This window comes from Lathyrus oleraceus, chromosome 1, assembly GCF_024323335.1.
Source record: "Lathyrus oleraceus cultivar Zhongwan6 chromosome 1, CAAS_Psat_ZW6_1.0, whole genome shotgun sequence".
Taxonomy (NCBI): domain Eukaryota; kingdom Viridiplantae; phylum Streptophyta; class Magnoliopsida; order Fabales; family Fabaceae; genus Lathyrus; species Lathyrus oleraceus.
This window is the reverse complement of record NC_066579.1, coordinates 385,569,917-385,642,005: the sequence shown is the minus strand read 5'-3', so window position 1 is coordinate 385,642,005 and position 72,089 is coordinate 385,569,917. Positions and strand designations below refer to the sequence as shown.

Genomic DNA, 72,089 nt, shown 5'->3' with positions numbered 1-72,089 from the left:
CTGAACTAGACAACCATCGAGTCAACAAAGGCCCCCTATTAGAATTCAGAAAGACCATCCAACAGAACTCATTATTGGAAATCTCAATGAAGGAGTCACCTTTAGATCTAGAGATGTGATTTCAAATGATTGTTTTGTTTCTAAGTTTGAACCTAAAAATGTGAAGGAAGCATTGCCTGATGAATTTTGGATAAATGTTATGCAAGAATAATTAGGATAGTTTATAAGAAGTGAAGTATGAGACTTAGTTTTTAGGCCTAAAGGAATGAATGTTATTAGGACAAATGGATTTACAAGAACAAATCTGACGAAAAAGGATTTGTGACCAGAAACAAAGCTAGACTTGTTGCTCAAGGATACACCCAAATCAAATAGGTTGATTTTAATGAGACTTTTGCCCATGTTGCTCATCTTGAGTCAATAAGACTACTGTTAGGAGTGGTTTGTTTGCTTAAATTTAAGGTATTTTAAATGGATGTGAAAAATGTCTTCTTAAAAGGGTACTTGAATGAAGAAGTCTATGTAACACAACCCAATGGGTTCATAGATCCTAACCTTCCAGATCATGTTTACAAACTAGGGAAAGCTCTCTATGGATTAAAGCAAGCACCTAGAGCCTGGTATGAAAGGCTCATTGAGTTCCTTTTCAACAACGAATACAAGAAATGAGGAACCGACAAGACTTTGTTTGTTAAAGAAGAGCATGGTAAGGTCATGATAACTCAAATATATGTTGATGACATTGTGTTTGGAGGGATGTCGAACCAGATGGTCCAACATTTTGTCAGGCAAATGCAATCTGAATTTAAAATGAGTCTTGTTTGTGAATTGACCTACTTTATTGGGCTCCAAGTCAAATAAATGGATGACACTATCTTTATCTCTCAAAGCAAGTATACTAAGAGTATAGTAAACAAGTTTGCCATGTAAAATTATAGTAAAAAAAGGACACCTGCACCAACCCACTTGAAATTGACCAAAGATGAAAAAGGTATAAATGTGGATCAAAGTCTGTACATGAGTATGATTGGTAATTTGTTTTATCGTATAACTAGCAAACCTGACATTGCATTAGCTGTAGGAGTATGTGCAAGATTGGGCATGCAATGTTGATGATAGAAAAAACACTTTTAGAGGATGTTTCTTCTTGGGAAATAATCTTATATCTTAGTTCAGCAAGAAGCAAAATAGTTTGTCTTTATCTACGACTGAGGTTAAATATATTGCAGTAGGAAGTAGTTGTTCTCAATTAATTTGGATGAAACAAATGTTAGAAGAATACAATGTCCAACAAGATGTCATTACATTGTATTGTGACAACCTAAGTGCCATTAACATTTCTAAGAATCCTATTCAGCACAACAAAACTAAACATATTGATATCCGTCATCATTTTATTAGAGATCTTATTGAAGACAAAATTGTCACTCTTGAGCATGTAACCACTGAGAAGCAACTGTAAAATATTTTTACTAAAGCCTTAGATGCAAATCAATTTGAAAAATTAAGGGGCAAATTGAGTATTTTCATGCTTGAAGAATTATAGCAATTAATGACATGGAGATATGGAAATCAAAATCTCACTTCCCTCCACTTAATGGTGCACAAAAGTCAAGGAATATCATTACAACTTTTCCTTATTTTCCAAACGCGTCATCCTAGTTATTCTATAAACATCATTCATGCCACCTTCTTTATTTTCTCTCTCAAACTTATTCTCAGTGACTCTCATCTCTCTATTTTATATTTACAATCCATACCTAATATCTCCAAAATGTCTCAACCTTCTGTCTCAACTCCTATCAAGCATACCAAGGAGAAATCAAACCTTAAAAATGTTGATACTGAGATAGATCTCTCTGATGTCATTACTGATGTTGTTTCCCTCATAGTAGTTCCTGTGCATGAAACCCCTACAAGAAAGGCCAAACATCTGCTTTGAGGAAAGGCAAGCCCTCTAAAGTAAGTACATATTCCTCTCCATCCATGACTGCTAAAAATGTAAAACCTCTTGAACCCTCTATTGTTGTTAAGAAACGCCATTCTATGACTAGTTTGTATCTCGATCCCATTAGTGTTAAACCTAATGTTGGTGTTTCTAAAGATTGTCATGTTATGCCAAATGTTATGGAAGATATTGAATCCTATGAAACCAGTAATAGATCTAGGTCTATTACTAATTTAAGTAAATCCATCATGATCGTTGCAGATAGAGACGACATAAACAAGAATATTCGTGTGCTGATCTCTCAAGTGTTGGGTATTGAACCCAAAACTAATGTCTTGCCGGATGTCTCCACATCCTTGGCCCAACCTGATAACACTACTGAACCCCCCTGGATAAATTTGATGTGAATGTATCTACTATGTCTCCTGAAAAGTTGAAAGACAAATAGGGGTTTGAAAGGATGACTGTTGATCTAACTAACAAAGATGAAAACTCTATTGAGAAAAAGGATTAATCCACTGACATAGTAAATATAAAGGATATGGACTCTGATGGTGTACCCATAAGCCAGAGACTTGCTCCAAGAATAGTTAAAAGATTGAAGAACATAAAAGGTCAAGCTATTGAATCCTCCAATACGCCCTTTAAATATCTCAGGAAAAAAGCTAGTGTTGGCCCTACAAAAAGATGGAGCAAGGTTGTTACTCCTGTTTCTAAGAAGAAATCTGTAACTGGATTTAATAGGAAGGAAATTCCTTCTGAGTCTAGTGACTCTGACCATGATGCCGAACACAATGTTCAGGGCATCGTGTCTACTGCCAGAAAGAAAGCATATGGGAAGAAGATTCCAACAAACATTCCTTAAGTTCCAATCGACAACATTTCATTTCACTATGTGGAGAATATTGAAAAATAGAATTTTGTTTATCAAAGAAGATTAGCATTGGAATGGGAAATGGGAAAACATGCTTTTGAATGCGAAGAGGTGATGAGTCTGATTCAAGAGGTTGGATTAATGAAAATTGTAACTGGATTTGGCAAGTGTTATGAAGTGTTTGTTAAAGAATTTATTGTGAGCGTCTGTAAGGAATGTGATAACAAGAGGAGAAAGGAGTTTATAAAAGTGTATGTTAGAGGAAGATGTGTGGATTTTTCTCCTAAAATAATAAGTAGGTTTTTGGGCTGAAATAAAGAAGAACAAGCTAAAGTAGAAGTCTCTGACAATGTTATATGCAGAGAGATTACTGCTAAACAAGTAAAGGAATGGCCTAGGAAAGGGAAGTTGTTTGCAAGTTCTTTATGTGTGAAACATGTTATACTTCACAAAATTGGAGCTACTAATTGGGTTCCAACCAATCACACTTCCAACATTGCTACAGGACTAGGTAAGTTTATTTATATTGTAGGGACCAAGTCATGTTTTGATTTTGGATCCTATGTCTTTGATCAAACTATGAAGCATGTTGCCTCTTATGTTACGAAGATGCCAATAGCTTTTCCCTCATTGATCTGTGGTGTTATTCTGAGTCAACACCCAAGTATCTTAATAAGTTCTGATAGTATCTACAAATGGGACCTTCCTCTCTCATTACATTATAGGTTGTTCATTGGGAAACATGTTCTAGACATTGTCTTGACATCTGGACAGACATCTTTCAGGCTTACTACTAGAACATGCATCCTTGTTGAGCTAAAAGATACATGCAAGACCTTGGATGAAACTATCAAAAGTTGTACCGAGAGGAAAAGCAAGATTGAAATGCTAATAAAGCCCTTGTTTGAAGAAGAATAAAGTTTGAAAGGTGGTGGTACGGGTGAAAAATAGGAAAATGAAAAAGGTTTTGATGCAAGTGATGATGAATACACTGCCAACCCTTGTGTTGTTACGAATGGGTTACTGATGATGTCAGGAACAACGTCATGACATCCTGACTAACGAGAATTTATTTTTCTCTTAGGCAGGTTCTTCGTGTGAGAGTTTATCTCTCTAGTTTGAAGCATTCTTTTCACTGCGCCTGCCTCTGGTGTTCCCGAGGGGAAAAGTATTTTTGGTATTTACATGAGGTTTTATTTCTATGATCCTTACCCTTGTTCTTGTTGGTAGCAAATGTTATTTTAGCCAAAATTTGCCAAATGGGGAGATTGTTAGGACTGATATGTAGTGATTGGTTGTATTTTGGAAAAATAAGTATTATTGTCAGATGTTGAACAAGATGTCCTGAAATGTTGGTTCAACATTGGAGTGTGATATATTTTAGTATCTTGTGAGATTTGGCTCCGTTTATGGTTTATCTAAAGATACTCTGAAGATCTAGTTCCCGAATTATGTAAAGTGTTTTCTAAAAAGAAAAAGGACTATTTTACCTTGATTTGTTTATGAAGTAAAGATGTCAAAACATTCTAGGAAACATTTGATCTGATTGAAACCAAATCTGCAGAAGATTGTGCAGAGTTCTTGGATCTGCTATGAATCAAGCCTGAAGCCCATGTCTTTCCACTGCTATTTATATATCATTTATAAACCTAAGAAGGTATCAAAGTAGTGTAGAATATTGTATAAATTAGGGTTTCGTGTCTGTGTATTGTATGAGTCATTTGAGTATCTCCTCAATACTTAAATTAGACCTGGCTTATTGAGTTATAACTGTCAATCCCTCAGAAGCTTTTAAGCAAGAATGTAATGTATTTTTCTGTTATAAGTTGGTGTATGGTTGAAGGGAAGTGAGAGGGGTCTCATATCTAAGAGAGTTTTAGATAGAAACATCCAAGGGTAGAGATTAGGTGAGAAGTTTGTAAAACCTGAGGTTGTTCGGAACTTTAAACTAATTTTGTGATAATGAATTTCCTTCCTGGCTTGGTAGCCCCCATATGTAGGTGACGTTGCACCGAACTGGGTTAACAACTACTTGTGTTGTTTCCTTTCATGTTGTTATTTAAATACTAACATTGTTTGTGGTGTGATAATGTGTTGACCTTGGTGTTATGGCATCGTGTACGACATCTAGGACATGCATACCAGAATTTTAATTTCATCTAGTTTTGATCTTTGATAGCATATATAAAACCAATAGGTATATGCTACCACTACTTGATATTGTTGGTGTCACGTTAACCAAGTTGACTTTTTGTGTTGGGTTTGCTTACTTGGAACATGAAATAGGGAAATTTTCATATGAGTACTGGCAAAATTGAAAGAGTTGTTCACAGCTAAGAAGTTGTTTCCCAAGGTCATGGTGACTAAACGAGAACTTGCCCTGATGAATGCCATTAAAGTTGTTTTCCCATTTCTAATCCATCTCTTACGTGTATTTCATATTGCGAAAAAATGTCGGTGAAAAGTGCAAGGAGTATGTTAAGGGTAACATATAAGAGCATGTGTTTGAACTATGAAACAAAGTCATATATTCAAATAGGGTGTTTGACTCTGAGAAACACTTGCAACATTTTGAGCCAATATGTCCTAATATCTATTCATTTGTTGATTATATGCACCAAACATGGTTAACACCATCTAAGGAAATATTTGTTGTTGGATGGACTAACCAAGTTACTCACTTAGGGAATACAACCACAAACAAGTACAATTAACATTGTGAGTTTAATATTATTAGGCATGTATTAATAAATTTATTTACTACGTATTTCTCCAATATTGTTTTATAGGGTTGAGTCTGCTCACCAGAGATATAAAAATATGTTGCATACAAATCAAGGAGATTTGTGCATATGTTAGGATGTAGTCAACACCATGTTGAAGCTACAACTAAGTGAAATTAGAGTATCAATTTTAAAAGTTATTATCAACATTGAGCATCGATATAACACTCATTTTTATTCGAGATTAAATGGTTTTGTCTTAAGACAATGTATACAACACATTACAAAAGAGTTTGAACGAGTTAAAAGAATTGGTGCTGATAAAATTGCACGTGGAGGCTTCATTAAGACAACACACATGTTACCTTGTGGATGTGACCATATCTACCTACTTTACATCAGAGAGTATGTGGTCCATTAGAATGTTTGATAATCATGTGGTGAAAATCAGTGGGAACTACTACACATATCCTAGTCTGTAAATGATTGTCTCTATCATCTCTGTCATCTTCGCCAAAACTCTATGTGATACCCCTAATTAGTTTGTCGCTCAACCTAGGTATGAATTTCTCATCTCTTCCTCTTATCCTTACTGAAAACAAAAAGAAAGTAAAAAACTAAAAAAATAATATTAGCATACCTTCTTAAAAATCGGGTGACACCCCTACAACATATCTCATTTTTCATAAAATTAAGTATAAAAAATTCAATGTTTATCGGAATTTAGAAATACGTGGTCTTCATTATGCATTTTTACCAAACATTATGAAAAATTCGGTAAAAATTATATGTTAGATACTGGATTTTATGAAAAATATGGTAAAAATGCATCAGAGAATTTCATCCATATCATATATTACTAAAAATCCGTTAAAAACCAATATATTATATATCATTAGTTTTCAAATGCAATATAAATGCATTAAATGTATCGAATTTTACTAGATATTTCATAATAAGACTAAAAAGTTTTAGAAAAGAGGCTACTTATTTGTAAATATTCAAAAAAACCCAGCAAAATATCTTAGGCAATACAATGTGTTTTACGAAAATCCGAAATATGTGGTTATGTTTTTAAAAAAATAAAATTTAGAGTTATAAGGGTATTTTGGTCAAATTGTACAACATGTTGGGGTGTCAGGTATAAGTTGTGAGGTTCCTGATAGAAGTCTTGCAAAATGGTCGACCCTACCAAGTCGCGTTGAAAAGCCCGCAAAAAATAGAAAATTTAACTATGTACCCCTACAATTATCCATCCACACTTACACTTTATACAACTTGACTATTATACCCTTGTATAAATAGTACAAGTTTGAAAAATTACATTTGTTCTCATTATAATTTGAAGTTGTTTGTTCTTGCTGTTTGCATTAAGAGAAAGTGAAGAATTTTTGTGTATCAAAGATCTTTACTTGAAATTATTTGGTTTTGTAAATCTCCACGAGGTCTTCCAAGTAAGTTCTCTAGTCCTTACTTTTTTAATGTACATTGGATAACTTAGGTGCAACATCGTTGGTCCTTGAAAAAAAAACTAAATAAATGGAAGTCCTATACTAAAGACAGTTGGTAGTCAATTTTACTTAACAAGATGTCTTTAGTATGAGACTTTTGAGAAAGTTAATTGTTTGTCCACATGATGTCTTGAGTCAGAGTCATTTGAAAATGTATTTTTATTTTTAAATTTGTCTAAAATGATTTTTGACTAGTGGTGGGTATGCGAGGACACAATAATAAGATTATTCTACATTGAGGCGTAAGTAGATGAGCATTCCAAAATTAGCAAGCGAATGATGCACAACAAGAGTGGGAGTGTGGACATGTAGAGCATCCGCGTCAATTTTCAAGAAGACTGTATGATACATCACATCTGGTATGGTAAGAGCAACATGTTGCTAGGAACTTATGGTACGAAGAGGTAAGTAATTATTTCTTTTTCATTTGAATAATTGTTAATTTTAATTATATTTGTATTTTATAACTTATTGGTTTAAATTGTTTTTCAGGAGCAAGGACCGAAGAAAGAACTTAAGATTGCAACTCATGGGAGTAAGCTAATAGAGCAAGTTTTACAGTTTCTCTCACATGTGATAAAGGGATGGCTCAATGACTCTAGTTTATCTTCACTCCAGAGAACTAGTTTAAAGAGGATTGATGTCATCCTTGTATATGCTTTTGTTGAGAAATGGCATATAGAGATGTTGTTATTTCATACGCCATTTTCTGGAGCTGCTATATTCTAAAAAATAGATTTAAGAATAGGATATCACTAAATCAGAGTGAAGATTGGGGATGTATCTAAAACAACATATATGACTTGTTATGTACATTATAAATATCCCATAATGCCATTTGGTGTGACGAATGCCCCTGCCATTTTCATGGAATACATGAATAGTTTTTTCATCCGTTCCTTGATAAATTTGTCGTTGCATTTATTGATGATGTTCTCATTTATTCTAAAACCCCTTAAGAGCATGAGGACCATTTACGATAAGTTTTGTAAATTCTATATGTAAAGAAATTATATGCAAAACTATTAAAATGTGAACTTTGGCTTCAAGAAGTGAAGTTCTTAGAACATGTGATTACAAAGGATGGTATAATCGCTGAACCTACAAAAGTAGTAACTATACTTTCATGGGAGCGACCGAGAATAGAAACTGAGATTCATAGTTTGGTTGGATATTATCGAACGATTCTCAAATATAGTGGCACCCTTAACACAACTCACAAGGAAAGATCAATTGTTCGTATGGACTGAGAAGTGTGAGGAAAGCTTTCAAACAATAAAACAGCATTTAAAAACACCATCGGTGTTAGTTTCACCATGACCAAATGAATCGTATGAAGTTTATTGTGATTCTTCTCATAAAGGACTAGGTTGTGTTCTTATGCAACACAAAAGAGTCGTGGCATATGCTTCAAGACAATTAAAAACTCATGAGCATAATTTACATTCATCGAGTAATTCTTTTATTGCTTCTTGTGCATCATTATCATAAGAAAGTTTTTCATTACTAAACTTAACTTATTTATTATTAGAATGATATGATGCCATTAATGCAAGGTTTGTGCATTGTTTGATTTCTGAACCAGATGATGAACTCATTTCATTTTCATCACATGCTATGTGAACCTTCTTAGATTTTGGTTCCTTTCTCCCTTGGTAACCACTTTTCTTAGAGAGCTTGGGGAAATATGTCTTTATGTGTCCTTGCTTTTCAAATTCAAAGCATGTAAAATTTTGGGTTGAAGTAGACGCCTTATTCTTATTGGAAAAATTTCCTCCTTTTACCGAAATTTAAATTTTGATCATTTTGGAAAAATTTGCCAAACCTTTTTACAAGAAGAGTGATGTTCTCATCTTCATCCAGAATGTCTTCTTCCAATTTCCCCCTTGAATAAACTTTTAAAGCAATACTCTTTTGTTTTTTCTCTTGAGTCTAATGCTTCTCTAGTCTCCTAAGTTCAATCTCATGCTCTTGGAGTTTTCTGAACAATGCTGCCAAAGTCATTTTGTATAAGCTTTTCATTTCTGATATCGCTGTCACTTTCAGTTGTCATGCCTTGGTTAAAGATCTAGTTAAGATTAAGTTCATCATTAAATGGTTTGTCAAGTGTGTGAATCTTTTATGCAAGTCAATAATTGATTCTTCAGGTTACATCCTAAACATTTGATATTCCTGAGATAATGTGTTCAATTTTGACCTTTTCACTTCCACGATTCCTTCATGAGTGACTTCTAACATTTCCATATTTTTTCCGCTGTTTTACATTGATATTTACGAAAGAAATCATCCATACCAAGTGTCAATTGAAGCACGCTATTTGCTTTCTTGTCAAATATGACTTTCTTTTTATCTTCATCATCCCGAGAACTTTTGATCTTAGGTGTACCAACGCCATTAACAACACTCATGGGGATGTGAAGACCATTTTCAACAACATTCCAAATATCACCGCCTTATGCCTTAAGATATGCTTGCATGCGAATTTTCCAAAAATCATAGTAATCTCCGATAAAGCAATAGGGTTTATTATTATTGTCACCATCTCTAAAAATATGATTTGTGGAAGCCATATTCTATATCTTAGGAGCAAGTTACCTATAACCTGCTCTGATGCCAACTGTAAGTATAAATGTTAATCTAAGAGGGGGGGGTGAATTAAATTATCCAGTATTTTAGAGTTTTTTCTCATTTTCCAGTGATGGTTCTTATTTTTTCGAACAATATTGATGAACTTATGATATAAAGTGCATAATGTAAATGCAGAAAAATAAAGAATACAACAATATAGATTGGTTCCTGTTTTCAAGCAAGAGTATTTCAGTCCCCTCACACCTCATGAGATATTTCACTATGTTAGAAAATTTTACAATCTACCACTAAGAATCTTTTAACTTTCTAACACAATTAAGAAGTCATGCCACCTTCTAATTTTACAACACGTAAAAGAAAACACACCATTTTCTATTGCATACAATGATCACTAACACTTTGTGATCAAAACATAATTTTGAACAAATATTTGAAGCAAGTTTTTGCACTTGAATCAATGTCTATATAGATATTGATCTTCTCTTCCAATAAACAATTTAAATATAATACAATTAGATTGCTCAAAAACTTTTCTCAACTAATATGAAAGTATGGAGAAAACGTTTCAAGTATGGAAAGTTTTTAATTGTTTGTAAAAATTTGAAATAGAAGAGGTAATTTGATACATGAATAATTATGGTTTATATAGTATTTATGGTACCTCTCGAAAGCAGTGACAACGCTTAGAAAATATTAATGATTCAACTGGCATTGATTCTGAAAAGGTACAATGCATCAATGTAATGGAGAGGTATGAAAAAGTTTTAAATTTTTTCAAAATGCTACATGTGTAATCGGTTGCACAAATATGTCAATCGATTAGACTCATTGTAATGTGAAAAAATTGCAAATTTACACATGTATAATCGGTTGCACAAATATGTCATCCAGTTACACTATAGAAAATCTTTAAATAATTTAAGACATAACCAAAATACAACCGATTGACTTATTATGCTAACCGATTACACTAGTGGAAATATTGAGTTTTTCATATTGAAATGCCATGAATTGAAAGAGTATGCAAAAGGAAAGTTTAGAAAAACTTAAGACCTGAGATGAAGTGTTGAGCATATAATTACATAAGTGAATTGCTAATTGGAGCACCTTGATAAATGATTTAATCTCGAGTCTTAAACATAAGTAAATAAGTAATCATCGTCTACTCGAACATTTCCCCCTTTTGATAATCACTTTGTCTTCATCAAAATTAAATTTCCAAATAAACTTATCTTCACACCGTCTATACACACAGATTGAGAGTTTCCTGGAGGACCTAGTTATATATATATATATATATATATATATATATATATATATATATATATATATATATATATATATATATATATATATTGGCGGAACTAAGGGGGGACGTGGGAAGGCCACGGCCACCCCTCAACTTTTTATTTTTTTTTAATTCATATATATTGAATTACTAAAACATCCTCATTTTAAATTAAAATTAATTTTTCTTTTTTCTTTTTCATTCAAAGTTAGGTTAAAATACAGAAGGTAAAAAACTCCTACCTTTCCTTTCTTTCTCATATGGGTTTGCTACCGGCACCGGAATCGGAACAGATTAAAGTGATCGACATCTAATATGTAAAAAACTTTATTCATTCTTCTTTTATAAAAAGTAACAAATTAAAGTGATTGTTTGATTTGTGTTTTTGAGATTTTTAGGGTTCTTCTTTCTTAATGTGTTAAAATAATCTATATGAGGTTTATTAAGCCAATTTATAACACAGTAATTTACAAATATAGTTATACACTGTAATAATGTGTATTTAATCATTGTTGCTGCTAATTTCTAATAGTGAAGTTACCGGTATTTGAAAACGGATTAAAGTTGATTAATTAAGTTTATTAATTTTTTTCTCTTTTAATTTTTATGTTCTCTGAATTGATTTTTGGATCTGATATGATATTATAGGAAGAGTAAAGATGAATAATAGGAAAATTGATTCTTTTTTCAAAAGGAAAACATGTGAAATTGAAAGAGAAGAGAGAGATGAAGAAATTATAATCCCGACATCCGAATCTAAAACAGTTCTTGAGAATCCAACAACTGAAGAGCATCATGGTTTTGAAAATTCTTTGGAACGCGATCCTGAAAAGCGTCCTCCGATTTGACAATATCCACCAAATCAAGTGGATGCAATACGAAGAGCTTATCTAAAATGGGGTCCATATCAAATTCATTTAGAAAACTATCCTTTGTCCGGTAACGAGGATCATCAGACAAGGTTTCAACATACTTGATTTAACATATTTCCATCATGGTTAGAATATTCACCATCTGAAGATGCCGCATATTGCTTACCATGTTACCTTTTTAGCAAAAAAAACTAAGTGAACGTCCCGGATCACTTGTCTTTATTTCTATGGATTTTAGAAATTGGAAGAAAGTTAGGAATGGAAAACATTGTTCCTTTCTTAAACACATAGGGAAGGATCCTTGCTCACCACACAACAATGCAATGAAAACTTGTCAAGACTTGTTGAATCAAGATGGTCATATTAGAAATGTTATTCAAGTGCAAAGTTCAAGTCAAAGAATGAATAATCGGTTACGACTTAAGACTTCAATTGACACTGTTCGTTGGTTAACACTACAAACTTGTGCTTTTAGGGGTCACGACGAACGTAGCAAATCAAGAAATCAAGGTAACTTTCTTGAGTTATTGAAACTTTTAGCATCCTACAACGATGAAGTTGCAAAATTTATGTTGGAAAATGCTCCACGAAATTGCAAGTATACTTCACATCAAACTCAAAAAGAGCTCTTGCAAATTCTTTCTAGTAGGGTGAAAAAGAGTATTCGTGAGGAAATTGGTGATTCCAAATTTTGAATCGTTGTTGATGAAGCTCGTGATGAGTCAAAAAAGGAACAAATGGCTCTTGTATTAAGATTTGTTGATAAAGTTAGTTTAATATAAGAGAGATTTTTTGATGTGGCACATGTTAAAGACACCACATCTTTAACTCTTAAAAAAGCAATATGTGATATACTTTCTCGACATAACCTTGATGTTTCTAACATTCGTGGCCAAGGGTATGATGGTGCTAGCAATATGAGAGGAGAATGGAATGGTTTACAAGCCCTCTTTATGAAGGATTGTCCTTATGCATACTATGTTCATTGTTTTGCTCATCGATTGCAACTTGCATTAGTTACATCATCAAGAGAAGTCAAACCTGTTCATAAACTTTTTGAGAAGCTGATCTTTGTTGTGAATGTTGTTTGTTCTTCTACAAATCGTCATGATGAGTTACAAGCTGCCCAATTAGAAGAAATTGCTTATTTGTTAGAGATTGATGAGATTGTAACTCGTAAAGGTGCAAATCAAGTTAGTACATTGAAACGAGCTGGAGATACTCGTTGGGGATCACATTACAATTCAATTTCTAGCTTGATAAACATGTATGAAGCAACTTGTTTAGTTTTAAAAAAAATTGCAAAAGATAGAGGGAGTTATGCTACATGTGGGGATGCAGATAGTTGTTACAATTACTTGAAGGCATTTGATTTTATATTTATTTTGCACTTGATGAAAGAAATCATGGGAATAACAGATATGCTTTGTCAAGCCTTACAAAAAAAATAAGATGTAGTTAATGTTATGAACTTGGTTCGTTCAACAAAACATCTTCTTCTAGGTTTGTTAGAAAATGGTTGGGATATATTGTTTACTAAAGTGGTATCTTTTTGTGAAAAGCATGGTATTGAGATTCCTGATCTTAATGATGTTCATTCAACAACAAGATTTGGACGCTCCCGTCTTGAAGAGAATCAAGTCACAATTCAACATTACTTTAAAGTTGAAATCTTTTTCACTACCATTGACAAACAATTACAAGAGTTGAATAGCAGATTCAGTGAGCAGGCAATAGATTTGTTAACTCTTTCTTGTTCTTTATCTCCTAAAGATGTATATAAAGCTTTTAGCATTGATACTATTTGTTCTTTAGTTGAAAAATATTATCCTATGGATTTTAGTGATCAAGAGAAGAATAATTTGCAATTTCAACTCCAACATTTTCTATTTGTTGCTCGTCAAGCATCAAACTTGAATAATTTATCAACTATTCAAGAACTATGTTCATGTTTGGTTGCATCTGGACAGACTGAAACTTACTTCTTGATTGATAGACTACTTCGTCTTATTATGACTCTTCCCGTTTCTACAGCCACAACTGAGAGGTCTTTTTCAGCAATGAAAATTATTAAGACTAAGTTGAGAAACAAGATGGATGATGGGTTTCTTGGAGATAGCATGACAGTATATATTGACAGGGAGATTAGTGCAAGCATTAGTTCGGAGTCAATTATTGACGATTTCAAGTCACTCGGAACGCGTAAAACATTATTTTAAGGTAGTTTTAAGTCATGTATTAAATTTTTAGTAATTAACTTTGTATTTATTTTAACTTTAATGTTTTATTTAAAATACTATTTACATTTTATTTATAATCTTTATTTTAAGTTAGCGGTCATCCCAAATTCTTTTATCTAGCTCCGACAATATAAATATATATATATATATATATATATATATATATATATATATATATATATATATATATATATATATATATATATATATATATATATATATATATATATATATATATATATATATATATATATATATATATGTTATGTTGAACTTGACTTTATTTGATACGTTGAAAATAACTGATATTTTTTTACTTGTTTGTTATAGGACCGATTGTTGCTCAAGGTGCCCACCCATGGGGAAAAGTTGAAGATGTTCTATATTCTACACTTGGAGAGAAGACTCTCTTTAAGATAAGGCAGCTTGTCGGTTATATAAGCTTATTTCAAGTTTGGGTTTGGGTTCATTTTGGACCATAAACAATTATTTGTGCAATCACAACCGTATAAAATTATCGGAAAAATCTCAATCGTTGAAAATTACATTATCAGATTTTTTGAAGCCTATCTAAAAGTCCAGCAAATTCATGAGCTTTTTAAAAAAAAATCAATGATTTTACACTACCGATTTTTCAAAATTTTATGAAAAATCCAATCCAACATGGTGTTTTTAAAAAAATCGATAACCTTTTCCACACATAAGTTTTTTTTATAAAAAAGCCGGTATAAATGCATATTGAACTTTTTATATATGTTGCCCGAATTTTCAATTTATGTCAAATATTTTATTTGTTTTACCAAATTTTTTATGCATCTTTTTTGCTAAAAAATTGACAAAGATCATATGAATATTATAAAAAAAATTGGGAGATGTTATATTTAAGTGTGAGAGTCGTAGATAAAAATCTTCCACCTGAGAAGCAATTCCCATTTTTAACCTTACAATTTTTTTTTGTATGAGCCAAAAACTCAAAGTTATTACTTTCAAAAATGGGTTTAGGGTCCCAACCCAGATGGACAAATAAAGATAAAGTGTGAAAATAATATGTAATATAAGAATCTCGACACTATCCAAACAGATGTGAACCTTGCGACGAAAGGTGAATGGAATCTCGACACTATTATAAAGGACAGGTTTTATAACAAGGATGCTGAAATTAGTTGGATGCAAAAGGGGTATATCAATGCTATGACGACTGAAGCTCACACCATCACCAATACCCTATTTATGACTAGGCTTATGGAGAGTAACCACGTTCAGATTCAGACTGAATGTAGATAGAATGTGGAGAAGGTGACCATAGGGAATGACAATGATGAAGATAAGACTCATTATGGTTACCAAATGAGTGTCATTAGGAAAACCCTATAAAGTTTTGAAAAAGGGGTCATTGTTTACATTCTCATACAAGCATAAACTAATAATGAATGCTATCTTTAAGCCCCAAAAGTCATCGGGTCCAATAATTATATTAGGCTTAGAAATCCTAAGAAACATGTAAAAATAAGTCATTTTTGGACATTTTTAAGAATATATAAGAGTTTGTTGATTTTGTTTAAAAAAATGCTAATGACAACATGTAATAGATAAAAATTTGTGTTGTTTGGGTGTATTTTAGGCTCATTTAATATGTGTGTTTTGTGATTTTCAATTTGTAACCAACATTTTCATATATAGTATAAAACTGAGTTAAAATCTCAAGTTCTTATTTTATAGTTACGTTATATTCTAATTAAATAATAAAAGATTCCATGATAGTTTGTAAACTACATATTATATTTTGATTTTGTTTTAATTTTCATCATTTTTTTTATATTATTTACACGACTACTCTAACATCCCAAAATTTTATTATTTACTTTCTTAATATAATTGTGCAATTTGTGTGTGTTGTGATGTTATATTGTGTTAATGGAGACTTTTGGGTAGAGTAAATCAATTTTAAAAATTAGAATTTAAGTTGTTTGAGTGTGTGAGCAAAAAGGTAGAGATATGGAGGCGATGAGAGAAGTTGTGGTTGTTACTATTATTTAACTAGGATGATTTATATAAATAATACTAATAGTTAATATTTAAATATTTATTTTAATTATTATTGTTATAGTGATACATTAAGATAAATATTTGAATTTTTTTTCAAAATAACCACATTTAAAAAAAAATCTAAAATAACCAATTTTCAAAAAAAAAAAACCAAAATAACCAAGTTTGGTAGAGGATACGTCAGATGAATTGGTGCACACCCATACCAATAAGAGGAGGCGCCAGTAGCATTGGCGCACATGCATTAGGCCTCCTGAGGAGACGCCAATGCTTGTGGCGCCTGCATTGGCCCTCATGAGGAGGCGCCAATGCCTCTGGCGCCTGAGTGCATTTTGCATGGTGGGTGCCAATTCATGTGGCGCCTGCTTGTGATGGTCATGTGGGTGCCAATTCATCTGGCGCCCACGTGTTTTGTCCAATCGATGTTTCGTCTCTATAAATACCACGCATTGCATACAATTATTTTCACTCAAATTCATCTCCTAGTCTAGTTCAACCATCAATTTCAATTTTCTTTGTTTCAACAATGTCTACATACATTCAGAAACGAAATGCTGATGTAATATTTTCTGTCATTGCGGCTCCGATACAAGTTCGACTTTGGAACACAGATACGTTTGAACGTCTTAATCACACGTTGTATAGTTGGTTAGAGGGAGAAATTGGAGTGGGTGAACGGATTAGAAGAATACAATGGCTTGTGTCCACGTTCAACCAACACGGAGAAGTGCGCGAATGAGTGAATATTAAGACCGACCAAAACGCTCGTAGGATGATGCATTACATGTTCAAAATTGTTTTGATGGTTGTAATCGCATAATTTTTGTATTCTAGTTGTTTTAATTGTTTGTATTATTTTTTATGAACAACTGTCTTTTCGTCACAGACGTCTACTATGAAGTAAATTTAGTTTTCCATATATTACAACAGAGGTACTTTGAAATAAATTTAGTTTTCCATATATAGCAACAGAGGTACATCTGAATTTATCTGGTTGTGCTCGTTCCAACACTAGGACATTTATTACGATTGTGACCTGGTTGACGACATGAACTACATAGTCTAACCATTTTGTTCGCCATATCCAAATTTAACCTTGTCATGTGTTGGGATGGGCAATATACATGACTTACTGGTATTGGCTCCTCTTCCTCTTCAGCGTTCACCATCGAATTAACCATGATCTTAGGTTCCTCTTCTTCATCGTCTGGAACATTCACCTCAGCTTGTTCGTCATCAGTCTCACAAAACACTTGTGATTGATCAATGTACTGAGACTCCTATTGTTGATGTAGTAATATATACAACTCTATATCGTTGTAACCGGATTGTTCGTGACTGTTAAACATATGTTGAACATCATCATCAACTCGAATCTTCTTCTGATAAAATTTTACCTGGTTTTCTACAAACCAAACCGGATTTTTATAGATGATCTGACCCACATTATTGCACTGCAATTTCTTTTCTATTCTTTGTTTCAGATGTGAAAAATTTGATCGTCGATTTATTGTAAACCGGGCCACCTCCGTGTTTCGAAAACAAAAACCGAACAACTGATGATCAAATATTTCACCTTCGACATGTGCATTGATCATGTAATGTTGTGTAGAAGATATTGTGTTGAAATATTAAATATGTAGATAGTTTGAATGGAATTGAAATTGAGTGCATTGCTAAGTTGTTCAACTGCACATCATAAATAGGTTGGTCATTGGTAAGTTGGTCGTTGCATTGATAACTTGGTAATTGTTTGTACAAGCTTGACCATGCATGCAGTTGAAGGAATCCAACATGCAAATAAAAGATTAAAAAGAATACACAAGCGCCAGGGAATCAAAGAATCTATGAGCTCTGTGCCCTAAGATTCCAACCTAGGCGCTTATTCCCTAGGCGCCATAAAGTGACTGAGACGCCAAAGGGTTGGGCGCCTCTTCACAAAACAACACTCAGGCGCCACTAGGAAGGGCGCCCTTCTAATTGCCCTACACTAAGGCGCCAAGAGGAAGGGCTCCTCTTCCTTGCATGTGAGAAATCACATGTAGGCGCCAAGAGGAAGGGTTTCTCTTCCCTTGCATGTGATTTCTTCACATGCGCCAAGAAGATTCCTCACATGCTAGCTTTCTCTTCCATTCTAAATTTTGTCCTTCTCTTGTCTCCTCTTGCCTTTCCATGCAACCAATCACACTCTTTTTAGGTTTCAAACCTACTCACTCATTCATCTATAAATAGTCTCTCATATCAACAATATCAAATCATCTTCATTAATACTCAAGTATTTTCTTCTACCACACTTCTTTCATCTACCAAACTCAAGCTTTGCAAATTCAAATCATGTCTTTGTTGACTATGGGCAATGAACACAGAGGCACAATCGAGAATATCTCGGCATTTGTATGTTATCTCTCTCTTTTAATTTCTATTTTTGGATTACTTCTAATAGATATCTTCTTTGTGTTATACCTTTGTAATCTCTCTCTTTTTAGTTTCTATTTTTGGATTACTTCTAATAGATATCTTCTTTGTGTTATACCTTTGTAATCTCTCTCTTTTTAGTTTCTATTTTTGGATTACTTCTAATACATATCTTCTTTGTGTTATACCTTTGTAATCTCTCTCTTTTTAGTTTCTATTTTTGGATTACTTCTAATACATATCTTCTTTGTGTTATACCTTTGTAATCTCTCTCTTTTAAGTTTCTATTTTTGGATTACTTCTAATACATGTCTTCTTTGTGTTATACCTTTGTAATCTCTCTCTTTTTAGTTTCTATTTTTGGATTACTTCTAATACATATCTTCTTTGTGTTATACCTTTGTAATCTCTCTCTTTTTAGTTTCTATTTTTGGATTACTTCTAATACATATCTTCTTTGTGTTATACCTTTGTAATCTCTCTCTTTTTAGTTTCTATTTTTGGATTACTTCTAATACATATCTTCTTTGTGTTATACCTTTGTAATCTCTCTCTTTTAAGTTTCTATTTTTGGATTACTTCTAATACATGTCTTCTTTGTGTTATACCTTTGTAATCTCTCTCTTTTTAGTTTCTATTTTTGGATTACTTCTAATACATATCTTCTTTGTGTTATACCTTTATAATCTCTCTCTTTTTAGTTTTTATTTTTGGATTACTTCTAATAGATATCTTCTTTGTGATATACCTTTGTAATCTCTCTCTTTTTAGTTTCTATTTTTGGATTACTTCTTATAGATATGTGTTTGTTGAGTATGTATTTCTTCTTCTAATTATATTTTCTTACTTTTTTGTTATTAGGATCCGAAGCGGTTTAGATGTCGTGTACATGAATATGTACCCCACGATTCTTTAATAGAACCATATATTAGAGGATGTGGATTTGGAAATTTACTAAACATTGTTTCGTACTCGGTGGACTACAAATTCATTCTGGCTTTGTTGGAGAGGTGGAGACCCGAGACCCACACATTTCACCTTCCGATTGGTGAGTGTACCGTCACACTTGAGGACGTGTACATGTTGTTGGGTCTCTGTATAGACGGAAAGGCAGTGAATGTGCGAGTTAACCAAGACAACAATATATGCAATGAATTATTGGGTGCCCCTTTGTTAGACGACGAAATTGAGGGAGACACATCTGGTCAAGCAAGGGGCAAGGTATAAATTTAAAATACCTAAAACAATATTATACCAGTATAGTATTGTCCAACGATTCAACCGAGTATGAGAAAATAATAAAAGCTCGGTGTTATATTATGATTTTATTTGGTAACTTTTTGTTTCCAGAAAGTACAGGTAATTCTGTGAATATAATGTATTTACCTTTATTACGCAACATTAATAAGGTAAACACTTATAGTTGGGGTTCAACTATGTTGGCCCATCTATATAGTGCAATGTTTAGAACTGCAAAAAAGAATACTTGTACTTTTTTTTCATGTGCTTATTTGCTTTAAGCTTGGGGGTGGTCTAGAATGTCGTCGCTCGCCCCGATAAATGAGCACCTGTTCGTGTTCCCGTTTGCAACCAAGTAAGTCTAACACTTTACCACTCACCATTTAGTTAATTATATTTATTCTTATAATTAACAGTAAATAATATTTTTCACTTCTTTTTATTATCTTAGGTGGTCAGTAAGAGGAATGAACTACAATAGGTGTCTGAAACACGCTATTGTAGTCTATCGAAATCTATTGGACCACATTGGACATGACGATGTAATACTCCTACCAAACTATATTTTAATTTAAAAATACTTCTCAAATTATTTTCCATCTAACCATTTCGTATTATTTTACAGTTTGTTTGGAGGCCATATCTGGGTCTGAATCATGATGTGAACCATGACAATGTTGTAGTTTGGACAGCGAAGACACTGATTATCCGATTCACTACAGTGGAAATGCACCAAAGTGACCAGGTCAAACTGCAATTCGGAATGCTACAATAGATTCCAGAATCTCCCACGTGTTTGGGGAATTGGCATAAAAAAAGGGTCGATGCACAGTGGGATTATTCTGACTAGAGAGACTTTGCAAAAGACATGTGTCGTCAATGGAGGAATCAAAGACAACACATCTTGAACGAACCAGTTATCCAAGGTGCAAGACCAACTCAACAATATATGGCATGGTTTAGGTCTGTAACAACTCAGTAATTTGTATATGAGTCGCGGTATTTGATGGATTCGCGCCAACTTGCTTCGTCATTATATGCCCCATAGTAATTCACCACCCAACACCAATGTGAACCCACCCAAACCCAACAACCAACCACACAACATCAATCGACCACATACACACAACAACCAAACACCCAACATCGCAACCCGTTCATGTCAACCACCCAACAACCAACCATCCAACGTCGCACCCCGTTCATACCACCCATCCAAACACAAAACCAATAATCAAACCCCGCATCCACAACCGTCTACAACCCAAATAATTCATATGGGTCACTTCATCGTAGCCCCCCACCAATGAACATCCAACCACTGTTTAACTATAGTACGCCCCAGGAATTATTGCTTCATTTTCAAAACGACTAAATGGCCCAATTTGGGAAACTATACCGTCCCCAATTCACCCAACCCCAACGCCCTAACTACGATGACATGGGCTACAAACTCCATTACGAAAGTGTCATTGGCCAGAGCCCCTCCGGATATTGGGAGCAAATGATGACACATTTGTCAAATACCGTCGGAACTTCCGCCGGACCTTCCAACCAGCCATCGCTCGATCAGGTCAGCACCCAAAGACCATAAACACTTTAAGAGAATCGTGGGAGACCTCGTAGACAAACTAACGCATCGGGATGTGGAACGGGGGGACGTTATAATCAGGCGGGTCATTAGTTTTTTGTCTGTCCAATATAACCAATTATTACATATGTAATGAATTAATTTTTTTCATTATTATTTCTTATGTATTAAATAATAAATATTAAATATTAAATAATTAAATAACTAAAAAAATTAAAAAATTAAAAAAAAAAATATGAGGGGTGTATGCGCCAGATGAATTGGCGCATACACCCACCATGCAAAATGCACTCAGGCGCCAAAGGCATTGGCGTCTCCTCATGAGGGTCAATGCAGGCACCACAAGCATTGACGCCTCCTCATGAGGCCCAATGCATGTGCACCAATGCTACTGACGCATCCTCTTATTGGTATGGGGTGCGTCAATTCATCTGGTGCATCCTCTACCAAACTTGGTTATTTTGGTATTTTTTTTGAAAAAATGGTTATTTTAGATTATTTTTTTGAAAATTTTGGTTATTTTGAAAAAAAAAATCTAAATATTTGATTTAGATTTATTAAAATAAATATTTAATTTAGATTTAATAAAATAATAATATTAGATTTTAAATAAAAATAGAAAATCGGTTGTTATAAGGGGATTGGAAGTGAGAAGAAGGAAGTTATAAAGTACATGCAAACTTTGGAAAAAAATAGATAGGAAAAGAAAAGAAAAAGTTACGAGGATCAATAAAATCACTATTCATAATGACCATACCTCGTACGGAAAGCAGTCTTTGCAATATCATCTGACTTCACTCGGATCTGATGATAACCCGACCGCAAATCAATCTTACTGAAAACATGAGCTCCAACCAACTGGTCCATCAAATCATCAATCCTCGGCAATGGATACCGATTCTTGATAGTCACCTTATTCAACTGCCGGTAATCGACACACAACCTCATCGTACCTTCTTTCTTCTTCACTAACAATACTGGTGCACCCCAAGGAGAAACACTTGGACGCACAAACTTCTTCTCAAGCAATTCTTCAAGTTGCTTCTTCAATTCAACTAATTCAGTTGCCGACATTCTATAAGGAGACATCGACACTGGACTCGTACCTGGTACTAAGTCAATGGCAAATTCGACTTCCCGTTCTGGAGGTAATTCACTTACATCCTCCGGAAACACATCCTGAAATTCACAGACAACAGGCAAATCTACACTCACCACTTTCTTATTCGCTTGCAGAGACGCAAATAAAGCGAATATCTGAGCTTCATCTTTCACAAATTCCCCCACCTGCCTAGCAGATAGAAATCTTGCCTCATCATTCTCACCAACTTCAAAAAACCGCACCGTCTTACTATAGCAGTTGATAAACACGCCATAGAATTCTAGCCAATTCATTCCCAGAATAATATCAATTTGGTGCAAGGGTAAGCACACCAAATCAACTACGAACTCTCTCTCGAAGATCGTCAAACGACAACCTCGACAGACAACAGAAGTCTTCACAGAACCATTAGCAGGAGTATCTATCACCATACTTCCGCCTAGGGACGACATAATCACACCAATCCTGGTCGCACACTCATACGAAATAAACGAATGAGTAGCACCAGTGTCAACAATAGCAAGCAATTCAACATTATTAATCAAGCAAGTACCTTTAATCAGATTATCTTCTTTAGGAGCTTCAGCCCCACTCAGAGCAAACACCCTACCAGTAGTATGAGCTGCAGTAGCCGCCTTCTTCGGTTTTGAGCACTGCAAACTGATATGGCCTTTCTCGCCACAATTAAAACATGTCGGACCAGCATCCTTACATTCCGTAACTCTATGACCAGCCTGACCGCATCGGAAACATCTCAGCACTTTCTTGGTACAGCTATCCGCACGGTGGCCTGGCTCGCCACACTTGAAACATTTACCAGCTATGGGAGATCCTCCTCCACTTGGCTTCTTCTCATCTACCACTTTCTGCTTACCTTTACCATTCGGAGATGCATAAGGACTACCACGATCCTTATTCTTCTTCTCACTAAGACTCTTGTAATGAGCAGTCCTAGCCTTGCTATCTTCATCAAATATCCTGCACTTATTAACCAGCGTAGGAAACCTACGAATCTCCTGGTAACCAATGCCTTGTTTGATCTCGGGACGCAACCCGTTCTCAAACTTGACACACTTGGATTCCTCAGCATCAACATTATTATAATGAGGACAATACTGCACCAGCTCCTCAAACTTCGAAGCGTAATCAGCAACAGACATGTTACCCTGCTTCAGTCCCAGAAATTCCATCTCCTTCTTACATCGCACATCAGCAGGAAAATATTTCTCCAGAAAGGCCGCCTTGAACCTTTCCCAAGTCATCTCAGCACCTGGTACTACAATTCTCTGGCGAGTGTTATCTCACCAGTTTTCAGCCTCTTCAGATAACATATGCGTACCAAACTGCACCTTCTGTGCTTCAGTACACGTCATCACCCGGAAAATCTTCTCAATTTCCTTCAGCCAAATCTGAGCACCATCTGGATCATAGCGCCCCTTGAATGTAGGAGGGTTATTCTTCAGAAACCTTCCCAAATTCTTAAACTCGTCGACCGGCGGATTCTGCTGCGCCTGCATAGCCTGCGCCATAACAGCCAAAGCCTCAGCAATCACACGATCATTTTCTCCAGCCATACTCTGCACAACACCACCACAACCGTTAAATATCGACAGTGTCATTTACACTAATCGATCATCAGGGAAAACATCACATTATGACTCGACTGGACTGACTATGCTCTGATACCACTAATGTAACACCCTTCTACCCAAACGACATATTTAAATAGATTATCAGAGTACAACATGTAGAAGAGTTTACATTACTTACAACATAACAATTATCGCATCACAACATAAAACATTTTATTTATTTTATTAAAACTTCGCAGCGGACAACAATATTAATATTATCATTCATCATATAACAATTCATAATAATGGTTCAACATTATCTCAACAAAACATCTCAACAGGTTAGTCATCATAAACAACTTAAATAATAATCAATTATCTATCGAATCCCATAACCCCGGTGTCACATGACCAGAGCATTTGACTCGACTCTGTAGAATAACTCTACACTTATTCTTCAAACCTCAACAATAGCTACTCCTCTTTATCTGCACATTGCTCATCATAGATGAACATAAACACATGCAGAAGGGGTGAGAATTACATCATTAAATAACAATATAACGACAGAAATATAAACATAAATATATTTCACATATGCCAACACAGCTCATCATAATCCTCATAATCAACATATTCATGAACATCAACAAAACAACATATCAAATGCAATGCACACACCCATGCATGACTCAACATGACTCGGTATACCCATTTTGTGACCAACTACAGGATCACCACTCCCAGATTCATCACCATAGAATCCGAGTTCCCCGCAAGGAACCAAGCCTCTCAACAAGCCCGGAGTCAACAACATCATTGGAACTCAGTCCGTTCATCACTAGGCACCGGCCTTTCATGAATGCATGCACACCAAGCATGCATCATAATCAACATAGCAACAACAGCATCATATAGTCATGTTATCATCATCATTAACACATTTTATCACAAAAGCATATCACATCATGCCACATAATCAAACACAGTATTATCACACTCTACTAATATCTATACCACTCAAAGCAACGGGAAATGATCCCTCGTATACCATGCATCAGCTAAGTTACCTCGCTCAGCTTAAACAATAAAAACTGCTCAACAACAGTCCAGGAAAGACCACAATTCTGCCCATACGCGTATTGCCTATGCCCATACGCGTATTGCCCACGCCTGACCAATTCCATACGCGTATTACCCATGTCCATACGCGTATGCTACGCGTATCACATTCCCATACGCGTACCAACAGAGACCAAAACACGTTCAAAACATCATCTTCCTCATCCATACGCGTATTGCCTAGTGCCATACGCGTACCAGCCATCTCATACGCGTATTGCCTAGTGCCATACGCGTATGACCAGAAACCAGATTTCCAGATCTGCAATGGCTTTCTCTGCTACGAGATCTATCCAAATTCATCCTTCCACAGTCCAAATTTCGCACAAAATCACTCATATCATCTAATACAATTAGTCTCCTATTCGATTTTACAAATCCTAACATCATGGCATATAATTTCTACGAATTCCTTCGATTAAAATCCCAATTTCGTTCATCCAATATTTCACCATTTTCAGCATATTATTGTTTAATAAGGTTCAGACCCCTTACCTCTTTGGATTGAAGGAAGTTCTGAGCAATCTTTGGCCTTTTTCCTCTTTCTTCTCTTCCTCTTCAGCGTTTCCCCCTTTCTCTGACTCTGAGGCAAAATACGTGAAAAAACTTTGAGTTCTCCCTTTGGCCTCTTATCAAATTTCCACTTTTACCCTTCCACTCTTCATATTCCATTTATTTTATTATTTAATTATTATTAAAATAAATAACACCTATAATAATAATAATAATAATAATTCCCGATATTATTTAATAATTCCTTTTACCTTCCAATAATCATATTAAATAATATTTAAATTACTCTAACAATATTTGGGGCGTTACAACTCTCCCCCACTTTAGAAGTTTTCGTCCTCGAAAACATACCTCAAGCAAATAGAGCCGGATACGACTCCTTCATCTGATCTTCACGCTCCCAAGTCAAGCTCTCACCAGCTGGACCTCCCCAAACAACTTTCACTAGAGCAATCTTCTTACCTCTCAGGGTCTTCTCTTCTCGGTCATCTATCCGAATTGGCAACACCTCAACGGTCAAATTATCCCTCACCTGGATATCATCCAACTGAACAACATGCGAAGGGTCCGCAATATATTTTCTCAACTGAGATACATGAAACACATCATGCAGATTAGAAAGCGACGGCGGTAAAGCTATCCGATACGCCACTTCCCCAACCCTTTTCAAAATCTGATACGGACCCACAAACCTCGGAGTAAGCTTTTTAGACTTTAAAGCTCTACCCACACCTGTCGTCGGAGTAACTCTCAAGAACACATGATCTCCCTCTTGTAACTCAAGTGCCTTTCTCCTGTTATCATGATAACTCTTCTGACGACTCTGAGAAATCTTCATTTTCTCCTGAATCATCTTAACCCTTTCAGTCGTCTGCTGCACAATCTCAGGTCCGAGTACAACACTCTCACCTGATTCATACCAACACAATGGAGTTCTACACCTCCTACCATACAATGCTTCATATGGAGCCATACCGATACTAGCATGAAAACTATTATTATAAGTAAACTCCACCAACGGCAAATAACTATCCCAAGAACCACTCTGCTCCAACACACAAGCTCTCAACAAATCCTCCAAGGATTGGATAGTTCTTTCAGTCTGACCATCAGTCTGAGGATGATAAGCTGAACTCAACCTCAACTTAGTCCCCAACGCTTTCTGCAAACTTTCCCAAAATCTAGAAGTAAATCTGGGATCTCTATCAGACACAATACTGGATGGAATACCATGCAGCCTCACTATCTCCTCAATATACAACTCTGCCAACTTCTCTAAAGAGTGATTAATCTTCATCGGCAAGAAATGCGCCGACTTAGTCAATCGATCCACAATCACCCAAATAGAATCATTACCTTTCGTCGTCCTCGGCAATCCCGTCACAAAATCCATGGAAATGCTATCCCACTTCCATTCAGGAATCTTCAAAGGTTGCATCATACCTGCCGGTTTCTGATGTTCAATCTTTGACTTCTGACAAGTCAAACAGGCATACACAAACTTAGCAACATCTCTTTTCATACCAGCCCACCAAAACAACTTCTTCAAATCTTGATACATTTTAGTTGCACCTGGATGGATACTCAATCCACTCCTGTGGCCCTCTTCAAGAATACTCTTTTTCAATTCAGACACCTCAGGAACACAAACTCTACCTTTAAATCGCAGGATGTCATTCCCATCAATCTCAAAATTACCACCATTACCCTGGTTAACCATAGTAATATGATCAACTAGAGCGACATCAACTTGCTGACAATTCCGAATATCTTCCAGAATTCCACTAGTCAACTTCAGCATACCCAACTTTACACTATCAGCGGAAACTTCACAACCCAAACTCATATCACGGAACTGTTCAATTAACTCAAGCTCCCGAACCATCATCATAGACATATGTAGAGACTTTCTACTCAGCGCATCTGCAACTACATTAGCCTTACCGGGATGATAACTCAATTCAAAGTCAAAATCCTTCAGTAATTCTAACCACCTTCTCTGCCTCATATTTAACTCTTTCTGATCAAACAGATACTTCAGACTCTTGTGATCACTGAACACTTCGAATCTGGAACCATACAGATAATGCCTCCACATTTTCAACACAAATACAACAGCTGCAAGTTCTAGATCATGCGTAGGATAATTCCTCTCATGAACTTTCAACTGTCTAGAAGCATAAGCTACAACTTTACCATTCTGCATCAAAACACCACCAAGACCCATCAAAGAAGCATCACAATAGACAACGAAGGACTCACCAGGATTAGGCAAGATCAACACTGGGGCACTGGTCAACCGCCTCTTCAACTCCACAAAACTCGCTTCACAAGCTGTATCCCACACATATACTTGACCCTTCTTAGTCAACTGCGTCAACGACAATGCCAACTTAGAGAAGCCTTCAATAAATCTGCGATAATAACCAGCTAACCCCAGAAAACTGCGTATCTCAGTAGCAGACTTCGGAGTCTCCCACTGTAATACGGCATCAACTTTAGCAGGATCAACAGAAATCCCACCACTCGAAATCACATGGCCAAGGAAACTCACTTCCTTCAACCAGAACTCACATTTAGATAACTTTGCATATAATTTCTTTTCTCTTAACACCTGCAAAACAATTCTCAGATGTCCTGCATGCTCTTCTTCCGTCTTAGAATATATCAATATATCATCTATGAACACCACAACAAAATTATCAAGGTACGGATGAAATATACGATTCATATATTCCATAAACACACCTGGAGCATTAGACACACCGAACGGCATCACAGTGTATTCATAATGACCATACCTCGTACGGAAAGCAGTCTTTGCAATATCATCTGACTTCACTCGGATCTGATGATAACCCGACCGCAAATCAATCTTACTGAAAACATGAGCTCCAACCAACTGGTCCATCAAATCATCAATCCTCGGCAATGGATACCGATTCTTGATAGTCACCTTATTCAACTGCCGGTAATCGACACACAACCTCATCGTACCTTCTTTCTTCTTCACTAACAATACTGGTGCACCCCAAGGAGAAACACTTGGACGCACAAACTTCTTCTCAAGCAATTCTTCAAGTTGCTTCTTCAATTCAACTAATTCAGTTGCCGACATTCTATAAGGAGACATCGACACTGGACTCGTACCTGGTACTAAGTCAATGGCAAATTCGACTTCCCGTTCTGGAGGTAATTCACTTACATCCTCCGGAAACACATCCTGAAATTCACAGACAACAGGCAAATCTACACTCACCACTTTCTTATTCGCTTGCAGAGACGCAAATAAAGCGAATATCTGAGCTTCATCTTTCACAAATTCCCCCACCTGCCTAGCAGATAGAAATCTTGCCTCATCATTCTCACCAACTTCAGAAAACCGCACCGTCTTACTATAGCAGTTGATAAACACGCCATAGAATTCTAGCCAATTCATTCCCAGAATAATATCAATTTGGTGCAAGGGTAAGCACACCAAATCAACTACGAACTCTCTCTCGAAGATCGTCAAACGACAACCTCGACAGACAACAGAAGTCTTCACAGAACCATTAGCAGGAGTATCTATCACCATACTTCCGCCTAGGGACGACATAATCACACCAATCCTGGTCGCACACTCATACGAAATAAACGAATGAGTAGCACCAGTGTCAACAATAGCAAGCAATTCAACATTATTAATCAAGCAAGTACCTTTAATCAGATTATCTTCTTTAGGAGCTTCAGCCCCACTCAGAGCAAACACCCTACCAGTAGTATGAGCTGCAGTAGCCGCCTTCTTCGGTTTCGAGCACTGCAAACTGATATGGCCTTTCTCGCCACAATTAAAACATGTCGGACCGGCATCCTTACATTCCGTAACTCTATGACCAGCCTGACCGCATCGGAAACATCTCAGCACTTTCTTGGTACAGCTATCCGCACGGTGGCCTGGCTCGCCACACTTGAAACATTTACCAGCTATGGGAGATCCTCCTCCACTTGGCTTCTTCTCATCTACCACTTTCTGCTTACCTTTACCATTCGGAGATGCATAAGGACTACCACGATCCTTATTCTTCTTCTCACTAAGACTCTTGTAATGAGCAGTCCTAGCCTTGCTATCTTCATCAAATATCCTGCACTTATTAACCAGCGTAGGAAACCTACGAATCTCCTGGTAACCAATGCCTTGTTTGATCTCGGGACGCAACCCGTTCTCAAACTTGACACACTTGGATTCCTCAGCATCAGCATTATTATAATGAGGACAATACTGCACCAGCTCCTCAAACTTCGAAGCGTAATCAGCAACAGACATGTTACCCTGCTTCAGTCCCAGAAATTCCATCTCCTTCTTACATCGCACATCAGCAGGAAAATATTTCTCCAGAAAGGCCGCCTTGAACCTTTCCCAAGTCATCTCAGCACCTGGTACTACAATTCTCTGGCGAGTGTTATCTCACCAGTTTTCAGCCTCTTCAGATAACATATGCGTACCAAACTGCACCTTCTGTGCTTCAGTACACGTCATCACCCGGAAAATCTTCTCAATTTCCTTCAGCCAAATCTGAGCACCATCTGGATCATAGCGCCCCTTGAATGTAGGAGGGTTATTCTTCAGAAACCTTCCCAAATTCTTAAACTCGTCGACCGGCGGATTCTGCTGCGCCTGCATAGCCTGCGCCATAACAGCCAAAGCCTCAGCAATCACACGGTCATTTTCTCCAGCCATACTCTGCACAACACCACCACAACCGTTAAATATCGACAGTGTCATTTACACTAATCGATCATCAGGGAAAACATCACATTATGACTCAACTGGACTGACTATGCTCTGATACCACTAATGTAACACCCTTCTACCCAAACGACATATTTAAATAGATTATCAGAGTACAACATGTAGAAGAGTTTACATTACTTACAACATAACAATTATCGCATCACAACATAAAACATTTTATTTATTTTATTAAAACTTCGCAGCGGACAACAATATTAATATTATCATTCATCATATAACAATTCATAATAATGGTTCAACATTATCTCAACAAAACATCTCAACAGGTTAGTCATCATAAACAACTTAAATAATAATCAATTATCTATCGAATCCCATAACCCCGGTGTCACATGACCAGAGCATTTGACTCGACTCTGTAGAATAACTCTACACTTATTCTTCAAACCTCAACAATAGCTACTCCTCTTTATCTGCACATTGCTCATCATAGATGAACATAAACACATGCATAAGGGGTGAGAATTACATCATTAAATAACAATATAACGACAGAAATATAAACATAAATATATTTCACATATGCCAACACAGCTCATCATAATCCTCATAATCAACATATTCATGAACATCAACAAAACAACATATCAAATGCAATGCACACACCCATGCATGACTCAACATGACTCGGTATACCCATTTTGTGACCAACTACAGGATCACCACTCCCAGATTCATCACCATAGAATCCGAGTTCCCCGCAAGGAACCAAGCCTCTCAACAAGCCCGGAGTCAACAACATCATTGGAACTCAGTCCGTTCATCACTAGGCATCGGCCTTTCATGAATGCATGCACACCAAGCATGCATCATAATCAACATAGCAACAACAGCATCATATAGTCATGTTATCATCATCATTAACACATTTTATCACAAAAGCATATCACATCATGCCACATAATCAAACACAGTATTATCACACTCTACTAATATCTATACCACTCAAAGCAACGGGAAATGATCCCTCGTATACCATGCATCAGCTAAGTTACCTCGCTCAGCTTAAACAATAAAAACTGCTCAACAACAGTCCAGGAAAGACCACAATTCTGCCCATACGCGTATTGCCTATGCCCATACGCGTATTGCCCACGCCTGACCAATTCCATACGCGTATTACCCATGTCCATACGCGTATGCTACGCGTATCACATTCCCATACGCGTACCAACAGAGACCAAAACACGTTCAAAACATCATCTTCCTCATCCATACGCGTATTGCCTAGTGCCATACGCGTACCAGCCATCTCATACGCGTATTGCCTAGTGCCATACGCGTATGACCAGAAACCAGATTTCCAGATCTGCAATGGCTTTCTCTGCTACGAGATTTATCCAAATTCATCCTTCCACAGTCCAAATTTCGCACAAAATCACTCATATCATCTAATACAATTAGTCTCCTATTCGATTTTACAAATCCTAACATCATGGCATATAATTTCTACGAATTCCTTCGATTAAAATCCCAATTTCGTTCATCCAATATTTCACCATTTTCAGCATATTATTGTTTAATAAGGTTCAGACCCCTTACCTCTTTGGATTGAAGGAAGTTCTGAGCAATCTTTGGCCTTTTTCCTCTTTCTTCTCTTCCTCTTCAGCGTTTCCCCCTTTCTCTGACTCTGAGGCAAAATACGTGAAAAAACTCTGAGTTCTCCCTTTGGCCTCTTATCAAATTTCCACTTTTACCCTTCCACTCTTCATATTCCATTTATTTTATTATTTAATTATTATTAAAATAAATAACACCTATAATAATAATAATAATAATAATAATTCCCGATATTATTTAATAATTCCTTTTACCTTCCAATAATCATATTAAATAATATTTAAATTACTCTAACAATATTTGGGGCGTTACAAATTACACCGTGTTTTTGACTTGGATTTCACATGTTTATTAAGACTTTATTATCATTTTGTTTGTATTATGCTCTCTTTTCTCTTGTTTTCAGATATTTAGCACTTTCGGACTCTTTTGGAAGAAACGAAGCAAAAAGACCTAAAATTAGGGTTTTTCGGCGAAATTACACACATGGCATAGCACATGGTGGTCGCTATAGGGGAAGCCATGAGTCATCATCCCTCAACTAGGAGGTAACCTCCATATTCCCATGATCCACCCCATTTACACACATGGCGGGCACCATGAAGGGATGGCGGACGCCACCTTTGGAAGTCACGTTCCCACTAAGGGGAAGTTGGAGGGCACCATGGTCTTTGCAAGTTGCTGAAATCCTCTATAAATAGTTTGTTCCATTTCATTTTCTAATAATCCAACTTAGTTTTATAACACTAAGCATATATTTATCATTTGTAATAGCGATAATCCGTCATATCGAGGGGTTATCGCACCTTTGTGAGATTGAGTTGGGTCACTTCGAGTTGCTGTCGTCTTTAGCTTCAGGAGTCGGAGGTTTATTTTTGTACCAGAATTGAAGCCTCCATTTGGAGCAGGTTCTTATTTATCGCTTTATTTATTTATTTCCCGCATCGCTTTTATTTTATTTATTTTCTGTCTACGCTTTTACTTTATTTATTTTCTCGCACTTGCTTTTACTTTATTTATTTTCCGCACTCGCTTTACTTTATTTATTTTCCGCACTCGCTTTACTTTATTTATTTTCCCGCACTCGCTTTACTTTATTTATTTTCCCGCACTCGCTTTACTTTATTTATTTTCCGCACTCGCTTTACTTTATTTATTTTACGCACTTTACTCGCTCTCTACGCCTCACATTCTAAAACAAACTTCTCATCATGATTAACACTGTTGTGTTTGTTTGTGTTACCATGTCTGGCTAAATCTTTTAAAGGTTAAAATGTAAGGATCGTGGTTAAAGTAATGTTTCACATATTGAATCTGTAGAAATACTTTAAAGGCTGTTTTGATTTTTAACTTGAGTTTTCTAAAACAAACGTGGTTATTTTAATTATTCGAGGAGTGCGAAAGCACCTTGGCTTAGTAACTAGGAATTTTTATCACTTTAAGGAAAAACTATTTTTGAAACTGTTTTCGGACGCGTTGATAGATTTAAAATCAGGAAACTCCTTGGGTAAACTTTCCAAATCAAAATCACTTTTCAACTAAGTTTACGAGTCTCATTTCTTAAAAATAGGTTTACTACTTTAGCGTTATGCACACCTTTTATAAGTGACAATAGAAGGCCTTAATATTAAGGGTAAACTCGGTTCTGAATACGCGAAAGCGACAGTTCCTGTTAAATGGATTCTTTTCAAGAGTATAAAATATTGCCTCATAAGTAGTTCTATTTAGACAATCGAAACATCACTTAACTGACGTGAGATACATTCAACCTGTCTTTACCTGCATTTATTATTTACCATTATTTTGCAAACCCAATATCTCTTTTATACCGTCTTAGATAAACACCGTAGCGATAGTAATCGATAGATTGACGATTGGTATCTGTGGGATCGATATTATTTTATATTACTTTGACGTAATTCGTGCGCTTGCGAATCACACACGATCAAGTTTTTGCCGCCGTTGTCGGGGACCAACTTCGTCAAATTTCGTACCCTGTTGTTACACCGTATAGACTAAGGCATTATTAGCCGGTAAATGCAAATAACCCGTAGTACCGGAAATTTAGTAGATCCTTTAGCGGAACTCGAACGTTATACTCGTACACGCCTCTTACTCATCCGAATTAAGAAAGCTATGGCCGAGAATCGCGATAGGAGACCTCTTAAGGAATTCGCCCAACCCTCTGACGAGGAACCTAGTTCGAGTATAGTAAACCCCCTTATTCCTGCTAACAATTTCGAACTAAAACCGTCTTTGTTGCAATTAGTGCAACAAAACCAATACGCGGGTCTCGCTACTGAGAACCCAAATCAATATTTAAAAGTTTTTATCCAACTAGCCGACACCTTTAAATCTAACGGCGCTTTATCCGATGCGATCCGTTTAAGATTATTTCCTTTCTCCCTCAGGGATAGAGCGCGTTCATGGTTATATTCACTTCCAGCTAATTCAATAACTACCTGGGAAGACCTTAGGAGAGTATTCCTTGCTAGATATTTCTCCCTAGTAAGACTGTTGTTCTTCGAAACCAAATAACTAGATTTGCTCAAAACCAAGGAGAATCGTTTTTTGAAGCTTGGGAGAGATATAAAGAGCTATTAAGAGTCTGCCCATACCATGGCTTAGAACAATGGCTGGTCATTTATACCTTCTACTATGGACTCCATTATAACACCAAGATGAGAATCGACGCTGCCACAGGTGGCGCGCTGATGAACAAACCTTATCCAGAAGCTTGTGACCTAATTGAGGATATGGCCCAAAACCATTACCAATGGGGAACTAAAACGAGCATCAATAGAGAAAAAATAGACCCAAGGTGGAATACATGAGGTAAGCTCTCTAGACATGATGCAGACGGAAATGGACGCTTTAGCCCTTAGGATCGAACATATGTCTACAAACACTAACACTGTAGCAGTAGTCCACACAGAGTGCGAACTCTATGGATCTAAAGGACACGAATCAGCAGAATGTAACCTTTTGAATGAACTGAATACCGACCAAGTGAATTACGCCTAAGGTAACCCATTTTCAAACACTTACAACCCTGGATGGAAGAATCATCCAAATTTCTCCTATAAAAGCCAGAACCCTATCCAAAATCATGCACCTCAGAGACCGCAAGGTTATCAAGCCCAAAAGCCAAACCAACCTATGCAAGTTGTGCCCCAGAAGTCTAACCTTGAGAAGATCATGGAGAGCTTCATATCGGGCCAGACTCAGCAAAATAAAGAATTCCTAAACCAGAACATTCACGTAAACGAACTTATAATGCAATTAGGAACCAAGGTTGATCAGATAATCACTCATAACAAGATGCTTGAAACCCATATCTCACAGGTAGCACAAAACCAAGCCCCGCAAACTACACCTAGAGGCCAATTTCTTGGACAACCTCAACCAAACCCTCGAGGGCAAGCTAACGCTATCTCGTTACGAAGTGGGACCGCTTACGAAGGGCCTCATAAACCAACAATGAGCGAGTCCAAAACTTTTATACCTATCAAGCAAGAAGAGGAACCGGAGGAATCCGAGAAACAAACCAACCAAGAAGGTGAAGCCAAGGATAAAACTTACAAACCACCACCCCCGTACAAACCACCAATCCCATATCTACAAAGACTTAAACAAACCAAAATTAACAACCAATACCAAAAATTTATAAAAGTGATAGAAAAGCTTTATGTAGAGATTCCTTTCACCGAAGCTATCACCCAAATTCCGTCTTACTCCAAATTTCTCAAAGACATCTTAACCAACAAGCGTAGGCTTGACGATCCAAAACCCTTGGAATGCAACTTTATTTCCGAGGATAAACTTGCTAAGAAGGAGAAAGACCCTGGTAGTTTTTCTATACCTTGCATTTTAGGGAGTCACGTGATCGACAAAGCTTTCCTAGACTTAGGCGCTAGTGTGAGTTTAATGCCCTTAGCTGTATGTAAAAGGTTAAACCTAGGAGAATTGCAACCAACTAAGATGTCCCTACAATTAGCCGATAGGTCTGTTAAGTATCTTATAGGCATTTTAGAAGGCATCCCAATTAGGATCGGTCAACTTTATATCCCGACAGACTTTGTGGTCATGGATATCAAAGAAGACGAAGATATCCCTATCCCTTTAGGTAAACCATTCTTATCAACAGTCGAAGCTATAATAGATGTCAAAAGAGGGAAATTAACCTTCGAAGTAGGGGACGAAAAGATCGAGTTCATTCTTTTAAAATTCCTGATAGCACCAATTCTAGGAGACGCATGTTATGCGATCGATATCATAGATGAGTGCATAAGAGAATTTGATCAAGGAGAACCTAAGATCGAACCATTTTCAAAACCAAATGGAAAGGATGACGAGCTAGAGGAAACAAAACCTCACACTAACGAATGTCTGGATCTTACTCCAGACCCTTCACCTAATTCTCAAAAACTAGCCCAAGAACTTAAGGAACTACCCAAGAACCTAAGATATGAGTTTTTGGATAAAGAAATGAACCGCCCAGTAATAGTTAGTGCCACCTTAAACCAAGACGAGACGAATCGACTCTTGAATGTTTTAAGAAGATACCCCTCTGCCTTAGGGTACAACATCTCTGATTTAAAAGGTATTAGCCCATCCGTGTGTATGCACATGATCTCACTAGAGGAGGATTTGAAACCTTCCAGGGAAGATCAGAGAAGAATCAACCCTATAATGAGCGAGGTAGTAAAGAAAGAAGTCCTTAAACTACTGGAAGCTGGTATAATCTATCAGATTTCTGATAGTAAGTGGGTAAGTCCTGTACATGTGGTACCCAAGAAGGAAGGTATCACAGTCGTGCAGAACAAGAAGGGAGAGCATGTAGCTAAATGCATAGGAGGCGGATGGCGTATGCGCATAGATTATAGGAAGCTAAATAAGGCAACTAGGAAATACCATTTTCCCTTTCCATTCATAGATCAAATGCTTGAGCGTCTTGCCAGACACTCTTACTTTTGTTATCTGGATGGATATTCTGGATATTTCCAAATACCCATTCACCCCGAGGATCAAGAGAAAACAACCTTTACCTGTCCTTACGGAACGTTTGCTTACAGACGAATGTCGTTTGGACTCTGTAATGCGCCAGCTACTTTCCAACGTTGTATGATGTCGATCTTCGCATATTATCTCAACGGAATCATGGAAGTATTCATGGACGACTTCTTGGTGTGTGGGTTAGACTTTGAAGACTGCCTTATTAACCTTGAAAAAATCCTAGAGAGATGCGTAGAAGTTAACCTTGTGTTAAACTGGGAGAAGTGCCACTTTATGGTTAAAGAAGGCATAGTGTTAGGACATATAATATCTGAAAGAGGCATTGAGGTCGGTAAAGCAAAGATAGAAGTTATAGAAAACCTTAACCCTCCTAAGACAGTCAGAGAAGTTCGTAGTTTCCTTGGACACGCCGGTTTCTACCGACGCTTCATAAAAGACTTCTCTAAAATAACGAAACCCCCGATCGGCCTTCTGATAAAAGACATCGAATTCATTTTCGATGAAAAATGCATCGAAGCCTTTAACCGTTTAAAACATGCATTAATTTCAGCACCCATTCTACAAACCTCAGATTAGACTAAAACCTTCGAAATAATGTGTGATGCTAGCGATTTCGCTATAGGAGCTATTTTAGGGCAAAGAAAAGATAAGAAACTACACATAATATATTACGCTAGTAGAACCCTAGATGCCGCTCAATTAAATTATATAACAATAGAGAATGAACTTCTGGCTGTAGTTTTCGCAATCGATAAATTTAGGTCTTACCTTGTAGGATCTAAGATTATAGTCTATACAGACCATGCAGCTATCCGTTACCTTCTGAGCAAAAAGGATGCAAAACCTAGATTACTCAGGTGGATCCTTTTGCTACAAGAATTCAACTTAGACATTAGAGATAAAAAAGGAACTGAAAACATAGTTGCTGACCATCTTTCCATATTAAAGCATTTAAAGCCAGATCATTTACCTATAAATGATGACTTCACCTATGACAGACTAATAGCTAAGATAGATACCGCTACCCTTGAACCTGATAGAGACAACCTTGGGACGATTTCAGAAATTAGCAGAGTACCATGGTACGTTGATTTTGTGAACTATCTAGCCGTTGATATCATACCACCTGACCTCAACTATCAACAGAAGAAGAAGTTCTTTAAAGATATAAGACACTTCTATTGGGACGAACCACTCCTTTTCAAAAGAGGAATTGATAACATATTTCGACGTTGCGTCCCGGAAGAAGAAGTCAGAAACATCATAGAGCATTGTCATTCTTCACCCTATGGTGGACATTCAAGCACATCCAAGACATACGCTAAGATCCTTCAAGCTGGTCTTTATTGGACGACGCTATGGCATGATGTCCATGCTTATATTGTCCGATGTGATCGGTGCCAACACGCTGGGAACATCTCAAGACGTGACGAAATGCCTTTAAAGAACATCCAAGAAGTAGAAATACTTGACGTTTGGGGTATCGATTTCATGGGACCTTTTCCATCTTCGTTGGGAAACAAGTACATTTTGGTAGCCGTTGACTATGTGTCCAAGTGGATAGAAGCTATAGCCGCACCCACCAATGACACAAGAGTAGTCATCAAGATGTTCAAGAATAATATCTGTTAATACCTTAGGATTGGCATTAATTTTGTAAAACAAATAATGTAATCATCTCTGTTGTTTTAATATGTTGGGTTGAAGAAGTTCAACATCTGGACCAACATGTCATGTACGATGTCACGACATCATGCCTGTGACATCGTACATGTGTAGAAAACTGAATTAATTAATTCAGTATATATTCTGGGATTAGTGAGGATATTTGGTGAATATCCTAACTTCCTTGTGGAGGTCTTAAAGACTCAATCAGAATATATAGGCTCTAAATATGGAGATATATATATGGAGAGAGTTTAGGAACTAAAAGATTGAAGACCTTATTTGTAGCAGAAATTTTCTGCTGACTTTGTAACAGCAAAGAAGAAGTTTGCTGCGATTTCTGAAGGCCCAAATCCAGTTGGGTGATTAGGTTATAAGTAGCATATTGTAACCTAGTTTTTGAAAGCCTCTTAGAATGAAAAATTAGGGGTGTGTGTGAGGTAAACCTCCCAACCTGTGGGAAGGTTACCATGTGTTTCTCAATGTTCAAAGCTGAGAGTATTTGTAACTCAAAGCCTGTAGGCAAGAGTTGTTATGGTCTTGAACGAAGCTGTGAAGCAAGTTCAAGTTGTTTAACATTACATTGTTCTTGTAGTGATAGGAATGGAAATTGGAGGTTTCTATCTAGGAGTTCCTATGTATAGATTGCATTGGGTAGGGATTAAGTGAAGAGTTGTAAACGGGGAAGTTTAACTCTGAATTAATACTGCTGATATTAGATCTTCTTCCTGGCTTGGTGTGCCCCTAGAGTAGGTGATGTTGCACCGAACTGGGTTAACAATTTCCTGTGTTTGTTTTCCTTCTGCATGTTATAATCCTGTCTTCCTTAACTTAGCTTGTATTTCAGTCTGCTTATCAAGATAATATCAGACTTGGTACATAGCCTTCTGTTTGAATGTCAATCAGAATGTTTTGACATTCATCATTAACAGCACATACTGAATAATAGGCAAGTTGGTTTCTCTGCTTCAGTTCAGTATTTCAGTCTAGTCTTCAAGAGGATAACAGACCTGCCCAAAGGATCATTGGGAAACTGTCAAACTGGATGCCTTGACAGTTAGTCATGTATGCTGATACTCAAGTAGAGACTGGTTAGTCTTTTACAGTACAGCAAATTTAGCACAGACTGTTTTTCAGGAACATAACTGAATCAGCATGAGGTATATGTTCTGACTATCAAACGGAATGTCGTGACATTCATTCCAGGCAACATATGTTAATTGTAGGATGTTTAGTTTTTCTGTTTCAGCATTGTTTCAGGCTATTCTTCAGGAATCCTACAACTGAGCTAAAATCCAGGAAACTAACAACTATACTACATTAAATGAACCTAACAAATAGCCTATTTGTTAGCACCCTACTAAGTGGAATTTAGGTTAACTCGCTTGACCTTAAATTTAGGAAATACAAGTACAAGGCCAGCAGACTGGAATACTGTAACAGATGATGTTCAAATCACTATTGAGACATCTTGCTGATTACTGTGTAGGAAAACAACAGAAGTTAATGCTATGGTTGATTTCTGCTGAGTCTTTTTACCAGATGCACAGAACTAGGTGTTCCTCCATTCTAGGGTGATATATAAGCAGATGTCGAGACATCTGCGAATGTGTGCATATCAGTACTGGAATTTAATTTGTATAAATACCTTGCTGTATTAGTAATATTGTTGGATCAGATGTCATGACTTCGTGTAGAACATCTGAACTCTGACTACGCCAGAATTTCAATATCTTTCCCAAATTTGGAGTTCCACGACTTGTCATAAGCGATGATGGATCACATTTTATATCCAGGATATTTTATAAACTCCTAAGAAAATATGGAGTGAAACACAGAGTAACAACACCATATCACCCCCAGACTAATGGTCAAGTGGAAGTTTCTAACAGAGAGATTAAGCATATCTTGGAGAAAACTGTATCAATATCTAGAAAAGATTGGTCTGAAAAGCTAACATAAGCACTGTGGGCTTACAGAACTGCTTACAAAACCCTTATTGAAACTACACCATACCAGTTGGTCTACGGGAAGTCATGCCACTTACCTTTTGAACTCAAGCACAAGGCATATTGGGCCATCAAGACCCTGAATTTGGATTACCTAGCATCTGGCAAGAAGCGAATCCTTGTTATTCACAAATTGGAGGAACTTTTCCAGAACGCTTACGAGAATGCAGTTATATATAAAGAGAGAACCAAAGCTTGGCACGACAAAAGGACTCTAAAGAAGGAATTTAATATAGGCGACTTTGTTCTTCTCTTCAATTCGAGATTACGAATTTTTCCAGGTAAGCTGCGTTCGAGATGGACAAGCCCCTTTGAGGTGTCCAAAATCCTAAAATCTGGAGCAGTTGAAATCCGGAACAACTCCTGTAATCCATTCGTGGTAAATGGACAAAGACTGAAGCAATACCAAGGAGGTGACATACCCACAGAATGTCATGACCAAACTCTGACCGACCCTCTAGTTCCTACCTCTAACATATAAAGTTCGAATCGTCAAGCTAACGACGTTAAACAAGCGGTGCATGGGAGGCAACCCATGATTTCTTTTCCTTTACTTTTTACTATTTTCAATTTATGTTTCTTATTTGTTTTATATATATATATATATATATATATATATATATATATATATATATATATATATATATATATATATATATATATATATATATATATATATATATATATATATATATATATGTGTGTGTGTGTGTGTGTGTGTGTGTGTGTGTGTCTGTGTGTGGAGACTAACAATTATAAGATTTGTGATTTCAGGTGTCCTCTATTTCTAATCTAACTTTTCAGGAATGGAGAATATCGACACTATGCCAGTAATTTTTCGTGACCCAGTTCAAGAGCAGCGCTACGCCATGCTTTCATAGTGCCCAATGTTGCCCACCAGATATCCCGACTCGAGCTGTATGGAGGCATTAGGCATTGAGCCTAATGTCTGGCATTTGTGCAATCAGTTGCAGTGGGATAAATACACTGATGCTATGCACGTGACTTACAGGAACCTAATTTTGGAGTTCCTGAGCTCACTTATCTACGAGCCTTATGTTGGTCACGCCAGTGATTGAGGATATATTAATTTCAGATTGTTCGGGGCAGAATACACCTTCAACCACAAGCATTTCGACAACTTGCTTGGTTTTCAGACTGCCTATGATGCTTCGTCTGAGCTCCCCATGAGCTACTTTCTGAGCCGAGACGTCGAGAAGTTTTGGAGCGATATCACGTTTGGAGGTAGTCCTGACTCTTCCACCCAAATCTCCAATAAGATTCACAACCCTGCTTTCCGCTACTTCCAGATGATCATTTCCCACACCTTCCTGGGAAAGAGTGACCCTGATATGTATATGAGTGCTGAAGAGATCTTCTTCATGTACTGTACCACTCAGTCACGCCTAGTAGACTGTGGAACTTTCCTGATCGAGAGCCTATATCTTAATGCTCGCTCTGCTGCAAGCCCTATACATGTTGGAAGCTTGGTGACTCACATAGCCTCAACCCTGGGACTCGATAGAAGACTGTCTCACCTGGCGTCTTATTGCAGCTACACCTTAATGGATATTGATTTCTGTTTGGACCGTGGCCTCATGAGGAGATCTTCTTTCCAACCGAATCAATACAGGCTGTTAATTGAGGGTGAGACCATTCACTACTTCACTTTACCTGACCCTCAGGTGACTTGTGTTATTGATCAGGCCAACTGGGCCTACGCCATAGAAGGGAAGGGAGAGATAGTAGACGCGCCAAAGATTGCACCAATCAGAATCAAAGTCTGTACCAATAATCCGAATCTCCAGACTCCGATCATGCAGTCCGAATTGGTTAAGCTTCACATGGAGATAGTCGAGCTTCGTCAGGAGCTTGCTGACGTTGCCTTGCAGATCGAAGTATCAGTTGCCTCACACGACACCGAGACTGATATGCTGCATGATGAGATCGCCGATCTCCGACGCCAGATCACAGAGCTTCGAGGCTACGAAGTCGAGGAGACTCCACTATACCCTGAGCATTGATGCCATCATGAACCAAGAAATACCATTTGAATTTCCCTATTTTCCCGTTATTTACTATTCATGCTTATTTTTATTGTTTCCTTTGACATTATGCTTGTTTTAACTTTCCTAAGATCTCCGGACTCGTGAATTATATATATATATATATATATATATATATATATATATATATATATATATATATATATATATATATATATATATATATATATATATATATATATATATATATATATATATATATATATATATATATATATATATATATATATATGCATTATAATTATTATGTTTTTATGTCCATTTTGTTTTATTTTGTTTTATTTTACTTTAATATTTTATTTTGTTTTATTTTGTTTTGTTTTATTTTATTTTGTTTTACTTTATTTTGTTTTATTTTATTTCGTTTTCTTTTGTTTTATCAAGCTTAAATAAAAAAAACAGCATTTATGGATACCTATATGCACCCCCCCCCCCCCCTTTACAAAAAATGAAGACAAAAGGACAAAAGCCCAAGTAGCAAACACCAAGTCGGCCCAAACCAAATCCGAAGACATGGCAGGCGTCATAGGCTTCATGGCGGGCGCCATGACGTAACGGGAAGATTCCCTTTTTTCACCATTTATACCTTCTTCAACCTCTCCAAACCCATTTTCTTCTTCTCCCAACTCCACCAAAGTTCATAAAAAATTCTCAAGCTTCTCATTTTCACTACAAGCCATTACAATTTTCCCAACTTCACTTCTCCATTTCTCCACCAAAAATCCATTAAACTCCATTTTTTCATTTCTTTTCTATAAATTCTCATTTTTCTCTATAATCACCATTAATGACTGGAATGGAGTTTAACGACATCATTCTTCCTGGAGGAAAGCCCGGTGAGCGACAAAACAAGATTTTGCAAAGATTGCAAACTCGGGAGATCCTCGCTACTAGGTATGTTGACGAAGATTGTTTGTACACTCTAGGCACATACCATAGTGTTTTCCACATGCTAGATAATTTAGGACTACACGATCTTTTTGCTAGTAAAGCACCCACTTACAATAGGCTCACTAGAGAATTTTTTAGTTCCCTAATTTACAATGTTTACCCCGACACTGCTAGCACGGTAGGTACTGTCTATTTTAGAATGTTTAATGTAGAATACGAGTACACCACCGATGCTTTAGTGGGTTTGCTCGGAATGCCTTATGGTGATGGTGCTATTTGTGAGACGCCCTTGGATACTGAATGGGCACTCGAGGCATTTACTTTTTGGAATATATTATCTAATGTGAATGTCACTTTCTTTGAAGGAATCTTAGCTTCTAATATCCATAACCCGATCATACGTATCTTTCGATACCTCTTGGCATGTACTATATTTGGCCGGGAAAATTCTAACAAAGTAAATGCCCGAGAATTACTGTTTTTACAGGGTTACCTCACTAATCGCAGGATTAATCATGTCCCTTTCATGTTGGCCCATATGTCTGCCATCCTTAAAAAAGGAGGAACCATCTCTTTCGGTGGTTTGATTACCTCCATTGCTAGAGCGTTGAATCTACACGCTGAGTTAGCCACCTTGGAACCACTCCCTCACCGCACCATTAACTTAAAGTTTTTGAAAGATATGAAATTATGCAAGGTGCGGCCAAAAGGTGGTTTCTACCTCATGATACATGGTGCAACTGTACCAAGTGTTGTCCTACCTTGCTCTCAGTGCACGGATGTGCGACATGCGAGGAACTGGACATACGATCTTGATGCTTCACCCTTTACCGGTCCTTTGCCACCTAACGTTCCTATGGACGATGGGCAAGGGACCAACGATGAGTACGACTGGCGCGACCAATCATCGGCTCATGATATTCCTGTTGCATCACCTGCACACACCGCACCTTCTTCCTCTAACCCTTTTGCAGGTACCACTCCCGATTTCTACATCACCGAGGAGATGTGGCGCGATCACCTAGCTCGTGAGGAACGATGTGACACCCTCATGAATACCATAAACCAACAACTGTCACATAATATGAGTTTTGTGGTAGCTTCCCAGCAGCATAGTGAGCGAGCACATCGGACTGTCACTGAGTCCTAGCTTGCGGTCACTAATGAGCAGGAACGCTAACGACAGGCTAATGATCGTCACTTCGCTCTCATCGAGGCCACCCAAAGATCTCTCCTAGGTTGCTCTCAGCAACTGCAGGAGGGACTTAGTACTCGAACCAGACGTCGTCGACCCAAGCATCCTGACCAGGGCGGTGACGATACCGGTGCTCACCCCTAGTTCTCTCTCTCTCTCTCTCTCTCTCTCTCTCTCTCTCTCTCTCTCTCTCTCTCTCTCTTCCAGGTTACTCCTACCCTATCTCATATCGAAACATTGAGGATAATGCTCGGTTTAAGTTTGGGAGGAGATTTTGTCGCTTTTCATCTTTCCTTTATTTTTATTGTTTTTTATCGATTTCCTTTACTTTTATCGCTTTTTACCGTTTTCTTTTATTTTTAGTATGTTTTGTTTATTTTAGTTGTTTGTTTTTCCTTTCAATAAAATAACATATGTCCGACGAGTCATCTGTGTAGTGTATCCGTATTTCTCCCATTTCTTTAACCTTACCAAAAAAAAATTTTGTTGAGCAAAGAAAACAGTACATCTTGGACATTCAGGCTATAAGACAAGTTTATGACTTGATGTAAAAGACTTGGGAAAACTTTTTTTAAAAATCGGTATTGTCTTAGCACCTTAGGCTTCATGATTATAAGAGTCGATCCCGATACCCCATATGTTGTAGTCCCAGTTTTTGTTCCAAATAAGTCCTTAAGTAGTTTATCCTAGCAGTTAGGGCTGGAAATGAACCAAACCAACTCGAAAATAATTCGAGACTCGATTCAATAATTAATTCGTTGGACTTGGTTCATGAACCAAATGAGTCGAACTTGAGCTCAAAACTAAGTTCGTAAAATAAATGAGCTGAACTTGAGCTATGTATAGTTCGACTCGTTAGGTTCATGAGTCGACTCGGTTATATATATATATATATATATATATATATATATATATATATATATATATATATATATATATATATATATATATATATATATATATATATATATATATATATATATATATATATATATATATATATATATATATATATATATATATATATATATATATATATAATAATTTTGAATCATATATCTCAATAGTATCATTTAAAATAAATAATGTATAGATTTTAACCTTTTAACTTATCAAATTAAATATTTTAAAAAAAACTTGTGACATTTTTTTATACAAAGTAAAATACTTCTAACTCAAAAAAAAATATAATGCACCGTGACTTTTAATTTTAAAGTGTTATTTTAAACTACTTCTAAATTTGTTTTTTTAATATTTTCCCTTTAAAAAGAATAATTTAAAATGTCAAATATAATAAAAAAATTTAAACTTTAAAAAATGACTTTTTAGTCCGTGAAGTAAACAAACTGAACCTAACGAACTGAACCTAACGGGTTGAACCGAGTTGTTTAAGAACTTAAAACGAGTCGAGTTCGAGCTTAAAAAAAAGTTCGTGTAGAACTCGAGTCGAGTTTCGAGCTAAACCAATTCTTATCGAGTCGAGTCGAGCTGGCGACGAGTTCGACTCGACTCGACTCATTTCCAGCCTTACTAGCAGTCAACTCCGGCTTAAGCATGCTCTATATAGGGGACCAATGAAAATAAGTGAATGATCACAAAAATTCCTGCTTTGTTCTCAAATCGCATGAAAATTCGGGCTAGGTGACTCTCACACGATCATTTAACCCAGCAAAATAAAAACAATAGCGGAACATGGAGAAGAAAAATAAAAAAATAATAAGCCTATTTGTTTGTTGGTTCAGAGGTATCTGATGCTGAATTGGTAGGGTGGATTACGATCCAATCCCCCACAACTGCAAATTGGGTTAAATAAAGGGGTTACACCAACTTATGTACCGGAGCCCCATGCTTAGAAAAATAAAAAATAAGCCTATTTGCTTGTTGGTTCAGAGGTATCTGGTGCTGAACTTGGTAGGGTGGATTACGATCCAATCCCTCACGACTGCAAATTGGGTTGAATAAAAGGGTTACACCAACTTATGTACCAGAGCCCCATGCTTAAGATCATAATCACTAACCGGTCACTTTACTATGAGTATGTACGGATAACAGGCTTACTGTGATTGCACCTGAATGAAAAGGACTTTAAGAAAACAAAAAGAAGGTTTAGGTATGGTGGGGTAATGTGGATTGATTTGTATAGGAACAAAGCCTACGACCGCAATTGCGGGAAGTGTCACTACAATACCCTTAGTTGGATTCGTTAGTACCTATCGATACATTCCTTGAATGAACTCGTAAGTCTTTTTGCCTCGAATTAACTCTAGTTGATACTGATTTTCTTGCATAAATTATAAAGAGTTTTGCTTGAGGACAAGCAAAGGTTTAAGTGTGGGAGGATTTGATCACACTGAATTACACCGTGTTTTTGACTCGGATTTCACATGTTTATTAGAACTTTATTGTCATTTTATTTGTATTATGCTCTCTTTTCTCTTGTTTTCAGATATTTAGCACTTTCAGACTCTTTTGGAAGAAACGAAGCAAAAAGACCTAAAATTAGGATTTTTCGGCGAAATTACACACATGGCGGCCGCTATAGGGGAAGCCATGACTCATCATCCCTCAACTAGGAGGTAACCGCCACGTTCCCATGATCCACCCCATTTACACACATGGAGGGCGCCATGAAGGGATGGCGGGCACCACCTTTGGAAGTCACGTTCCCACTAAGGGGAAGTTGGAGGGCACCATGGTCTTTGTAAGCTGCTGAAATCCTCTATAAGTAGTTTGTTCCATTTCGTTTTCTAATCATCCAACTTAGTTTTACAACACTAAGCATATATTTATCATTTGTAATAGCGATAATCCGTCAGATCGGGGGGTTATCGCACCTTTGTGAGATTGAGTTAGGTCACTTCGAGTTGTTGTCGTCTTTAGCTTCAGGAGTCGGAGGTTTATATTTGTACCAGAATCGAAGCCTCCATTTGGAGCAAGTTCTTATTTATCGCTTTATTTATTTATTTATTTCCCGCATCGCTTTTATTTTATTTATTTTCTGTCTACACTTTTACTTTATTTATTTTCCTGCACTCGCTTTTACTTTATTTATTTTCCGCACTCGCTTTACTTTATTTATTTTCCGCACTCGCTTTACTTTATTTATTTTCCGCACTCGCTTTACTTTATTTATTTTCCCGCACTCGCTTTACTTTATTTATTTTCCGCACTCGCTTTACTTTATTTATTTTACGCACTTTACTCGCTCTCTACGCCTCACATTCTAAAACAAACTTTTCATCATGATTAACACTGTTGTGTTTGTTTGTGTTATCATGTCTGGCTAAATCTTTTAAAGGTTAAAATGTAAGGATCGCGGTTAAAGTAATGTTTCACATATTGAATATGTAGAAATACTTTAAAGGCTGTTTTGATTTTTAACTTGAGTTTTCTAAAACAAACGTGGTTAGTTTTAATTATTCGAGGAGTGCGAAAGCACCCTGGCTTAGTAACTAGGAATTTTTATCACTTTAAGGAAAAACTATTTTAGAAACTGTTTTTGGACCCGTTGATAGATTTAAAATCAGGAAACTCCTTGGGTAAACTTTCCAAATCAAAATCACTTTTCAACTAAGTTTACGAGTCTCATTTCTTAAAAATAGGTTTACTACTTTAGCGTTCTGCGCACCTTTTGTAAGTGACAATAAAAAGCCTTAATTTAAGGGTAAACTCGGTTCTGAATACGCGAAAATGGCAATTCCTGTTAAATGGATTCTTTTCAAGAGTAGAAAATATTGTCTCATAAGTAGTTCTATTTAGACAATCGAAACATCACTTAACTGACGTGAGATACATTCAACCTGTCTTTACCTACATTTATTATTTACCATTATTTTGCAAATCCAATATCTCTTTTATACCGTCTTAGATAAACACCATAACGATAGTAATCGAAAGATTGACGATTGGTCTTTGTGGGATCAATATTCTTTTATATTACTTTGACGTGATTCGTGCACTTGCGAATCACACACGATCAATTACACATGAATGTTATCCTTAGCATGTTATGCATCAATTAATTATATTAATGTATTTCTCACCCCCTTTTTTTGCTTGTTGTATATGTACTCCTTTGGAGTATAGATTATTAGGTACTTAAGTAGTTGACGGTGCATAATATGTTGCTATCGGCCGGGTCTTCTGGTGGAGTCACTCTGATACGTAACACCGAGGATGTTTTATCTATGGTGCTATTTTATCTATGTGTTTTTCATGTTATGTGTGTTTAAATAATAATGATTGTTGGTTGAAACTAGCATTGTTTGGATGTTTGGGTGAGGCTTTGGATGCTGAACAAAATTTGTTTTTAATTCCGTTGTAACAATGTGATTTATATGAATTGAAGTAAAGGTTTAAACTTCAAGTTATGTGGATGTGACATCCTACTCGATTTATTTATTTATATTTTATTTATTTATTTGAATCCGGAAGTAGGGTGTTACAAAGTGGTATCAGAGTCTGGTTGGTCTGTCCGGTCAGGTGTATAGTGTCTTATAAGTTTTTAGTATGTGAATAGTGTGTGAACACTATTGATATAAGTTTATTCTAACCATATTTTTGATATGTTTAAAATGTGTCTGGAAGGAATGGTGGTGCTATTGCTTCCGCCTTGGAAGCAGTGACTAAAGTTGTGCAGAACAACCAATTGGGAGGAAATGATGAGTTCCACAACTTGGAAAAGTTTCAGAGGAACAACCCGCATACCTTCAAAGGAAGGTATGATCCAGAGGGAGCACATGCATGACTTATATACATTGAGAAGTTTTTCCAGGGTAATGACGTGTACTGAGGCACATAAAGTGCAGTTCGATACACATATGCTAACTGAGGGAGTTGATGAAAAGTGGAGTAACACACGCTAGAGATTGGAAGTTGTGGGTACCACATGCATTGGGTCGAGTTATGGAGTCTCATTGCATTTTCATTATATCGTGTGGTGTTTAATTATGGTGAGAATGTGGATTATGAATGATTGTGGTGCGTCACGCGTGAATATTATCCTTATCATGCTATGCATCGATTAATTGTATTAATGTAGTTCTCACCCTTTTTTGTTGTTGTGTCTGTACTCCTTTGGAGTATAGAAAATCAGATACCTGAGTAGTTGACGGTGCACGATATGTTGCTATCGATCAGGTCTTCTAGTTGAGCCGCTCTGATACGTAACACTAAGGCTATTTTGTCCATGGGGCTGTTTTACCTATGTGTTTTTCATGTTACATATATTTAAATAATAAGGATTGCTGTTTTAAACGACTATTGTTTGGATGTTTGAGTGAGGCTTTGGATGCTGAACAAAAAATATTTTAAATTCCGCTGTAACAATGTGATTTATATGAGTTGAAGTAAACTTTTAAACTTCAAATTATGTGGATGTGACATCCTACTTGATTTAATTATTTATATTTTATTTATTTATTTGAATCACGAAGTAGGGTGTTACAAAGTGGTATCAGAGTCTAGTTGGTCCGTCAGACCATGTGAATAGTGTCTTATAAGTTTTTAGTATGTGAATAGTGTGTGAACAGTATTGATATAAGTTTCTTCTAACCATGTTATTGATATGTTTAGAATATGGTTGGAAGGAATGATGATGCTATTGCTGTCGCCTTGGAAGCAGTGACTCAAGCTGTGCAGAACAACCACACAATCAGATTTTTCAAAATATTTTGTAGTTTTCCAAATTTTTCGAAAAATCTAGTAGTGTGAATTTTCTTGCCTGTCTAATATGAACTACTGACATTTCTCAAAAATCCAAAAAATTACCAAAGGTTTTGAAAAATCCAGTATGTTTTCAAACATTTATCAGAAACTAATGCGTTTTTATTAGAAATTGAATTAGTGTATAAACCTCAATAAATATCATCCTTATAACTCAATTTGGTAAAATCATATATTGAATCAAAGGAAACAATTAGTTATATGCATTGTTCATCCATAACAAAAGAGGATAGTTATGGAAGTTATGAATCGAAGGTGTACTCAAGTTATCACCTTGGTCATGCTTATATCTAGTGAAATTAGTGGCAATGATGGTTTTAAAACGTTTTTTCCCATTGAATCAAAAAGTATTATTATTTTTCTAATTCATATTACTTTAAGTATCTTCAAGTTTTCTCAACTTTTTAAATTTACGAGCAAGTTCAATGCATACAGACATTTCACTACATATTGGATGCGACTCTTCACTGATGTTTGGGTCAACAATATTCATATTCCTTTCTTCAATTTAAGAAACAAAGATTCGTCCTCTTATAATCATATAATTCTCCAACTATAGCAAAAGAGTTTGGAATTTTCGATAAACTACCACACTTTTCAAAATTTCTGATAAATTATAACACTTTCCAAAATTTCTAATAAATTACACCATTTTTCATAAAAACAAATAAAAAATTTGTACTGAAAATTTAAAATAAACTATCAAAAATTTAATCTTTTACCAGAAATTTTGAATGAACAACAGAAAATTCTGTTAATATTTTTAACTCAAATTTATCCTAAATAATTTAAAAGTATAAAAATATGTGAAGATAATAGATTTAATTGTTAGGGTGACAAATTAAATGCTTCCAAAATTATTATTTTCAAAAGTGGGTTTAGGGTCCCATTCCTAGATAGATAGATAAAGATAAACGGTAAAAGTATAATATGATATATTTATTTATATGATATAAGAATAATAGTAATGATAATTTAAAAAGGGAATAAAATTCTGTTTAAATAATAAATAAAAATACAAAGGTAGGACAAATTGGGTATTTTAGAAAATACCATAGGCGTGAAAGTAATTTCCCAAGGAAGAAACCCTAGTCTATTAATATCATGAGCGCACCCGAATTTCAATCCCTCTTCACTCTCAGATCGCTCCGAATCTCATTCTCACACCAATAAATCTGTAACCAGGAGCGATCAGAGAAAGAATTTTCAATCATGTTGGTTTACCAGGATCTCCTTACAGGTAACTACTCTCAGATCCATGATTATTTTCTTAAATTTCCGTTTTTTTCTTTCTATTATTCTCTTATAGATCTATATGAATTACGCATGCGATTATGACAGTTGTATTGAAATTTTGATGGGAATCTTTGGATCTGTAGTTTTTTGCTTTGATTTTGTGATTTGTTTGAATTTCAATTGATTCAATTGTGTTGCACTGAGATGCATATTCTGATTATTCGTGTTTGTTATTAAAAGCTAGAGTTTCTGTAAAAACAAATAAAGCCAGATTTTTTCATTGTTATAAAGATAAATTAATCTCAATCTGCTATGCTTTTGTACTCAAGAAGTGAGAATTTTTCTGCGTGTAGCATCTTTTTGCTTAGGGTTATGTGTCGTCTGTGCCCCGTTCTATTGGTTATTGTTTCTTCTATTTTGTTTTATATTTTTCTATATATTTTGTTTTAAATCAATGGTCCTGAATTGCTTCAGCTCTAATAGAAGGGTTTTTAGTAGCATGCTTTTGTTTGAAATATGTAATAGTTCAACGCTTTTGTCATGTTTTGTAGGTGATGAGCTTTTGTCAGACTCTTATCCATACAAGGAAATTGAGAATGGAATGTTGTGGGAAGTTGAGGGGAAGGTCAGTTAATATTGTCCCAATCATTTCATGTGCAATTATTAAAACATGTTTTTGTGAATTTTCTTATACTTTCAAAGGGAATTGTAGTTGAATATTGGTCAATTATTTAGGTTTAAATATGCAATTATCAAAACATGTTTTTTGTGAAATTGTTTTGTTACGCTTGAGGATGAAAGTTAAAAATTATTTCCTCTTGGTGTGCAGTGGGTTGTCAAGGGAGCAGTTGATGTGAACATCGGTGCAAACCCTTCTGCCGAAGGTGGAGAAGATGAGGGTGTTGATGACACTGCTGTTAAGGTGGTTGACATTGTTGATGTATTCAGACTTCAGGTTAGGGCAACCATGAATATCTCTTTATCTTGGAGAATACATTTTTTAAAGCTAATTTTTGAGCTCTTATCTTATAGCTTGATTTCAGAGCATAATTATTTTGTGTGTGAACTTTTGTAGGAACAACCTCCTTTTGACAAGAAGCAGTTTCTTGGCTTTGTTAAGAAGTATATTAAGTTGTTGACTCCCAAACTAGAAGCAGAGAAACAAGAGCACTTCAAAAAGAATATTGAGGGAGCAACCAAATACCTCCTTGGCAAGCTCAAGGACCTTCAGTTGTAAGTGACTCGCTATTATGTACATTCAAGAAGTATTCAATGTTTTTTATATAGTTTCCTTGTTTGTTGCATAATATTTGTTAATTTTGAGGCTGGAATATGGTTTTCTTGCATTTATCATCATCAAATAGACAATTTTTATTTTATTTTAAAAACTCTTTCCTTTTCATCTGGCTTTCTCTTTAGAGTGGATACACTTAATTTGAGTAATTTTAATTAATATGCTACTATTTCTTATGGTCAAACATTAAATTGTTAAGTAATAGATGTTTTGTTTTAGTGTATAATGTTACATTTTTGTGCAGCTTTGTTGGTGAGAGCATGCATGATGATGGTAGCTTGGTCTTTGCCTACTACAAGGATGGTGCTGCTGACCCAACTTTTCTCTATTTTTCTTTTGCTTTGAAGGAGATCAAGTGCTAAGTGTTTTATTGCACTTGGTTTTCTACCTCTCCCAATTTATTATGTTTTTGTTGTTCTAAGTTATTTTGAGAGTTGGAGTTAAGACTAATTTGGTATTTTTGATAAAGATGTGATGGTTTTGCACTTAGTTATCATTCCCATTTAATTTAATCAGGTTGGTTATATTTCTTTAACATTTGATTTTAAGTGTTTAAAAAAACATGCCACATGATTTCTGTGTTTCAAAATTTATTTGGTTTGTTGTAGAATCTTAATTTGTTAGTGTGCTTAAGTAGTTATGTTTATGCTGGAAACTTCATGTTTGCCGATAATTTAACACCCCGTCAGTAATGTAATACATTTTTTAAAATAATCTATTGTCTGTCCTTGTCTAATAAATTTACTAATAGATAAAACTTAAGCCCTTACAAGTTTCACATATTCTCCTAAGCAGTTCCTTGTCATATATTCTTTCATGATCAGAGTAGTGTTCTATGACATTATACAGTACCGGAGCATAGTTGTTGCGTATGTTCTCAAATTATGCTGAAGCTTTAGAAGCCTTTTGATACTTGACAAGGATCCGTTAGGTTAGTGTTCATGCCTTGATTAAAACTGAATCCTGACAAGTTTTCTAGGAAATAGGTAAACCTGATATCAAATTCTTTCATGACTAGAATGGGAAAAAGATTGGACCCTTTCGATTCTGGATCTTTACTGGTACTGGAAGGGGGTAAAATAGCCTCAACTTCACCTAGTGATAATTCCCTTCCCTTTTCCTTAAGAATTACACACCTACACCGAACATTATATAATAAATATCTACTCATCATTTTTTAATGATTTTTTGTTTGTGCAACACTAAAATAATTGTACATATACGGTGAAATTTAAATATGCCGAAGTAAAATGCTGTAAAAATAGCATAACTCTTTCCTTAATTTGTTTATAAATAACATGATTCTATCCCTAATCTCATATCAACGGTGGCATAAACGGTTTTTTTTATCCAAATAACCCACTTTTTAAAGAAAATTTCCAAAATACCTCAAGTTTTAATTTTTTTTCCAAAATACCCCATTTTTAGGAGGAGTCTCCAATTGAATTGGCGGTTTCTCTTAAAACTTGAATGGAGGCGCCAATTGGATTGACTAGGGCAGGTGCCCTAGCCAATCCAATTGGTGCCTATGTGTAGGTTTTAAGAGGAGTCGCTAATTCAATTGGAGATTCCTTCTAAAAGCCTCAAATGACAAAACCTTCAACATAAAAGTTGTAGATCTTTTCAAGACAATAAATTTGGATTTAAATTTTGCATCATTTGAATTTTTGATGAGAAAGTTATGGGCACTTGAAGTTGGACTTTTTCACATTTCAATGTACTTGAAGTTCCAAAGTGACCTATAATGTTTTCTATTATCACATGTGTTTCTTTTAGGATTATGAAAATTTTCTCAACATAACAAATGAAGTAGACATCTTAAACTTTCCAATGCATTTGATTCCATCTCAAAATCACGAAAAATGAGTGAGTTATGTTCTTGGGAAGTTGACCTAAAATTAGGGTTTCAGTCAAAATGACCTATAATGTTTTGAAATTGATGATGACCTTCAAAGCTTCAAATCAAATTTTTATGAACATGAAAGTTGTTCATATGGTCTTGTTCATATGGTCCTTAAGAACATTTTTGCTCTTGGGATCATCTTCATTTGACAAACACATCAAAAGTGGGGTCATCTTCAATTGGAGATTCCTCATAAAATACATTTTTTGTGTGTTTTATGGTATAAGTTAAAGATAAATTTGATATAATACGACTTGATATTAATAAAGTTTGGAGTTTACACAAAAGAAACCTAATGGTGATGATCGGGATCATCTAACCGACCTCCGGTGCCACATCCTCTAGCTACCCTAACCCTTGGTCCTAACTCACGTTGACGATTCTGCATCGGTGTTTGATCATCTGAGGGGTCAGGAGCGTCACTACCAACTACAAGAGAAGGTCCGTTGAGGTATTCAGACAACTCAGCATAGTCTTCAGTATGCAATGATGGTGTACCGCCGTAGCTGAGCTCATGACCCATGCCAGAGAAGTTGGGATGTGGTTGACTCATGGATGGGCGATCGAGACGGTTGAAGGGAGACATGGGTGTGAATGATGCGTCGAGGAAAGGTTGTTGGGGTGTTTGGTAGAGATAGGGTTGTGGGATGTTTTGGTTTTGTGATGTTTGGGCTTCTTGGCTACGGTAGGAGGAGAGGCGGTTGGTGTTTTAGCTAACGCGACTTTGGTAGGGTGATGGTGTGGGTGTGAAGCGACGTTGGGTCTCAGGTTGATGGTCAATTTGTTGGTGGTGGTATGGGGTATGCTCTTGGTATTGGGGTTGGGTGAATGACATGTTTTGGTTGTATGTTTGTGTGTTTGTAGAACGGAAAGTTTGACGGATAGGGGGTTGTGAGTAACCGGGCTGAGAATGTTGTTGGGGGTTAGATGTTGATCCTTCTTGTGTGTAACTTGCCTGGCTGGGTCGTAGAGGTACATATCTTCGGCGATGAATTGAAAACCAACCGATCTGTACCAAGCCATATAAGTAGGACTTGGTTTTACCTCATTTGGCATGACTGTGTCAGTTAAGACATGGTCATGACGGTGCTTCCACTTGCGACACTCTGATCTTGCGAAGTTTTGCCAAGGGTTGAAGTTCCATTGGTCGTTCACTTTACGCAGATGCCATTCTCCTAGGCTAGCTGTGGGATCTGGGATATTCTGGACCATACCGAACTGCAGCTTCACACGATCGGTGTTGTGCATCTCCACAGTTGTGAATCGTATTATCGGTGTGCATGTTGTCCATACGGCTGCGTCTTCAGCGTTGACCTCATGGTCACGATCCAGATTAAGGTATGGACGCCAAATGAACTGAAATGTTAAAGAAGATAGGATTATAATTAATGTAGAAAAAGTTAACAAAATATAACGAAATAATTAAGTTATTTTGCTTACGTCTGTCGGTCGAAGGTGATCCAACAGGTTGCGATACTGAGTAATATAGTGTCTCGGACATCTGTTGTAACTCATACCATGTGCCGACCATCTACACCAAAAAGTTAAAAAAAAATAGTTTGAGGTAATAAACTTTAAGGAACTAAGTAAAGATATAGCAATTTAAACAACTTACTTTTGTGCATATGGAAAAGTGAAAGGGTTGTTATTAACCGGTGCTAGAGACGATAGTCTTGACCAACCCCATGCTTGTAGCAAAACAGCACATCCAGAAAATGTAGATGTGTCTTTGTGGGAGTTTTTGCACAACGAGCTATAGAGATAGGCTAGACAAGCAGATCCCCAACTGTAACTTCCTATTCTATCTACATGTCTAAGTAGAGGTAAGTACATAATATGCATGCTAGAACCACTACCTTCGGGAAATAAAAAGGATCCTATTAACAACATAATGTTACACCTAGTTTTTATTATTCGAGCATCTTCGATAGAATGCTCATCTAAGTATAAACTATTATAATATGACTTTAGGCGTGAGAGTAGTATACCTTGACCTCTAGCATTATCATCTAACAAATAAGTGTCTAAGAGCTCCATGCAAATTGAATTTGCATAGTTGGTCTTACCATTAACATCCTTGCCTTCAATTGGTAGTCCTAAAAGCATGTTGACGTCTTCTAACGCCACGGTACACTCACCGGTTGGGAATCAAAATGTGTGTGTCTCTGGCCTCCATCTTTCACATAAGGCTAGAATGAACTTGTTATCTATAAACCAAGACATAATCTTGCTAATATGACCAAAACCGGCGACTTCAACATAAGGTTGAATCATCGGGTCCATCTGGACATATTCGTGGACCCGAGTTCGAAACCTTGATACATCCTATAAAAGAAAGAATAAAACACTTGACTAAGTTGGTATGTCAAAATAAAATGGGGTTGGTGAAGATGAAAGATAAAAAGTTAACAAAAGAAAAAACTTACATATGTTGCGATGTTTGCAACCGTTCCTCTATGTGCTTCGCCCATTGTGAGTAACGACATTTTGTTGGGGGGTTGGTGTGGATGAAACTAGAAGATGTTGTTGAAGATGAAATTGTAAAAGAAGTATTGTAGAGGAAGTAGTAAGAGTGATGGTGTGGAAGAAGTGTTGAAGGAGTGGATGTATTTATAGGTAAATGGATGAGAGCATGAAAATTTGTGCTTGCATGGTGTCTCCATATGAATTGGCGACCATGTACAAGCTTTACGAGGGGTCGCCATTCAAATTGGCGCCTCCATAGGGACATGCATGCAATGCTAGGTCTGAATGCTTGGTTTCGAGGTCTGAATGCATGGTGTCTCCACTTGAATTGGCGACCATGTACAAGGAATAAATGGAGGCGCCAATCCATTTGGAGTGTGTGTCTGCATGTCTGACACGTGGCTGTCTTGTCTCCTGCATGCTGAACAAGTCACTTGTTGATGGCTTGCATGGTTGACACATCATCTCTAACTATCTTATATGTTCGACACGTGGCTGTCTTGTCTCCTGCATGCTGAACAATCACTTCTTGATAGCTTGCATGGCTGACACATCATCTCAGACTATCTTGCATGACTGACACATCATCTCAGTCTAGCTTGCATGTCCGACACATCATCTCAGACTAACTTGCATGTCCAACACATCATCTCAGAACTAGCTAGCATGTGAGACACTGATACCATCTATTTAAGTGGCTTACTATCAACATCCAAGACACTTCACTCACATTCATCTGCAGTAAGAAAATAGTTTTCATCTGCACAATGTCATCTTCATCATTATACAGTGTCAACGTTCATTGCAACGGTGAAACATTCGAGTCTGAGCTACATGGTTTTTGTTTTCGAAACACTGATACCATTAGAATCACGATCAAGAGAAATGCAACCTTCTTGCATTTGAAAAAAAGAATGCAATCCTTTATAGGATCGGGTATTGTGTCAAAGATCACATATCAAAATCCAATATTTTTTTAGAATGGTCAATGCAAGTATTTCCCCCTTAAGGTACGAGACAATGAAGATGTTGAATACATGTTTGTTAGTCATGAACATTCAGGCTGCAACTGTATCGTGTTGTACATTACTCTTCAACCATGTATACCATCTCAACAGTCTCAACTAACCGATCTGGATGAAGCTGGTGAAGATGATGCACAATGGTCAGATGAACTCAACCCAAAAGCAGAAGCAGAAGTCGACGTTGTTGATGAAGAAGAAGAGGAGACCGAGATACAGGTTGATCACATGCTGAACAACGACGATGAAGATGATGATCAACCACCACCAATACCTCCTAGTCATGTCTACAATCCGCCTTAACATATGACAAATATGGATCTTCACGACGATGAAACATCCAACAATGTTTTCTATAATCCGTATCCGAGATCAGAAGGTGAATTAAAGGTGGGAGACATGTTTCGTACCAAAGAAGAATGTGTTCTGGCAATCAAAAAATTCCACATGAACAACTCTGCTGACTTTACAGTGAAATGCACTGATTCTAGAAGGTATGTTATCGAATGTCGTAACATGCTTTGTAAGTTTCGTTTGGCTGCGTCTTACAAGAAGAAAAACGAATCTTGGGAGATCGCTTCAATAGACCCACCGCACAGTTGCATTGCAACTAACGTTGAACAAGATCACCGTAAACTAGGCGCAACTTTGATATGTCAAGACATTCTGCCATTGGTAAATAAAGACCCATCAGTGAAGGTGAGTATAATTATATCCCATATCAGAACAACATATAATTATACTCCATCTTACAAGAAAGCCTGGATTGCGAGGACAAAGGCTGTTGAACAGGTTTTCGGCATCTGGGAGGATTCATTCAAGGAATTGCCACGGTTTTTATGGGCACTAAAAACATATGTCCCAGGAACTATGGAAATTATGGAGACATTGCCAGCAATGATGCCAGACGGAACCTGTGCTACAGGTAATAGAATATTTCACCGTCTCTTTTGGGCATTTGACCCGTGCATCAAAGGTTTCGCATTCTGCAAACCTATCATTCAAATTGATGGCACTTGGTTATACGGAAAATACAAGGGTACTTTGCTCATGGCGGTTGCACAAGACGGTAGCAACAATATCTTTCCCATTGCCTTTGCTCTTGTTGAAGGTGAAACGGCTGATGAATGGGGTTTCTTTCTTCGACATCTCAGAACGCATGTGGCTCCACAAGCCAATCTCTGTTTGATTTCTGATAGACATGCTGCCATTGAGAGTGCCTACAACAACCATGACAACGGATGACATGATCCTCCTTCTACACATGTCTACTGTATCAGACACATTGCATAAAACTTCATGCGTGCAATCAAAGATAAGAATCTTCGCAAGAAGGCGGTGAATGCTGGGTATGCTTTAACTCAACCGTCATTTCAATATTATCGTGATGAAATTAGACTGTCTAATAAAGACGCAGGGAGATGGATAAATAACATACCAGTAGAGCAGTGGACAAGGGCATTTGACGGTGGTTGTCGATGGGGCCACATGACAACAAACATTGTGGAATGCATGAACGGGGTTTTCAAAGGAATTCGAAATCTGCCGATAACCGCCTTGGTAAGATCAACCTATTATAGGTTGACTTCTATGTTCTCAACCAGAGGTGAAAGATGGAGTGCAGTGTTAAAATAATTATTATCTTTTTATTTATAATATATTTAATTATATATTTACATTTTTTTTTTCTGAATGGAAGAAATATTATTTAAGAAAAAATAAATAGTTATCAGTCGAATCACGATTAAATTTTCACACTTCAATAACAAATTTATCATTTTCAGACTTCAACAGAATTTTTATCATGCTAATGAAATACTACAACAAGTACCATTATAAATTTTCAATCACCACGTGACGGCTACACTTGGTGTTAACATGTAGTCAGGAAAGAACTTTAACATGAAGGATTAACCACCACCTTCATGGAAATGGGTAGTGGGTGAGAATGCCAGGCCCAATTCACCTTATGCAACCACCTTCAGTAGAAAAAAAAGAGAAGGTGATAAATAAGACGATCTATACAAAAAATAATCACATTCTACAACTCATTACAAAAATCCAGGACCATGGAAAAAGAAGATATAATCGCTTGAGGTGATAAAGGTGTTAGACAATGAGTTCACTTTGGCCAAGATTAGATGTACCACTTGATGACTCTAACAAGAGCAAGTCCTTGACTTCTGATGAGAAATGAGTAAAAGGTAGATGAATGTGCTTATATAGTAGCCATGGAAGAATTTGGTCAAAGTCTCACATACCTAGAGCTTATAGCTAACAAAAAACACCCTTGAAAGTTAAAGAGAAAGTTAATTGTGAAAATATAATAATATTAAAGAAGTTACTAGGGTTAGGCTGTCTCAAATTGGGATATTAAATGAAATATGATGAGGATTACCTATTATATATCCGACTTAGAGATAAATCTAACATCGTCATGACTGAAATAAAAGTTATGGGATTAACCTCTTGGGAATTCTAAAGCATAGAAGCCCAAATAAATGAGATGCAATGAGATGTATTCATTGAAGACACTAAGTGGGTTCCATTAGCTTAAGTTAAAGAAATTGAGGGTGTTATTTGAGAAGCCCACTAGAGAAATGGTCACACATTTGAAGTCATTCTTATCAAGGTTTTGTTCAATGGTAATATGTTGAGAATAGTTTTCATGGATGGGATCATTGTCTCAAATGTTATGCCATGTTTTACATTGAAGAAATTGAGAAAAAAATAGAGTAAATGCACTCGGAGGTATTTATTGTTGATGTGGTAGTGAGTCCAATGGAAGTAAGGTCTTGTTTCTTTATAGTAAATGGAAACCTTTCTAAGGCATGTAATAGATTGAGGTATTTATTCCTGATGTGGTAGTGTGACCAATGGAGGTAAGGTCTTCCTTCTTTTTAGAAGATGAAAACCTTTATGCCAAGTGATTTAAGGCATGCATTAGATCTAAACCAACTAATATGTGTCTTTAACAGTTTTTCAAAAGCTTCTTTTTGGATATGCAATGATGTTGAAACTGTGGAACCTGACGAGAACGTCTTCTAAATTGAGGTTAAGATGTTTGAGGCATTGTTCTACTCGTTTTATTCATTACCAGGAAACACATAGCCTTCCAGTTGCTTCATGTAAATTTCCTCATCGATATCTCCACTTAGGAATACTATTTTGATATCTATTTAACGAACTATAAGGTTATGCAAAGAAGCTAATGCAAATAATACTCTAATTGTCGTCGTCCTTGCTATCATATGTGTTGAGGTAATCAACACCCTCCTTTTGTCTAAAATCACTGGCTACTAATATAGCTTTGTAGGTGTTTAGTGTGCCATCACCATGATACTTTCTTCTAAAGACCCACTTACATCCAATGAGTGCTAGTTCAGGATCCAGTACATGGAAGTTCTTCAAAGCAATAAGGAGGAAGATCATCTTTTCTTTTCAGCGAGTGAAGTTTGTCCCATCAAAATGATCCAGCTTCACAAGGTCTTTGTTCATCACTTTGATGCTTGAAACAGAAGCCTCAGTTGCCATTATTTAATATATTAACGGAAATCCCGATTGTCATTATTTGATATATTATTAGACTGTTAGAAGTTATTTTTAAGTTAAATGGATCAAGGCTAGAATTGTGCATATAATCATTTTCATAATAGTATTTTAAGTACTCTCTATTTTATCTCAGAGACTACACGCAAGAATACTCATGATAATTTAATCTACTTTGAATTTGCACAAGACATATGAAAACTCAAATATATGGAAGAAAGAAATCTAAAATTTAAACAAGGAATATGAGAGTTCAAAGTAGTATATTTTTCTGGATCCGAAGCAGATTATTTATAGATTAAAAGATATTGTTTCACAAGATTGCGACCATTGATAAAACTCGTTATCTCATCAAGTGTTGCAACTTTTTACTAAGTATTGTCATCCTTGATAAAACATACCCTTTCACCAAGTATTGTAACTCTTTCTTAAATATTACAACTTTTTACTTACGAACAGTATAATATTCTTTATTTAATTGATCTTTTTATTAATTAATAATTACAATACCTTTTTAAAGCATCTTGATATATAGGGACACAATTAAATATTGCCTATCCCAAATAAGAGTATAGTCCCCTCTAATTATATTAAATATATTGATTTTAATAAAAACTGTTTTTAATCACTTTCTTTATATTTAGTTCCTTTGCAAAATATAACATTATTTTTAACTCAATATACTTAATTACTTATCATTTTTTATATTCTACTTCATTGACAATATTTTCCAATTCCGTCCTTTTATGGTGTAGGATAAACAAAATCAAAATAATTAAATGACTGATTTTAAATTTATTTTATTGCGGAGAATCTCTAATTTTTGTATCTAAATTTTGATATATGCGATTCCATAATTGTTTTTATGTAGTAAAGAATTTAAAAACGAAAATAAATATATTTTGTATGAAATATCGAGTTTGGTACTTAACATCAAAGTCCTGTTAATTATTTTTTAAAGTTTTATCAGGTAAGTTAACCACATATTAATAGTGGTAAAATAAATATGAATTTTACTTATTCATAGTGACAGATTTATTTAATTATTTTGCAGACATTAAAAAACGATTCTTCTTAACAATGAGATTAAAGACAAATATATGGTCAAAAGTGTGCTGTTGGTAATGGATGTTTGTTTAGAAATGATGCAAGATTTAATTTAATTAAAGAGAATAATAATAGTGATGATGTCTTTCATTCAAACTTGTTCCTACTTAATCGTTGGATTAAGCCACTCATACCATGCTTTAAGCAAAAGCAATGACTTTTTTGTTGAAAAGAAGTGAGCTGCAAGATATGACAGCCAATTAGACATGATTGAATTGAAGAGGATCTTTTTTTTCCAACTAATTTAATAGCTGAATTCTTTTATTAAATAGTTTAATCACTTGAATTTGCTTTTTAAAAAATAATTAAATGAAATATTACGGATTTAAATATGCATTCTTCTATTAGATCTGATATTCATGCATAACTATCAATTAAATTATCCGAAAATAACGGCACAAAGAAATAAAAAATAAATACTTCCCTTTGAAATTGTTGTGCATCACCCTATCTATCATTCATGGCCACAATTTAGTTCAAACAATTTTTTTTTTTAAAATGGAGATTTATTAAATTTTTTAAAATTATACTACAAGTTAAAGTAAATGATCCCTATAATTTTGTTAATTAAATATGAGATTTAGCCTTGGTTTTGTTTGTTAATCAAATCATGTTACTCTATCTATATTCTTTAGTAAATAAATTTGTTTCAAAATATAGTGTTTTAATTTTTTAATATAATTTATTTAATTATGTGTGTTACTCTTAAAATATTTTATTTTATTTTGTATTTCTGATGTTGGGAAATATTTTAATATTCAATCAAATAATTTAGTAAAATTATTAATTTTTTCATATTGTTTACACTTTATAATAAATATGAAAAATATTTTTTTTATAAAAAGATGATATTTATTTTGAAACGTGGAAGTATTAAATAATATTTTGTTAAATTAAATATTAACTTAAATGCAGTTTTGGTCTCTCTAAATTCATTTTAATAACTTTTTAATTTTTATTTAAAAAATTAATTTTATGATCCTTTAGTATCAAATTTCTTATAAGCATCGACATCAATATATTTTTCCTATAATTCAATAACCTGCTTAATTAATTTCTTATACTTTTCCTCTGTGTCTAAATACACGTCATCAATATCACCTAGAGACGTAGATCGTTCCAAATATTTTAAGCAAAGATGCTTTTAAATGCAAAAAGATAGTGATTAAGTGACATGATTTTTCTACAACTGTTATCATATATACAATATCAAACTTTGTCACCGTAATACACCTCTGCATAAGGAGTTACTTTTATGTTGTTTTAGTCATATACATATGCTCATGAAACTTATTGTATGGATTAGGTACTTCACCATAATACACTTTTGCAAAAGCTGTTTGATTTGTAGTTGCGGTTGTTTGGGAGTTTAGGAGACTCAAAAACATCAATGAGATCTCAACAAAAGTGTTAAATAAATGAAGTCTCTCTTATAAATTTAATATTTCACTCATTCATAAATAATGTAAAACTTTAATCACTCATACTTTCACACCACGTTCTCCCCCACAAATGTAAGTCTCTCATATCATCTATCTGGATTCAGTTTCCGCTCCCCCCACAAGCCGAACCAGACTCTGTATCACTATTGGGGAGTTCAAGAGCATCAATGAGACTAATGCTCCACGATCACAATAGAAAAACATTACATTTCAACCCAAAATCTTAAGGTGTTAGGTAAATAAGTTATCTCTCTTATAAATCCAACACTCCACCAATTCATAGACAATGTGAGACTTTAATCACTTACATTTGCATCCACATTCTCCCTCCAAAAAGAGAACAAAGAAAATCAAATACAAGTTTAAAATGCTTTTGATCGATGCATATTGGAATAAAAAACTTGAATCATATATATCTTTGACTCTCTCTTCCTTCACAAAATTAAATAATATGGAACTTAAAAGAATTTATATATATATATATATATATATATATATATATATATATATATATATATATATATATATATATATATATATATATATATATTCTTACACTCTATTCATTAAAAAAATTAAGCGAAATAGGATTTATTCATCATCCATATTTTCAACTAATTCTAATAATCTTCATATTTATTAAAAATAATATATAAGTTTGTCTTGTCTTCATTGACAATCGTACTCCAATATAAAGACTATACTCAGATACTCATTTGAAGCTACACTCCAAAAATTTTTATATTATTTTCATCGATAATCATATTCAATTATCTATAAATAGTATCAACGTATATATTTTCAATCAATATCAACAGTGACATGTACAATTTAAGTCCACATCGAAATTTCAATACCAAAGAATAGTGATTATATAAGACTTTCACATTATATTTGTTATAATATTGGTATTGGGTTACTGTACGTTAGGCCTAAATATATATTTTAGAGTTTGTAATATTTAATTTTTAAATAAATATTTGTATAAAAATTAATTAAAATAATTAAAATCATTTATTTATTAAACAGAAAAAATTAAGAAAATAAATTAATAATTTTTAAAGACATAATTAATCATCAAGTCTCTTAACTTAATTTAATATTTTACTTTAATCCCTTAAATAAAAAATGTTATAAGTTAGTTCCTTAATTTCACTTCGGTTATCCTATTTAGTCTCTTCCATCAATTTTTGACAAAAAAACCTTAAATTCTGGTGATGCTAAAATTTGTATCTATAACATTGTTATCACGTCACGTCACAAGAACTTAATATTTTTTATCTAAAAATTATCAAAAATACCAAATAAAATAATAGAATGGAAATTAAAGGACTAACTTATAATATTTTTTATTTAAAGGACTAAAAAATAATATTAAATTAAATAAAATGATTAAAATATATATTAAATTAGGTGAATACAAGATATAAATAAATGTAGACATTTTAAAATTTGGTGACAACTATTAGCTATTTGTATTCTAAAAGTATAGTAGTGGATAATTCCATTTCTTTAAAGAAATTGAAAGGATCTCTACCCAGTTTAATTACATGTAGTGTATAACAATTTCCTAATTATAAGATCTTTTTTGGAGAATTTGTTTTTTATTACATGTATAAGAATCTCTATAAAAATAATCTTTATAACTCTTTATAAATATATTTCTTATTAATCCTACAAATTTGTCTTGGCCAAGCCCTACATGCAGGAAAACAGTTCATTTAAGTCTTAGTATGATAGGCGGTACATTTTTTTTAATGCATTATATATATGTCACAAACACATTAAACACACATATTTCATTTTTATATGTTTAAAACTTTATTCTCATATTTCATTTTTATATGTTTAAAATTTTATTCTTTCAGATTTCAGAAATGCATCTCAAGACGCACCTCAAACATACATATTTCATTCGTTTTGAGTCATGTACCAATTTTATAATTAAATTTATTCTGAAAATGAATTTTTGAATTTTTTTCGAAAATGCATTTCCTAAACCTGTTGAACAAAAAAAAAACATAAACTTATGTCTAAGCTTACTCAATTTCGACGCAAAATTCACAAAACTAAAACCTCTATGATTAGATTTTTTGACATCCTAGATAAAAATAGATATATGGGTTAACTAACATTCAACACTTGTATATCTTTTATTTGACATCATGCAAAAACTTATGTCTAAACCTCATTGGTTTCGCTGCAAAAATCGACAATATGTGTTTATACAATGTTCTATTGAGTCTCTCTTTGAGTGGTAAATATAATTTCAGTTTAATGAATAATAAAATTCATTTTAGTTGAATGCTGATGTGTTACAATTTACATCATGCTTCATACCATATTTGAGTTTTTAATTGGGTCAAAATTAATGAGCAATAAGGAGTCTAGATTCTGTTATGACGTCTTATGCCCAATTTAATGTCAGTGTGTAAGAGTAACATGAAGAAATATATGTATGATGATAGACATCCATTTTCCTTGTGAAACTCAAATTTTATTGAATCTTTTTCATTTTTTCTGCTATTTTTTTTGGTTCAGCAAGTTCCGAAAATGTATTTTCGAAATAAATTTATTCATAAAATTGGGGTGTGACTCAAAAATGAATGAAGTGTGTGTATTAGATGTATCTGAAGATGTATCTTCGAAATTTGGAGGATATTTAGTATTTTCACATGGTGTGTAAGTAACATATAGAGTGCATTAAGAAATTCCCGGCGGTCAAACATGTGAGTGGTCTAGAGATATGTATTCCAAGAGATAAGAAGTCCAACATATAAGCAACCTATATATATGCAACATTCTACTCAGGAGTAAGAGCACACCTGTCTTCAAACCTTTGCTTTATGTCTTCAAGTAGTTTCTATGTCGAGATATATCTTATAATGATGATCATCAAATTGTTAGACAATGTTTCTTCACTTGCCTTCTCCAGGGAATTCAAACAGCGAGTGATGTTTGAGACGATCAATGTTTTATGAATTAGGGTCTTATTCCAATCCATTTTCTTAGAACTGACAAGTTTTGAGATACGTCAATCCCTTCCTGCGGATGACGCCAAAAGATCCCGAATACTTCTTTCTAGTTCACAAAAAATGGAGTAAATTAAGATCTAATAGTGAACACCGCTCAGGGATATGACATCTTTTAGCTTTGATTTAGAGATACTTGCAAACACTAAACACTCAGGCATCCCGTCCCAATTCAATGACAATACAAAATAAAATTCATTTTAGTTGAATGTTGAGGTGTTACAATTTACATCATGCTTCATATCATATTTGAGTTTTTAACTAGATCAAAATTAATGAGCAATAAGGAGTCTAGATTCTGTTATTATGTCTTTGCCCAATTTAATGTCAGTGTGTAACAGTAACATGGAGAAATATTTGAAATATATGTATGATGACAAACATCCATTTTCCTTGTGAAATTCAAATTTTATTGAACCTTTTTTATTTTTTATGCTATTTTTTTGGTTCAGCAGGTTTCGAAAATGCATTTTTGGAATAAGTTTATTCATAAAATTGGGGTGTGACTAAAAAATAAATAAAGTATTTGTATTAGATGTGTCTATAGATGCATCTCCGAAATCTATAGGATATTTTAATATTTTTCCACGGTGTGTAAGTAACATATATGGTGCATTAAGAAATTCCCTGCGATCAAACACGTAGGTGGTCCAGAGATATGCAGTCTAAGAGATAAGAACTCCAACAAATAGGCAACCTAGAAAATAAGCGGCCAAATAGTTAGATGGGCTAATATATATATATATATATATATATATATATATATATATATATATATATATATATATATATATATATATATATATATATATATATATATATATATATATATATATATATATGGTCTTCTACTAAGAAATAAGAGCACATCGGTCTTCAGACCTTTGCTGTATGTCTTAAAGTAATTCCTATGTCGAGATATATCTTATAATGATGATCCTCAAATTGTCAGGCCGTGTTTTTTCACTTGCCTTCTCCAGAGAATTCACACAACGAGTGATGTTTGAGACGATCAATGTTTTATGAATTAGGGTCTTATTGTAATCCATTTTCTTAGAATTGACAAGTTTTGAGATGACGTCAATCCCTTCCGACGGACTAAGCCAAAAGATCATGAATACTTCTTTTTAGTTCATAAAAAATGGAGTAAATTAAGATCTAATAGTGAACTCTGCTAAGGGATATGACATCTTTCAGCTTTGGTTCACATATACTTGCAAACACTAAACACTCAGGCATCCCATCCCAATTCAATGACAATAAAAAATGAGTGATTTTTTAGATTAAAATAGTTTATACCCGTATATGAGGTGAGATATTCACTAGGATTTTATAGTAAAATTTTAGGATCCTTAAAATCTTATTTTAGAAAATTGATTTCATTAAATGAATGATGGCGGAACGAGGATACCCGAATCTAACCTGAACTCATTTGAGATGGGTTTGAGTTTTAATTCTCCATTCTCGTTGGAGATCGGGATGGTGAACAGAAATTATTTGAAAATTTATATTTGAGTTTGAGGAGGTAAATACCGATCCGTCCCACCCTATTACCATACCTACTACCAAATGTCCATTAAAGCTTCTTACTAAGTAGGGAAAAATATCTTAGTTTTGACAAGGAGTACGCAACCTTGGTTTTAATGGTATAATGACATTGAGTAAAATTAAGAATTTTTTAATATAATCAAAAGAGGACATACCCATTGAATAAATGAAAAAGGAATAGGTAAAAAAATGAGGGGGACAAAGAGGAAAAATCTCAAACATATCTAATTCTAAAACTAGTTAAACCTACTTTGTTTCTATTGAAGTCCGAATTTATAACTGAATGAATATCATTCCACCAAGTAAAATTAGTGACACCTAAGCCTAAGTTTGATAACTTATATGTATAGTGATTCCCTTCCCTACTGATATGAGTTGGCAAAAAATTAAAATTACTCATCTAATTGTCCACTCTATTCCTTAATTTCCAAGACTCAATTGAAGGTTTATTGTAAGCTTTAACTACTAAAACAAAATCAATCTCCAATCACAAATTATCCCATTTTTTTACTGATTGCATATTCAATCGCTAAAATGACACCCATAAGCTCGACAAACAACGCACTTTTCGGGCCTAGATTGCAAGCAAAGCTGCCAAGATGATTACCATTATCATTTATAAAGATACCACCACAAGCAACTTGAAGAGGAGTTCCTCCCGAAGCGCCATGTATGTTGATTTTGATCCATCCCTGTTGAGGAGGGCACCACAAGACTTCTCTGACAACCAGAGCTTTAGGCGGATGAATTTGAACTCTAAATTTTTTTGCACTATAAAGTCATTGGTAGAAGAGTTTGTACAACAAGTAGTATGTTAACTAGCTAGAAAAAATCATGATAGAATATCAACACATTGAGTTCTCCAAAATTAGCTTGTCTTGGAAACATGCCTGATTGAGAGCCAGCCAAATACAACAAATAGAATTTAAAACAACAACTTTAGTAACCACAAGGCATTGCTTCGAGATACTATTGCGCATAATCGTTAGACAATCTTCAAGGCAATTAATGATATGACCTCTGTTCAACTTGTTTCACAACCAAATTCAAACGTTTATGGCGTAGTTGTAACTGAAGAAAAGATGATGTAAATATTATTGCTCCTTGAAACACAAAGAATAAACAGAGGGAAGAATCTGACCCTTTAAGTAGAGTTTCTCATCAATAGGCAGTTTCCGTATAGAAGTCTCCAAAAAAGCAGCGAAAAAATAGGGGAATGGAGGGACACCAAACTAAATTTTTCCAACCAATACCTTGAGAGGGTCTGCTGATATGAGTGTAAGCATCCTTTATTATTAACTGTCCACCGTTTGATCGTATGAGAATATTATTAATAAAATAATTATAATTTATGATAAAAACTATGTACAAAATAAATACTTGTCAATAAATAATTAGTCAGAATTAATGTTTGTTTTAATATCATCAAATAAAAATAAGAATTTTTAACAATTTCTAACTATAAAAAATTAAATGTTTTTAAATTATTTTTCTAAAAATAAAAAAAGTTTTGAAATACAAAATTCATACACTTGACAAATTCTTTGCTATCAGTGAATTGATTTTTTTTTGAATATCTTCTAAACAAATAAAATGAAATAATTATAATAAACAAGTTATCTATATATTTTAGAAGTATACGGGAGACATTAGTGTATTTTAAAAGCTAAAAAAGAGTATTGATATATTTTAAAAATATTTGACACTAACTAATATATAAAAAATGTAAGATGTATATTTATTACTAATAATTATAAATACTAGACACATATTTATAATCAATATATTTAAAATATGAGAAAATTTGTCTTTACACGATACATATTTATTAGTAATAGATAGTACTACCTCTATTTTTTTATTATATATCACTTTAAAAAAAAAATTTATATCACAATATAAGTCGTTTTATAATACCGACAAATCATTAATTTTTTTTTTATTATATCCTTAAATATTTATTATTTTCTCTTTTTATGATAAATATATTTATCATCGATTAATAAAAAGATATAAGACAAAAATACAATACAATTATTTGTCCTTAATACTTTAAAAGTGATGACAAAATTTATCTTAATAAATATAAAAATAAAATTGACACATATTTGTCATTAATGCATAAAATTTGAAACAATTACTTGAATCAAAAAATTAATTATGATTCCAATTTGTATAAACTAACTTTGAGAATTTAATGCAAGTAGTTAAAACAAGTTTGAGTCTTGCTAACTTATGCCCTTGGGACACAAGTTAAGGTTATTATTATTGAAAATTTTGTGTGGAATAAAACAAAATTTTAAGTTTCAAAAATTAAATGCACGCATTCCAAAAGAATATTTCTATAAATGTATCATTAACTTGTGCCCTTGGGGCACATGATAGCATTTGTCAACAAGTTTTAAGAAATATAATTATTTTGTTCAAGTACGTTGAACGTGTTTAACGATTATATGTAAAACAAATATGTTATTATTATATTTTTTAAATAAATTAAATATCTCCTTCATTTAATATTTTATTAATATTTAGAATAATAATATATTACAATACAAATATTTCGCTAGTTTTTAATTAATAACAACCAATATTCTTAAATAGCCTCAACATCCTCAATAACAATTTTCAAATTTTTATTAGTTTTGTGACAAAATAAGTGTCGAATTACAACAAATATGTTTGGCGAAAAAACCACATGAAAAAGAAAATAGTTTTATCAGTTTTTTAAACAGTGAAGAATTGAAACCAATTTATTAAAAATAAATGTGAAAAAAGTTTGGTAGAGTACTGAGTTCCGTTGGCGTTTGTTTGATTCATAATTCCAATACGTCATGGTTGATTTACGTTACGAGGGATAGTAAGGGCATATTTGTCTTTTCGGAACTAGTTAGTTGGTTCGTTCAACTTCAATGAAGACATAGC

At 35.0% G+C, this 72,089-nt stretch overlaps 2 protein-coding genes and 1 non-coding gene across 4 annotated transcripts in view; 2 read left to right on the top strand and 1 right to left on the bottom strand.

Moving 5' to 3' along the window:
• Nucleotides 1–34,521: 34,521 nt before the first annotated feature.
• On the bottom strand, nucleotides 34,522–34,628 carry LOC127117067 (small nucleolar RNA R71). The gene has a single exon (XR_007801828.1). It is a non-coding gene; the product is annotated as a small nucleolar RNA R71 (small nucleolar RNA).
• Nucleotides 34,629–51,628: 17,000 nt separating this feature from the next.
• LOC127138736 (translationally-controlled tumor protein homolog) lies at nucleotides 51,629–53,809 on the top strand. The gene is made up of 5 exons (NM_001427753.1): nucleotides 51,629–51,808; nucleotides 52,356–52,429; nucleotides 52,634–52,759; nucleotides 52,880–53,037; nucleotides 53,343–53,809. Exons 1-5 carry the CDS (start codon nucleotides 51,781–51,783, stop codon nucleotides 53,458–53,460), a joined length of 504 nt encoding a protein of 167 aa, NP_001414682.1. The 5' UTR covers nucleotides 51,629–51,780; the 3' UTR covers nucleotides 53,461–53,809.
• Nucleotides 53,810–72,083: 18,274 nt separating this feature from the next.
• The window catches only part of LOC127138722 (kinesin-like protein KIN-13A), an 8,143-nt gene continuing 8,137 nt past the window's right edge, over nucleotides 72,084–72,089 (top strand). Inside the window, exon 1 of one of the 2 annotated variants that reach the window (XM_051065234.1) lies at nucleotides 72,084–72,089. This exon is cut by the window's right edge and continues 279 nt beyond it. The gene's annotated coding sequence lies outside the window, so the exon portion shown is untranslated. The other variant, XM_051065225.1, reaches the window with a different exon arrangement.

Excerpts from the sequence above, each read along its gene's own strand:
- LOC127138736 (NM_001427753.1), top strand. The coding sequence starts at position 51,781 with ATGTTGGTTTACCAGGATCTCCTTACAG. Across the intron at positions 52,430-52,633 it reads TGTGGGAAGTTGAGGGGAAG|TGGGTTGTCAAGGGAGCAGT; the intron begins GTCAGTTAATAT and ends CTTGGTGTGCAG. Across the intron at positions 52,760-52,879 it reads TTGATGTATTCAGACTTCAG|GAACAACCTCCTTTTGACAA; the intron begins GTTAGGGCAACC and ends GAACTTTTGTAG.